The following is a 72,089-nucleotide window of genomic DNA, read 5'->3' on the forward strand; positions in this document are numbered from 1 at the left end:
AGATAACTGTAGATAGAGAAGAATTGGATGCTAAAGAAGCAAGGGAGTTCTTTCTTAAGATGGGCATCAAACTAGCTGTCACAAGGCATGACCCCTAGGGAGTTAGGGCACTTTGAGAACCCAACAATGGACAGACCGGCCGAGGACTAAAAAACCCTAAAAGAAAACTCATGACATGCAATCTTTTACGGACCAGCCCGTGTCTTATGGAAGTTGCTAACGTGGCGTTGTACGGACATCCGCAAATTGCACACGCTGATCTTGGCGCTTGTTTTTGGGCTTGGAAGCTTTTTGGATTACAACTTTTCATAGCAAGTTGCTTTTGGGCCAAGGCCCTTTAATTAAGAGCCTTTGGGGCTCACTCTGGCATGCCCACGTATGAGGAAGTAGAGGCAAAGCTCCCCCGCAGTTGTACCTTTGTGAAGCAATATAAAAGAAATACCGAAAGGGGAGCCAAGGTTTTTGGGGCCAGTGCTCTGGGAGTGGAACACCTCTCTCTCTCTCTCTCTCTCTCTCTCTCTCTCTCTCTCTCTCTTCCTGCTCTCCGGTGGTATCCCTCTGAATCTGCCCGTCTCAATCTCCAAATGGTGCGAGGATGTGTAAATTATGTGGTACAGAGCCAGAGACCGAATTACATTACATATGCCACTGCACTGTGTATTATGAGATACGAGGGCGCTTCCATTGCTTATTCAGGGAGGGCTTTGGACCCCTAGATAGAGTCATGAAGTATGAGGATCAGAGATGCCTTGGCTTATATCTACTTGAGCTACAGCGGCATAGGGATAGTCTGTTGAGGAAACATGGGACACGACAGTCACAGAGACCGATCACAGATTTCTTTGGATCGGGAAAGCCAGGAGAGCAGCCACCAGCGCAGAGTTGTGCCCGCGTGCATACCAGAGGCACCCTCATTGACAGGGCGATAGAGCTTGGGAGATCGAGGCGACCACGACCGAGACACAGGAGCACACTCCATCGACGGAGACTTCAGCAGAGGATCAGGGACATCCTAGCACGACATCCGGAGTGTCATTGAGAACTTACTCTACACTTCATTTTCACTGTCACTACACACTTTTCATTTTTATTTTATTTTGCATTCAGTACCTTTGTACTTTTGTATTCACACATTGTACTAGTTTCACCACTTTGTATCAGCTGGTCTCATAGGTCATTTTGGCCTTTTGAAGACGTTAATATATCATCTCTCTCTCTCTCTCTCTCTCTCTCTCTCTCTCTCTCTCTCTCTCTCTCTCTGGGAGAGTCTGGGAGTCACCTGGCTTGGGGACGAGGATGTCAGATTACAGAGACCAGTTTCTCACCATATTGCCTAGGGGGTTCATACAGAGACCACGCTACATGGACACATATATGCCACATAGCTCACGGGTGGCGATTGGTCAGCTGAGAGTGGCTTCACACAGGTTAGAGATTGAGATCGGGAGACATACTGGTGTTCCCAGGGAGGAGCGCGTCTGCAGAGCCTGCACAGAGGAGGTGGAGAGTGAGGAGCACTTTGTATGTAGATGCAGAGCATACACTGAGATCAAAGGCAGGTATGAGGCCATATTCAGAGGACAGCCCACTCTCCGAGAGATCATGGACTCTCGGGATCAGAGACAGCTCGGACGGTTCTTACTAGAGATACAGAGCCATCGGGACACACTACTACAGCCACACACAGCTACACAGACAGAGGGGAGACAGTCGCAGCTCACAGACTTCTTTCAGAGGATTACCGCCCCTCCCCCACTAGACACTCAGAGGGGAGTGACACTCCCACAGGCGGAGGTGAGCCGAGCTAGACGACGACCACGAGTCACAGGCTACAGGGGCGCGAGCTCCCACCACCGACAGATCGAGGAGATCCGAGCCCGGGAGCGCCGTGCCACTGAGGAGCGAGTGGCCCAGATGAGGGCCGACCCGACAGCTTTCATCCGGGCAGCCTTGGCACCAGACCCGCCCATGTACCACATCTTACATCCCCCCATTAGTACAGGATGGAGCTAGATAGCTTGATGCATTCTCATGATTGTACTACCTTGAGCATATAGACATGCATATACCCCTATAGATAGAGCTCCATCCCTCCTCAGATACCCCACTACCTACATTCAGTTCAGTTTTGTATCAGTTTTGTTTCATTTGTCTTTCCGATAGACGGATGACATACACACCATGTACATTTGATTTGTCTCATAGGCCGATTTCGGCCTGACATAGACGTTAAAAATCTTTCTTTCTTTCTTTCTTTCTCTCTCTCTCTCTCTCTCTCTCTCTCTCTCTCTCTCTCTCTCTCTCTCTCTCTCTCTCTCTCTCTCTCTCTCTCTTGCCATTGCTCAGCTCGTGCCACAGCTCAATCCAGCTCGCACGCGCTGCTACCCCGTGTGTCGCCTGGTTGCCTACCTGCCACGCGCTATTGCCTACATTGCCCGCCACCTGCATGCCTCGGCTTGACAGCCTGTGACCGCCTGCAACTGCATACACCCACACGCAAACACACCACATACATACACATCTCCCGACACGCATACACATTCACACACAAACACATACACACCCACAGCCATGGCTCTATTGCTTTCTTGAAACACACCCCTTGACCTACAATCTCTGAATCACGAATTGACACCCCCGGCCCGGCGAAGGGCGTAAACCAAGGAAGAGGTGTCCAAGATGGACGACAAGATACATGCCACGATCAAGGAGAACAAGAAGATGATGGACTCCGCAATCAGCACCATTATCAACCGCCTTTCCAAGCTCAAGAAGGAAGTGGAAGCGTTGAATAAGGAAAAAGAGGAATGGGCCAAGGAAAAGGGAGGCTAGGGAAGAAGAGAAAAAGGAGGAGCTTAAGAAGTGGGAGGCGGCCCAAGAAGAATGGCACAAGGAGAAGGCGGAGATGCAAGAACAAATGGGCATTCTCAAAGCCTTCCTAGCATCTCTCACCCCCGAGGAGGGTGAAATCAATAACGAAACCAAAGAGGCCATCAAAGAAGAGCTTACCAAAGCCCTCACCGGAAGCTTGGAAGGCAAACTCAAGGCCACAAAAGAAGGATGGGTAGAGGTGGTCAAGAAAAACCTCAAAAAGGAAGCAAAAGAGGACGCTCACAAGGAAGAAGCTCTCCTTGCACACACCACACTTGAAGAGGAAAAGATGCAACATGCCCGTCGCCTAAATGTACGAGTCACCGGTATGGAGGAAGGGAAAGACTCCACCCCGAGAAAGACGGCAAAGTCCTATGTACCAAACTCGGGTACAAGATAGAAGACCCAACCAACCCCCTTCACCATAGCTTGGAGAGCCGGCAAAGACCCAACCAAGAAGAGGCCTTATCCTTCAATTTCCATCGGAAGAAGCACGCACCCTCTTCATCTGCAAGAGGGTCATTCTACGAGGTCTCACGGGGCCACCCATCTACCTTGATGATGACCTCACAAAGATGCAAGTGGACCATAGAAGAGCATGCATGCCTCGAGTACAACAAGCACGCAAAGAGGGAAAACGGGCTTCCTACTGAGACAACCAAGTCATCATCGATGGCAAGGCCGTCGCATAGGGACTCACTGCCTATGGGACACTATACGAGGAGATACATATGGCAGTTTGGAACTGCAATGGCTCTTTGTGGACACACCCAAGGAGACTAGAGGGGTGATGCATGACCGAGACCTCATTCTACTCACAGAGACACATGAGAGTCCCGAGAGAGGCCTCCCTCGAGTACAAGACTACCAATGGGAGTCTACACACAGGAAGTGCACACGACACAACACCTCTAGAGGATTCGGTGGAGTTGCAGTCCTCTATTGCCGATCACTCCATAGCAGGATACAGATAGTAGCCCGCGATCCAGAGCCATGCTACATGTGGATACGGATTGAGCTATCCGAGGAGCACATTCTCTACATTGCTATCTGCTACTTTGCACCCAACGACTCTCCCCCTCACGCGCCACGGTTCGTGAGTGGCTTCAGTTTGTACTTGGCAATTATGAGGGCAGCATTTTGGAGCTCATCTGCTACTTTGCACCCAACGGCTCTAGGTTTTGAACCAAGAAGGTACTAGATGAGCGTGTCGAAATTGTGGACTGGAATGAGCTTCGGAGAAGTAGGAGAAGTCTCAAACTCTCATGGAAACATGTTCCGTAGCAAGCTCTCAATACCACGCGACATTATTCAAATAGAGTTAGCTACTCCACCCGTGCTAGTTGAGGCTATAACAGCTTGCCTCATTCAGAGGATGAGAGAGATGCCATCAGATAGACTCACAAGCAGAGCCTTCAAAACCTCTAGACAGATTTCAGAGTCAAGTGGGTAGGATTCTTCGTACTCGCACGTAAGAGAGTGGTTTGGAGCACATGGACTAGAAATGGATAGATTATCACCCTTTCAATACAACCCGGACTCACCCTTCATCGAGCTCTCACACAGTGAGAGGAACACAATACTCAAACACGATCTATGGCAGCTCTACATCAGAGAGACATGGATCACACCTAGATAGCCTCTTCCCCCGAAGCTGTATTACAGTGAGCACTTCTTGACCATGCTAGACGAGGGGGGGTTCATTCAGAGACCATGCTACATGGACACATGTATGCCACATAGCTCACGAGTGGTGATTGGTCAACTCTGAGTATCAACACACCTGCTAGAGGTAGAGACAAGAAGAGCTTCTCATACCCCCGAGCTTAGAGGTTCTACCAGCTTTGCACGGAGAGGGTGAGGACAAGGACACTTTGTCTACAGATGTAGAGCATATAAGAGTATTAGAGACATATATGAGGCTCTTTCCATAGGACAGCCCACCCTACGACGGATCATGGAGTCTAGAGATCAGTGCCAGTTTGACGGTTTTCTAGTAGAGATACATAGACATAGAGAGAAACTGTTGGCACCTGCAGCAGCACCAGACGGTGACAGACAGTCACAACTTACAGACTTCCTAGAGAACCACAACCCTACTGCCACACGTCACATTGACGCAGAGGGGTCACCCCACAACAGGCTGAGACGGTCAGCGCTAGGAGATGCCCCCAAGCTCCAAGATACAAAGCTTCTAGACTTCACCACGTACAAATCCGGGAGATCCAGGCTCGCCACCAGCAGGCAGCCCAGAAGAGATTTTCTACGATGCTTGCAGACCCCGTTTCGATCATACGTGCAGCCCTCACACCACACCCACCCATGTACCAGTTCTTACACCCCAAGTTTGACATAGGATGGAGCTAGCTTGCTGCAATTCATGACTGTACTTCCCTGAGCATATAGATGTGCACCCATACCCCCTAGAAAGAGCTCCCCCCCCCCCCCCCCCCCCCCCCAAACCCCATATACCATGTATCTTGTATCCTACTAGCCTCCCAAGGATCACCCCCTCCCCCCTTACCACATGACCACATTTTGTTACTTTGTACTTTCATCCTTTCTTGATAGATGGAGGACACATGCACGTATATTTGATTTGTCTCATAGGCCGACTTTCGGCTCTAATAGACATAAAACGATCTCTCTCTCCTGCCTTTTCACGATTGGTAAACAAAACACAAAAGAAAGAGAGAATTTCTTGTGAGAACCACTTACAATAAGTGGAAAACCAGCAAGAGAAAGACAATAAATGTACCAAGAGAAAGAAATAGACAAGGCAAAGCTCGGATAGCTGCCGACTTTGACCAAACTCACATGGTGCGCAGGGACTTTGAGGTATGATTTATGAAAAGAATAATCGGCTGGACCTTCATGGTGTTGCCTAGACCTTCATTTGTATTCTGATTATTTCCGTCACTGTTCTTCATGTGCCACTTTGGCTTTCCATGGTTAGGCAGGAAGGGAAGTAGCGCTTGCAGACGATGGATCGTTAAGGGACATGCATGAAATTGCCCCATGTGCAATTAGGCATGAATGCGGGCGGCTGGAGTGCATTGCTGTCGAAAAGAGATGCCTCTACTGCATGAAATGAGATAACTCTACCGCACTGTATACTTGAAAAAATATGGCAGTTTGGACCATGGAACACCAGACCACTAACCTTGGTCCCAAGACAACCGCAGAATGGCTGTCCCTCCCAAATCCATACCCTGCAAAGGGTGTATCGTGTATTGCATGTGGATAATTGATTGCACATACTAACTTCCATTTGGCACTCGGGCTATCATCTACATATCATCTATGAGAGTTGGTCATGATCCTACTTGTTAGTGGTGTCATCCATTGTTCCTAGAATGTCCCAAGTGAAACTTGCACTACGGAAATTGAGAGAGACATGGAGAAATAGAAATAGAATACTGTATTAATGTCTGTGAAAGGCCATGTTGGCCTATGAGACAAACAGTTTACAATAATGCCCACTCAATGTCCATGTCCCTGTAGTATCATACAAGAACTAAAAAGAAAAACTGGTAGATGACAGCACCGAAGGAGGAGAGAAGATGGAGCCTCGATAGAATATACAAATCGTCTCTCAGCCTGCTGTGGAAGGACTAGCTCTCTTTCTACCAAGCCCTGGCATAGAGCAAGCCAAAGTCGTAAAATCAAGCACATGAAAGCAGAAGAAGGGAGCACCAACAGAGCACGAAGGGCCTCCATCTATAAGAGGATGGCCAATCGCCTCCACAACAAGGCACATGGCCCAAAAGAGCATAGCACAGAAGTAAAAATCAGGATTCGTGGAAGTTCCTGGGCAATCACCAAAACTAAGACAGAACTTTTGAGTGCAACATCCAACTGGAGGTAATGAACAATGCTGTTGCCAGCAAAACTCTGGTTATACACCATGCTATGGCTACAGTTGTTTGACATTCTGGTTGGCAAGCCACTCGAACGGAGATTAATCATTTATGCATAGAGAGAGTAGTTATCACAGTGGGGGCGTGTATAGATGCATAAGCTGAAAAAGTGCGCATACAAACCAATTGAAGCACAAGGTACTCACGTCAAAAACTGGGAGAAAAAAACCAATGTCTGAAAGCGCTCCCATTTGATAATTACACTATTTCTTAGATATCTTGCCTTATGGACTGGAACTGCTCTTGAAAGCCTTCACTCTCTTTAAGTCGCTTTACCCTTTGTTCTTGCAATTGCTTTTCATTTTCTTGAAGCTGCTCTCTGCACCTTTTTGACGAGGTTGCTACATAAATCTCGACCTCATTCCAAGAAGGTGCCTCCAACCTCTGCATCTGCATGAATATTCCAGAAAAGAGAATAAGCTTGACTTCAACATTTCTTGCACTTTTGCAGTTTCAAAGATGGCTTCCTCTATTATCATGATGCACTTCTTCTTTTTTATCACCTCTTTCTTCTGATTTTCTATCTGGTTTTCTTTGAACTCAAGAAGCCGCTCAAACTGCTCTCTACTCTCCTTGAACTTGAGTTGATACTCTGTCTGGCTAATTCTAACAAACTGTATTTTTTCAATGAAATTTAACAAACAAAACTTGGGAGGTATAGAAGCACGAGTTACATATGTAGTGGAGATGGACAAGGGAGGCTTTTGCCTTTAGAATTTTGACTCCTGAGGCTATTTGAGAGAGAGAAAGAAATAGTATATCAAAGTCTCTAAAAGGCTAATATAGCCTGTAAGACTATATAGTACCTGCAATGAGGGGTAAGACTAATTTGGGAAAAAATAAAACAAGCCCAAGGCTACAGATATTAGCTATCACTCTACAAGTACATCTGCAGTCCGAAATACACAAGGTTTCACTAGAAATCTATCTCTCTCTCTCTCTCTCTCTCTCTCTCTCTCTCTCTCTCTCTCTCTCTCTCTCTCAGAGATGACATCATGGTTTCAGGCGCATGGGTTCAGCATAGACACACTGCCCCCCTTCCAGTACTCACTGGATGCACCCTCTCTGACTCTCACACAGTCCGAGATCACCAGGCTCATCCACCGGGACCTGACTCAGCTAGACATTAGGAGGACATGGATACAGCCAGCACAGGAGCTGGGCACGAAGATGGCTTTCTACAGAGAGCATCTTCTCCAGCTTACGGAGGACGGTTTTGTGACGAGACCTAGATACATGGACACCCACTTGTCTCATGGGATACGGTGTGCTATTGGCCAGATACGCACATCTTCACATCAGCTGCGGATCGAGACTGGGAGATACAGCAGAGTACGAGCAGAGGCCAGGACATGCCTCCTATGCGACCTAGAGCCTGAGACAGAGTTGCACTACACATGCCACTGCCCCGTCTACTACGAGATACACAGCCGCTTCCACTGCTTGTTCAGAGAGGGCTTCGGACCACTCTCAAGAGTCATGCGGTACGAGGATCAGAGATGCTTGGGTTTGTTTTTGCTCGAGCTGCGCAGACACAGAGAGAGCCTGATGAGAGGAGAGGCCAGCCAGTCTCAGAGACGGATCACAGACTTCTTTAGAGCAGACACTGGACACCCAGAGGAGCTACTACCACAGCAGAGCTCGCCGCCTCATACCGGAGGCACACTGATCGACCGAGGGACCGAGCTAGGGAGATCCAGACGCCCATGACTGCGGAGGACTACACAGCATCGACGGAGGTTGCATTAGAGGATTCGGATCACTTTGGCCCAACATGCACGACGCCCGGTCAGGCTATTGACCATGGAGGAGATTGATGAGATCCGCCAGCGACCGATGCTGGATCTTTTGTGATCTGTGATTTAGCTATCCCACCTAGCTGGATCTTTTGTGATCTATGATTTAGCTATCCCACCTATCTGCTTAGATCACACCTAGCTGTTTCAGATTCCATAGCATTTTATTCCGTCATTTTATTTTGTCATTGTCATTTTTGTTACTCTGACTTTGTATCAGATCCACCACATTATAACTTTCTGGTCTCATAGGTCATTCTGGCCTTCTGAAGGCATTAATATAACATTTCATTTCATCTCTCTCTCTCTCTCTCTCTCTCTCTCTCTCTCTCTCTCTCTCTCTCTCTTCGACCGAGCACTTGAGCTACGGAAATCTAGACGGCCACGATTGAGGAGAGGGGCTATACAGCATCGACGGAGACTACAGCAGAGGATTCGAGCCATACTCTCTCAACATCCAGAGTGCAGATGAGGATGGATTCTAGTAGTAGTAGTATTTGTTCTAGTCTTTTTGTACCGAGACATGGTATCAGATTCACAATTTTGTAACAGTTTGGCCTTTTGAAGACGTAATATAACATTTCATTTCATTTATTTCTCTCTCTTAATGAAAAAGCGACTTGACCCTTTGCATTACATAGAATCGACCATCGGTCCATATGCAAAAAATATGGGAAAAACCCTAATGGATGTACAAAGAGATCATAAGGAAAAATCCCATAACAAACCATAGGAAACATCTGAAGATAAGGATACTTTAACCAGGAGGTAAAGCTTGAGGAGGCTCTCAGGGCACTCCCCCATGGTAACTGCCAAGGGGAGGATGGTTTGACTCCCAGCTTCTTCTTGGAGTACTGGGAGATGCTTGGTCAAGACTTATATAGTGAATACCAGTACACTCTGCACATTGGAGAGAAGCCAGATAGCATAAGTGAGGGCGTGATTTATCTTATCCCCAAGGAGGGGGGCTCTTTGGACGAAATTCGGTAGTGGCGACCCACTACCATTCTCAACTCAACCTACAAAATTCTAGCGAAGGTTCTGAGTTTGAGAATTCAATCGCTACTTGAGAGCATCATACATGAGACATAGACGAGTTTTGTCAAGGAGCATAGTATCCTTGACAACACTTTTTCCTTTTGGAAGGTGACTGCTCTTGCTCGTCTTTCGAGGAGAGGATCTTGTGGGTGCTCCTTCTCGACTTTGAGAAGGCTTATGAAAAAGTTGACTAGGGCTTTCTTGAGGATACCATGCGCCGGATGGGCTTTTCAGATGCATGGATTAGAGGGGTGTCAGCTCTTTATAGGCGTGCACATAGTCAAGTGTTGCTGGCAGGGGGACAAGGGGAACGGTTCCTGCTCACAGAGTCAGTACGACAAGGTCGCCCTCTTGCCCCCTTATTCCTATTCGATGCCGAGGCGATGAGTAGATTTTTGACTTCATAGGAGGTTGGTTTCCGTGGATTAAAGCTACCTATTCGGGGAGATGAGCTTGTGGATGTTGAGTTTGCTGATGACTTGAGCGTGTTTTTGGAGAGCCGAGAGGCTAGTTTACACAGGCGTGAGCAGTCTCTTGAGGTGTTCTGTTGCCTATCGGGAGCATTGATCAAGTGATGGAAGAAAATGGTTGATAGTGCTCCCACGCCCAATTGATCGCCTAGAGAGGGCTTCAGGTGGATCCCCCCCAGGGACACCAGTTCGATACTTGCGCTGCCAGGTTGGCCTAGACCTGTCACGAGTGCAGTACATTGCTCCTCTCCTCCTTTCCATCACGAGGAAATTGTTGCATTGGAGCATGGCACGGCTTTCGCTTGCTGGTAGGGTTGTAGTGGCCAACCAAGTGCTTTTGGCTACTATGTGGTGCATCATGTCTTGCTGGATTTTCTTGAGTTCTTGCATCAGCCAATAGGAGAGGTTGATCAGGGACTTTTTTGTGGTTGGGGTGAGAGACAGTCTGCTCGGGCCAAAGTTTCTTGGCAGGTGAGTACTTTACCTTGCTCTTAAGGAGGGTTGGGGATCATCGACCCGGCGCCGCAGAGTAGTGTTAGAGTTTTGGCATCTCAAGTGAACTGCCCAATGTGAACCCATTATTTATTTTAGCTTTTAGGTATTTCTTTTACTTGTTTGTCAAAGTCTCGGTAGGGCAATTTACTGAAGTGGGTATATATGTGACCCCTTGCCCCCATCATTGTATCAGTTAATCAACGCCAAGGTTGATTGGCTCAAGAGACTCTCTCTCTCTCTCTCTCTCTCTCTCTCTCTCTCTCTCTCTCTCTCTCTCTCTCTGCCCCCCTTCCGACTCCCAAACTGGCACGTGTGCACCTTCTTTGTGGTGCGACCCTCTATACCTCCTCCCCCACCATCCACTGCGCATTCTCCGACCCCTAGGCACGTCCTCTCTCTCTCTCTCTCTCTCTCTCTCTCTCTCTCTCTCTCTCTCTTTGCCCCCCTTCCGACTCCCAAACTGGCACGTGTGCACCTTCTTTGTGGTGCGACCCTCTATACCTCCTCCCCCACCATCCACTGCGCATTCTCCGACCCCTAGGCAGGTCCTCTCTCTCTCTCTCTCTCTCTCTCTCTCTCTCTCTCTCTCTCTCTCTCTCTCTCTTTGCCCCCCTTCCGACTCCCAAACTAGCACGTGTGCACCTTCTTTGTGGTGCGACCCTCTATACCTCCTCCCCCACCATCCACTGCGCATTCTCCGACCCCTAGGCAGGTCCTCTCTCTCTCTCTCTCTCTCTCTCTCTCTCTCTCTCTCTCTCTCTCTCTCTCTCTCTCTCTCTCTCTCTCCACACCATGGGTTTGGACCTCTCTCTCACTATTTTTAAGGTTTCGCCACCACTTTTTTACTGTTTTTTAAGGTTTCAAAACTGTTCGTTGCTGTTTTTAGGGTTTCGTCACTGTTTTATACTGTTTTTTTAGGCTTCATCGCTGATTTTCTCTGTTTCTTAGGGTTTCACAAGCGTTTCCTGCTGGTTTTTAAGGTTTTCTCTTGTGTTTTATTGTTGTTTTAGAGTCTCTCTCTCATTTCATTTCATCTCTCTCTCTCTCTCTCTCTCTCTCTCTCTCTCAGGCCGGTTGGGATAGCAGTCGATCATGCTACCTTGTCTTTCACTTTATCGTTCCAGTTCAGCACAGCTCCATTGGGAGAGGCCTCCACACATACTCAATATACCTTCACGAGGGAGACAAATCATGCGTACACTGATGAGATATACAGGCAGCTATGCACTCAGGTGCCATGACGACCACTAGATGAGCTCACCCAGATTCTGACAGAGACGCTACATGATGCAGCCTCAAAGGCATATCCCCACAGCCAGCCTACACGCAGACGATCTGGGAGCATGCCTCAGAACAGTTGGTATGATGAGGAGTGTAAAGAGATGAGGATCAGAAAGGTGCTCATGGGTACTACTACACATAGACAATCACGGATTACCTTCCACCGCCTAGTACGACGAAAGAAGAGGGCTTACCTATCTCAATTAGAGCGTGATCTGTATCAGCTGTTTATGAGTCAGGACTCTAGTGAAGCATGGAGGCTTTTCAATGAGCACTCTCCACCACCAGCCATCACTTCCACAGAGACATGGGGAGAATATGCTACATTAGTTACCGGGGAACGCCCCCTAGCCCCCGTTCCGGCGTTCCGGGGGGCAGTTCCCTTCCCGAACGTTCCGGAATGTCCCGGAATGTCTGACGTTCGGGGTGGCCAATGCAAACCGGAACGGCCGTTCCGGAACGTTCCGAAACGCCCTCGGACCGTTCCGGAATGCCCCTGGAACGGCCAACGGCTACAAACAAATTTGGCAAAAATTGAAAAAATTGAAGTAAATGTTTGGGCTTCTTTTGAAAGTGTGCAAGGAGGACTCATAAAATGCACCCCCCTCCCCCTTTCTCTTCACAAGCTAATCCTCAAGGCTCAATCTCTCTCCCTCTCACTCTCAAGATCTCTCCCTCTCAAGACTCACTCTCTCAAGGCTCAAGGCTTCAAGCCTTCAAGCTCTCTTCCTCTCCCTCCCACTCTCTCAAATCTCTCCCTCTCCATCTCACTCTCTCTCTCTCTCTCTCTCTCTCTCTCTCTCTCTCTCTCATCATCTAGTCATAGCAAGGTTGAATGGTCTTCAAAACGAGTTTTTTGTGAGTATTAGAGTCAAAGCACTCTAATACTCCTTGTATTTAAACACAAGGAGCTAAAAATTGCACTATTTGGGTGTTTTTTATACCTCCCGTTCCGCGACGTTCCCGTTCCGGACCCCTAGCCGTTCCCCCGTTCCGCGGGGATCCCGTTGCCGTTCTCGCTCCGCGTTCCGGGTAACTATGCTCTCTACACATCATCAAGGCGGCTCTGATCCTCCAGAGGCATGCCCAGAAACATGTACTTTCTTTACTAGTGAGAGGGTAAGGAAAGCCATTGACAAGATGAAGACAGGAAGAGCACAGGATCATGATAGTCTGGTAGCAGAGCACTTTATACATGCCAGAGATATGCTTGCAGAGCCTCTTGCTATGATGTTTAATAGAGCCATGTATGAGGGTTTCCCTAAGACCTGGAGTATGTCCACTATCGTGCCTATCTTCAAGTCGGGAGATCATATGCTTCCTGGGAATTACCCGAACCATCATGGTTGGTCACACTCTGGCTAGGCTATATGCATCAATTCTTGAGCATGAGCTGAGTGGATGGGCAGAGAGGGAGGGCATACGGGCAGCAGCACAGGCAAGGTTCAGGAGAGGTTTCTCCACTCTTGACCAGATTTTGACACTCAGAGCCATTATTGAGGCGGGTAGACACCTTCGCAGGAGGATATATTGTAGCTTTGTGGATTTCCGCAAAGCCTTTGATACAGTGCCCCGAGCCAGACTCATACACAGATTGCAGGACATGGGGGTGCCCATAGAGCTGATCTAGGGGATCTTAGCTTTATACAGGACAGTGGTAGGATAGGTACGCACTACTCAAGGCATGTCCGACATGGTTCACTCCACCATTGGGGTGAAACAGGGTTGTCCCCTATCTCCAACTCTCTTTGGGATATATGTAGATGAGTTTTTCAATTATGTACATACAGAGGGTGATAGAGGTGCTCAGTTTGCAGGGACATGGATTCCGTTGCTATTATATGCTGATGATATTGTGTTGATCTCCGATTCTCCAGAGGGGATGCAACGTCATTTGGATGCATTGCATGGATTTGCACGGGACAGTGGATTGTCTGTGAACTTGGTAAGACCAAGGTAATGGTGTTTAACACCATGGCACAGTGGGTAAGGAGGCCTGCCCCCACTTTTACATATGGTCAAGAGATTGTGCAATATGCAAATACATACACTTATCTTGGGCGGTTTTTAGTGGTCCAGTATTTTCCCTGAGGCGTGCAGCAAATACCCGATTGACCAGAGCCTATGCAGCATTAGGGAGACTTGAGAGGATATGTTCGTAGGTTCAGTTCCACGAACCTCGGACAAAGCTTTGGCTCTTTGACACTTTGGTCGCTTCGGCCATGCTGTACGGAATGGAGATATGGGGCCCCTCAGTTGATCACCATAGCAGAGCTGGCAGTACTGATGGATGGAGATGTATGGAGAAACCCTTGGTGTCTATGATTTCTCGGATGATTAGGGCCAAGGCCTCAATACCACATGGCAGTGTTAGGGCGGAGCTCGCTGCTCCTCCATTGGTAGTGGAGGCACTCACTCGATCAGTTTCATTTATGCATAGCACTTGGGCTCTCCCTAGAGACAGATATGCTCGATTAGCACTAGAATCTTCGCGACAGCTGGCATTGCAAGGAGATAGATCATGTTGGTATGCAAAGATGGCATCTTGGTTTTAGTTACATGGTTTTAGTATGGATCGGCCACCCCCATTTCAGTACTCTCTGGATGCACCCTCCATCTCCCTCACTAGGGCAGAGATTACTAGGCTCATCAGCTAGGACTTGATTCAGCTAGATACGAAGAGGACATGGATACAACCTACACATGAGCTAGGTACGAAGATGACTTTCTATAGAGAGCATCTTCTCCAACTCACGGAGGATGGATTTGTGATCAGACCAGGATACATGGACACTCATCTATCCCACAGGATCCAATGTGCTATTGGTCAGATACGCACATCCTCACATCAGCTAGAGATCGAGATAGGCAGATTTAGAGGAGTACCCGCTGAGTCCAGGATTTGTCAGGTGTGCATGATAGAGCCAGAGACAGAGCTACATTACATATGTCACTGCCCAGTATACTATGAGATACGAGGCCGCTTTCACTGTCTATTCAGAGAGGGTTTTGGGCCACTTTCTAGAGTCATGAGATACGAGGACCAGAGATGCCTCGGATTATACTTACTGGAGATTCACAAACACAAAGAGGACCTCTTGAAGAGGGGCACAATGAGAGATCCAGCAACAGCGGAAGATTACAGATTTCTTTCAGTCATAGACAGAGGAGTCCGAGCAGCCCCAACAACATAACAACACCAGAGGCACCAGAGGCATACTGCTTGATCGTGCGATAGAGTTGGGGCGGTCCCGTCGCCCACGGACGATAGAGGATCCATACCATACTGGCGCGACATAGGAGCCGTCTCAACAGATTGCCTACCTTGGAGGACATTGAATCTCTATAGCCTTTTGGATACTGATGTATATGTATGTGATGCCTCGACTGTCAGAGAGCTCCATTGTATAAGCTCACCCCTTTGTATTCCCCTTGTATCAGCAGAGATTTTCAGCATGCTCATACGCTCCCGACAGGGTCCAGAGCGGTGCAGGGGGTTTGGAGAGGGTGGGGAATCAATGTTACAGCCCCAAGTGGGCTAAAAACAGAGAAAACAGCAGTGTATATGGCTGAAATCTGTAGCAAATGAAGAGGATTCTCGCCGGCAATGCACCGGATGCAAAACCGGGAAGAAAGGCAAGATCCAAATGGGTATGGCTAGCGCTCCCCCTCTGTTGCAAAAGCGCTGCTCTGCTGTCCTGAAAACGCAGATCTAGCTGAAAATGCAGGTGAACAGAGTGTTTTCCGGCGACGAAAATGTCCCAGAAAGGTAGCGCTGGCAGCCAGAAAGTGATCGCCAAGTGTAGGAGCAAAAAATGCAGGTGGAGAAGGTCCTCCGCGATGAAAACTCTCCAAGTTCCATCGCTTGCCTGGCTTTTGCAAAACACTGGCAGATCTGTGGAAAATGCTCGTTGATTTGATCCCTTGGGAGGAGAACCTCATGCGGATGATGCGCCTTGGACTCAACTAGCGACTGATACCATGTGAGAGTGCACGTGTGCGGAAGCATGAGAGAGGAGAGAGAAAGAGACAGTAGACCATAAACGCAGGATATGGTGAAGAGGGGGCTGATCGCCACAAACGCAAGATATGGTGATTGCCCCCCATGACTACCATGAGCAGAAGACGCAATACACAATGATCAAATGATGTGGAAGTGGGTACCCCCTGGCCCCATAAATAGGTGCCCAAGGGGAGGTAGGACAATGCCTCGAAAAATCCCCCATGACTCAACAAGAAAACAAATATATATGAGGGCGCCCGGACAAGGTGGGTGGCCGGCCCCAAACTCAGGCGGCCAGACTAGGTACAACCTAGACTATGGGTGGCCAGCCCGGAGACATACTAGCCATACAAGTATGCCCTAGACCTATGTGAAGCAGCAGAGTGGTGTAAGTCTAACAACATTGTAGAGTCTTTGCCGCATGCAAAGCAATGGTGCATTGGGGGTTACTTCAACATGTTGGAGGATCCCTCTGACAGAATTGGAGGTAGCCATGCTACTGTGCACCGTGCTGAGTTGGCAGTTTGGGAGAGGCTATGTATGACCTTGAGGGTTTCATATGTTTGGCAGCACTCTGGCTTTGTGAGGCCCCCAGACAGCTTAGCCTTCTCTCGCTCAAACCGCAGAGTGGGAGGAGTGAATTTATCTCGGATAGATCACTTCTACACCAGTGACCACATCTATGACATGGGTGGGTCTGTTTGCATTTTGGCTTGGACACCTTTTTCGGACCATGCACCAGTGATCCTCACTGTGACAGACAGAGGAGGGGGAGCACGATGCTACGCATCCCTGAGAGGATCTTGTTGGACTATGAGCTCAGAGAGCAAGTGGTGGCTCTTTGGACAGAGGGCTTGGACACGCAGAACTCCCCTGCTGACAGAGTGGCCTTTGGACTTGCTCAGCTTAGTTGCTTCTTCCTCCAGGAGTCTACGGCTCCTGCCTGGCTACAACGAGGAGGGAGGAGAAGCGTCTCCGACGTGGTGTTGCTTCCTTGCAGAGGATGCAGGAGCAGCACCCAGACAATCCTTAGTTGGACGAGCAGTTGCAACAGGCTCGTCAGGAGCTAGCCAGCATAGAGGAGAGGCGCCATGAGTTTGCTTTCCATCAACAGGCATCTTAATGGACCCAGGTGGGTGACAGAGTGATTGAGGCGTTCTTTGAGACAGTGGGACCCTGTCATGTGCACACCAGTGTCAGCCAGTTGAGGAGACCCGACGGGTCAGTTGCTTTACAGCCAGAGGATATGCGTGCAATTACTATTGACTTTTATCGTGACCTGCTGTCAACAGAGCCTCAATCAGAGAGTCACGATGCATGCAGAGAGCAGGTTTGGGCACAGATGTCGTGTCTTGTGACTGAGGAGATGCGCCAGAGGCTTGAGCTGCCTCTTCAGCTAGAGGAGCTCCATGAGGCCCTGAAAAGCACTTCCCCGAGGTAGTTTCCCTGGTGAGGATGGTTAGACTCCCAGTTTTTTCTTGGAGTACTGGGACTTGCTTGGCTCAGACCTTTGCAGCGCTTTTCAATACATCTTGCACACAGGAGAGATGCCTGATAGCATGAGTGAGGGCTTGATCTACCTCATTCCCAAGGAGGGTGGCTCCTTGGATGAGATTCGGCAACGGCGGCCCATCACCATCCTCAACTCAGCCTACAAAATTCTAGCCAAGGCTCTAAGTTTGAGGATTCAACCACTTCTAGAGAGCATTATATATGGGACCCAGACAGGTTTTGTCAAGGAGCGCAGTATCCTTGACAACATCTTCACTTTTTGGGAAGCGTCTGCCCTCGCACGCCTCCGAGGATCAGGTGATACTTCTTCTTGATTTTGAGAAGGCTTACGAGAGAGTTGACGGGGACTTCTTGGAGGGCACTCTACGTAGGATGGGTTTCTTAGATGCTTGGATCAAAGGTGTGTCAGCTCTCTACAAACGTGCTCGGTCAGACATGGTTGCCCTCTAGCCCCCTTCCTCTTTCTGTTCTATGTTGAGGCGAGCAGATTCTTGATTTCACAGCACGTTGGTCTGTGTGGCTTAGCGCTCCCTGTTTGGGGCGATGACTCAGCTTTTTACTTGGAGGGCTTGGAGGCCAACCTGCACAGGTGTAAGCGGCTCTAGAGACGTTTTGCTAGCATCAGGCGCACTGATCAACTGGAGGAAGACAATGGCTTTCTGGGTTGGCAGTGCTCCTACGCCTGATTGGTTGCCAGGTGAGGGTTTTAGATGGATTCCCCCAGGGACTGCAGTTCGCTACTTGGACTGTCAGGTTGGCCTTGACTTGTCTCCTGAGCAACAGATTGCTCCCCTCCTCCTGTCCATCAGGAGGAAGTTGCTACATTGGAGTTTGGCACGACTCTCTTTCGCAAGAAGAGTTGTAGTGGCCAGCCAAGTGTTGTTGGCTACTAAGTGGTACATTATGTCCTGTTGGATCTTTTCGAGCTCCTGCATCAGCCAGTTAGAGAGGCTGATCAGGAACTTTCTTTGATCAGGGTGCACCACCCAGGTAGCCCGGGCCAAAGTAGCCTGGCAAGTCATCACTCTACCATGTTCTCAGGGGGGGTTGGGGATCATAGACCCAGCACAGCAGAGCAAAGCCCTTCTTGGGAATTTTGTTGTTAGAGGACTACTTCCAGGAGAGGAGCCCTGGAAGGAGTTTTTGCTTCAGCAGCTTAGAGCTTGAGTACCTCAGGCAGGAGGCCCTTGGAGACCTTCCATCAGATGGATCTTTACAGAGATGCGCAAAGTTGGTATAAGCAAGAGACTGGAGGATTGTTTTGCTGCGAACTTACTTCGCTCTTGGGAGTAGCTGCGGAGTGGCCTGGAGCAGCACCAGCCCACTTGCACGGAGGAGCTCTTGAGACAACCCCTTGTTTGGAACCCCATGGTTAGCACTCAGAGAGGCCACTTGGTTGGTAATAGGCCTCATGTTTCTTGGGGTCCCATGGCAGAGGGTCCAGCACGCACTCTAGGCGATTGACTTCAGTTCTCAAGTTTGCCAGAGGAGAACCAGAGCATCCAGCTGCAAGGCTTGAGAGGGGTGCAGAGCATGTGTCAGGACATCACAGAGGCTTTACCAGTTGAGTGGCTCACTCCTCTAGAGACAGCAGCTCCCAAATGGATGGGGGCCTTCACGCAAATGGAGGTCCTCATTGCAGTTCAAGCTTGCTCAGAGACTGTACCCTTCATGTTCTTCGAGATGCACGGCGAGGGTCAACTACATAGAGTCTCAGTAGAGGCTCCACAGGTTGCAGAGTGTTGTTTTCAGAGGATACGAGTAGTGAGCATCTTTGGGAGGACTTGTGTCATAGATCCTGACCCAACACCTCTTGAGACAGGCCATTGGAGGCTTTGGTCTTAAGAGAGCTGCCCTCTGGCACGAGTGCAATGGGATCCTAGAGAGTGATTTTGGAGGGACCCTTTCTCTTCGGCCGACCACCCAGGGGTCCCTTTCTTTCAGTACATTGTTTAATTGGGTTGCCACATACTGGTAGCACGAAAAGAGGCTCGTCTTGCTACAGCACTTCATTGGTAGGAGGGTCTCACAGATGAGTTCTTGTCACCCTTTTGGGCAAGGTTGTGGGACTCCAGACAGTTGCGGCGAGTCACTTTGTTCCAATGGCTAGTTGCACACAGAGCTATAACAAAGGGGAGCTAGATAGTATATAGTGGCCTTTCGACAACATGTGCAGCTTGTGACCTTCCTTTGGAGAGTCTGCGTCACTGTCTTTGGGACTGCCCTATGGGCACAGCAGGTTTGGCTTCGAGTCCTTCGGCTGATGCCAGCTCTTTCCACAGCGCGACAGTACACTTGAAGGGCAACTGCTTGGTCCACCCTCACGGGCCCTGCACTACAGTTTGAGCTATCTTTGGGGGGTCGACCTACACACCAGCTTGCTACAGAGCTTACCCCACACGAGTGGTGCAGAGTGAGAGAGGTGTTGATCCACACTCTCATGGCACAGTCCGAGAGACTTCAGGGCAGCTCTAACCGCATGCGGGAGCGCACAAAGGTGTTCCTACAACTCTGGCGCCCTGGGCCTTTCTTCACCATGGTCTGGGGTGAGCCCAGATGGCACTACCGTCCACCTGTGTGGCTTTTTCCTCCTCCCATCTCTTGATTGTCACGTGACACATCCAACCCTATGTGTCCGTGGACAAGCTACGGCATGATCAGGGTTTAGGGTTTAGGGTTGGTGCATCAGTTTCCATGCATCATCATTGTACCACTTTGTGCAAACAATAGTAGACCACTCTCGCCGACGAGAGTGGGGCCTTCGGAGGAGGGTTTTACGTCTCTGGTGTCGTATCTCTCTTCTCTATCTCTCAGTCTCATACACTTGCACGCACAGTGTCCATTCACTTTGTTTGTGATCATAGCATTCTCTCATTAAGAACGGAAGGCTCTCCCTTCCATAAGAACAAAAGGAACCTTGAGCACAGTTCGGAGTACTCATCTTGAGCAAAGCGCAAACATTCATTCCGCTGCACCTAACATTGGTATCAGAGCTTTGGCAATGTTCTGTATCGCTCAAGGAAAGAACCACATAATTTTTTTTGCTTGTTGCGGTCGCACGAACCCAAGTTCGCTTGGGCGTGTCGATTCCTAATCGTGTTTTTGAAGAGTGACAGGAATCCCAAGAAAGAAGGGCTTGTCCAGCCTCCCCTTGTGTCTCTTTTCACTCATTGAGAGCGGACTGTGCACTTAGCAGCCGGCCAATTGACGTGAGGTGGAAAAAAGCAACCTTGGTGTGAGCGCAAGGCCGCCAAGGGGTGCGCCCGCAGAAAAGAGTAGAACTCGGATGAAGAGAAGATCCTTCTCAAACACAAATTGCAAGCGAAAGAAAACCTCAAGAACCTCAAGATCCTCAAGAACCCAAGAACCCAAGACCCTTAAGAACCCAAGTTCCTAGTGGAGTTAAGAACCAAAGATCATAGTGCATAGTCGTCACCCGAAGCGTAATGGATACTTCGCATATAGGTGATGAGCATGAGAGAGGCGATGAAGAATTTTCCCCACCAAGAGATTTTTTCGACCCTCCCCCTTCGCCATCTACGCCACCAAGTGTACCCAACCCTCTGGAGACAATGGTCAACCAGATGATGGATATGATGGACAAACAAGAAGCAAATCGCCTTGCTTTAGAGCGCGAGCGCGACGAACGCAAAGAAAGAAAACAACAAAGAAAGGCGGAAGCGGCATCACGAAGCGCAGCCTTGGAGGCCGAGCGTGCCGATCAAAGCGCGGCCTTGGAGATCGAGCATGAGGCTCAACGAGAACTACGCACTCAAGAATTGATTCGACAAGTACTAGCCTCGAAGTCTGACCCACCCAAAGATCGTGGGAGTTCCTCAAGTGGTGGAAGCCACGATGCGGATTCCAACCATCCAATCACAGAGCGACAACTAAGAAGACAGGAAATAGCAAGGTTTTGACGACAACTATGTACCTTGCCGGAGATGCCATCAATTGGTACCACGCATGGCAAGAGGCACAGCTAGCCGCGCACCTAGAGGAAGCCGACGAACTCACGCCCCTTTCCTTCAATTGGGCTGATTTCCAAGACAAGCTCAAGGCGCGGTTTATGCCACCTCAGTACCTTGCACGATTGAAGGACGATTGGCGCGCTCTTAAGCAAAATGGTATGCCGGTTGTCTTTTCTAATCATGTTTTGCAGCTAGGTATCCAATTACGCAAGTCGGATGATGAACGCAAAGAGGCATTCCTTTATGATTGGACGAGTATATCAAGTACAATGTAGAGGTGCTCGATCCAATCGATCTCAACAAGGCGGTAGCGATTGCTCTCGCACAGGAGATGAAACACAATAAGGGAAAGCCTAAGGAGAACAAGACTTCCACAAGTACCTCGCAGACTTCTCAGAACCCTCAAAACGGTAAGAATGGTAAGAACGGTAACTCTTCTAACCAATCTTCCAACAGTCTCTCAGAAAAGAATTCTTCCAATGAATCTAAGGGTAAGGCTAACACAATTGTTAAACCTAAGCTTACTCCATATGAAAAAGGTAGCACAAGGAATTGTAGGAGGATACATCACGTCAGAAGAGCAAAGCACTTATTCTAAGGAAGGTCGTTGTTTTCATTGTCACATTAAGGGTCACATAAAAAGAACATGTCCTAAGCTTGAATCGAATGAATCTAAAAAATCCACAGAACCCACTTCCTCTGTCCATGCAATTAATGATAACACAAGTGTGCCCCAAGTTTCTCATGACCCTCCCATTGATGATTCTCTCATTAAATGTTATGGTCATATGACAGGGCAGCGTTTTGTCATATTGTTTGACCCAGGTAGTATACATGATGTGATCAATCCCTCTCTTGTTGAGAGAGCCCGCCTAGAAGTTAGTCAGAGATCTCCTATCGAGGTCTCTGGCTTTGTTCCCGGTATGGACGCTCTCATCACAGAGGAGTGCCTTGATGTGTTGTTTGCAATTCAACAAGCTGCCTTCACTGGAAGATTTGTTGTCTCTCCTCTCTCAAGATGTGATATGATTTTGGGCATTCGATGGTTTCGTGATGCTAACCCTCTCATTGATTGGGAGGCTAACACTTTCACTCTAATGCCAAAAGTGATTCTCCCATTGTCATTCATGGAGAGGACATTGTTCATTCTCCATCTCTCATTGCTAATAAGCAGGACAAGATTGAACGGATTCATGCAAAGGAGACTCTCTCAGTCTCTTTTTCTCCAAAGCATGCCACACAGGATTTGCATGATTGTGAGCAGCATGATGATTTGATTGACAATGATCAGCATGATGATTTGGATGATTAAGACAAGCATGATGATTTGCATGATCAAGACGTGATTTCTCACAAGCATGATGAGTTGCATGAAGACGATGTGATTGTTCACAAGAAGGATGATGTGTTAGTTGATACTTTCGCTAGTGAAGCTAACCTCATTGCAAATTCGATCAATTACGAAGAATCAATCTTGGCTTTCGAGTCGAGGTCCAAAGAACCCCCTCAAGAAGAACCGATCTTGGCTCTCGAGCCTAGGTCCAAAGAACCCTCACAAGAAGTATTATGTGTTCGCATGATTGATACACACGCATTGTTCGAGTATTTCATTCGTGATCGTTTCCTGTATTTTAGTCAGCGTCTTTATGTGATCCCTTTTCCTAGGCATGACATTGTATGTTGAGCACGTTTCTCTCATGGATGAGCACGAATGTATGCGGATTTCTCATGAAAAGCTGAAAAGTATGCATTCAAGGAAGTCACATTCCATGTCTCTTCCTTGGCACGACACAGTTTCCGAACGAGCACATGAAAGTATGAGCACCAAGCGTGGGCATTTCCATTGTGTTTTGCCACAGTTGATTGCTCTAGATCATAAGAGAAAGATTCGATCTCATTGTTTGCGTGTATGTGGTGAACGGTTTGGCATTCCGTCTATGGGTTCATTTACATTGCATGCACAATCTCTAGAGAGGACAATATTTTTTCCATTCACTTTACATGGAATGGGTATGTTCATGGTTTTGTGCTGGAAATGGTTTCAGAAATTTTCAGCCATGGAGATTCTTGAAGAAGAAAGAAGCATGACTCTAGAGGAAGTTGAAGCATGGAAGGAGCCACAGAAGACTTGGTGTCGCTTTCGGCAAGGCCCAAAGAAGCAAGCATTGCAGACCTTTATGAAGTTTAAGTACCGCACAACCCACACATCAGAGTGGGCCGGCGAAGAGTCCCTTCCAAGATTCCGGATGCTATTGGCGATCTCCCTCGACGCCATAGAGTTCGGTACCAGTACCTCACTTTGAAAAGGAGGGGATGTCACGTGACACATCCAACCCTATGTGTCCGTGGACAAGCTACAGCATGATCAGGGTAGGTTGCATCAGTCCATTGCATCGTCATTGTACCACTTTGTGAAATCATAAGTAGACCACTCTCGCCGACGAGAGTGGGGCCTTCGGAGGAGGGTTTTACAACGTCTCTGGTGTCGTATCTCTCTTCTCTCTCTATCTCTCAGTCTCATACACTTGCACGCACAGTGTCCATTCGCTTTGTTTGTGATCATAGCACTCTCTCATTAAGAACGGAAGGCTCTACCTTCCATAAGAACAAAAGGAACCTTGAGCACAGTTCGGAGCACTCATCTTGAGCAAAGCGCAAACATTCATTCCGCTGCACCTAACATTGGTATCAAAGCTTTGGCAGTGTTTTGCATCACTTTGGTATCAAAGCTTTGGCAGTGTTTTGCATCACTCAAGGAAAAAACCACAAGAACCACAAAAAAAAAAATGCTTATTGAGGTCACACGAACCCAAGTTCGCTTGGGCGTGTCGATTCCTAATCGTGTTTTTTGAAGAGTGACAGGAATCCCAAGAAAGAAGGGCTTGTCCAGCCTCCCCTTGTGTCTCTTTTCACTCATTGAGAGCGGACCGTGCATTTCGCGGCCGGCCAATCGATGTGAGGTGGGAAAAAGCAACCTTGGTGTGAGCGCCAGGCCGCCAAGGGGTGCGCCCACGGAAAAGAGTAGAACTCGGGTGAAGAGAAGATCCTTCTCAAACACGGTTTGCAAGCGAAAGAAAACCTCAAGAACCTCAAGATCCTCAAGAACCCAAGAACCTCAAGAACCTCAAGACCCTCAAGAACCCAAGTTCCTCGTGAACTTAAGAACCCAAGACCACAAGAACCCACGACTTCAGAATGGTCATCACTCGAAGCGGACTGGATACGTCTCTTTGAGGTGATGAGTATGCGAGAGGCGAAGAAGAATTTTCCCCACCAGGAGGTTTTTCTGACCCTTTCCCATCTACGACAAGGATTGCACTAACTCCTATGGAGGCTTTCAACAAGAGGATGATGGACAGGAAGTTAGAAAGCGAAGAAAGAATCGCAGCCATCGAGCAGTACCAAGAAAGAATGGCAGCCATAGCGCGTGAGAGCGAGCAAGCACGCTTGGAAGCCAAAGCAAGAGAAGCAAAATTTGATCGCGAGAACAAAGCAAGACTACAAGAGTTCTTGCGACTCTTTTCTCAAGTTCATGCACATATGCAAGAGAATCGGGAAAAGGAGACTCTCTCAGTCTCTTCTTCTCCAAAGCATGATACACAGGATTTGCATGATTGTGTGAAGCATGATGATGATTTGAATGACAATGATCTGCATGATGATTTGGATGATAATGACAAGCATGATGATTTGCATGATCAAGATGTGATTTCTCATAAGCATGATGAGTTGCATGAAGAAGATGTGATTGTTCACAAAAAAGATGATGTGTTAGTGGATACTTTTTCTAGCGAAGCTAACCTCGTTGTAGATTCAATCACTCACGAAGAACCGATCTTGGCTTTCGAGTCGAGGTCCAAAGAACCCCCACAGGACAATTCAATCATTCACGAAGAACCGATCTTGGCTCTCGAGCCTAGGTCCAAAGAACCCTCACAGGAAGTATTATGTGTTCGCATGATTGATACGCACGCATTGTTCGAATGTTTCATTCGTGATCGTTTCCTGTATTTTAGTCAGCATCGTTATGTGATCCCTTTTCCTAGGCATGACATATTGTATGTTGAGCACGTTTCTCTCATGGATGAGCACGAATGTATGCGGATTTTTCATAAAAAGCTGAAAAGTATGTATGTCAGGAAGTCACATTCCATGTCTCTTCCTTGGCATGACACAGTTTCCGAACGAGCACATGAACGTATGAGCACCAAGCGTGGGCATTTCCATTGTGTTTTGCCACAATTGATTGCTCTAGATCATAAGAGAAAGATTCGATCTCATAGTTTGCATGTGTTTGATGAACGGGTTGTCACTCCGTCTCTATATTCATCTACATTGCATACACAGTCTTTAGAGAAGACAAGATTTTTTCCATTCACTTTACATGGAATAGGTATGTTCATGGTTTTGTGTTGGAAGTGGTTTCAGGAATTTTCAGCCATGGAGATTCTTGAAGAAGAAGGAAGCATGACTCTCGACAAAGTTGAAGCATTGAAGGAGCCAGAGAAGACTTTGTGTCGCTTTCGGCGCGGCCCAAAGAAGCAAGCGTTGCAAACCTTTATGAAGTTCAAGTACCGCACAACCCACACAACAGAGTAGGCCGGCGAAGAGTCCCTTCCAGGATTCCGGATGCTCTTGGCGATCTCCCTCGACGCCATACAGTTCGGTATCAGTACCTCACTTTGAAAAGGAGGGGATGTCACGTGACACATCCAACCCTATGTGTCCGTGGACAAGCTACAGCATGATCAAGCTTCAGTCAGTCCAATTAGTCTAGATTAGAAGTGATCTGGCACTTTTGTGAGCCTATTCGTAGACCGTGCATGCCTAGTCACTTAAAATAGATGCATATCCTCTGGTTGCACACAGCATGATCATCAGTATTCCCATCAGAATCCATTAGAATCAGTTAGGGGATTTTTTCAGTACATTTAGCCTATTTTCCCTATTTTTGACATTTCACTTATTATTTTTAAGTGACTTTCCAACAAAAGTAGGTAGGGCAATTTTGCTAAGAAAATATATAAGCAAACCAAAGTTAGCACAAAATGGCAAAAGAGGCAGTAGGAGTACCACTCAACAGGCACCTTCTCAGCAAGACCCCAAAGGCTTCTAGCATTTTTGCTCCACAGTAGCTTGGCTAGCGTTTTTGGACAAGACACAGCACATCAGCCAACGTTTTGCTCCACAACAGCTTGGCTAGCGTTTTTGGACAAGACCACAGCAGATCAGCCTAGAGTTTTTGCATTTGCAGAACCTCGGCAACAGAAACACGATTTTCAACCCTAGCGTTTTTGCATCTGCCAACAACCTCAGCGTTTTGCAGATCTATCACGATAGAATCAGCCCTAGGACCAGCGTTTTCAGTTTTCAGCAGTTAGACATCGCAAATCAAGTCCCGAACCTCGCAGATCTCACCTTCCCGCAGCAGTTCCTCGCCGCACGGTCAGTTTCCGCAAGGTTTGCAGTTTCAGCCCGGAAAACGCAGATTTTAGCATCTGCATTTTCAGCACGTCGTCGTCGCATCGTCGTCATCGACATCGTCACCGACATAGAGTCAAAATTCAGCAGATAGAAGATTAGCAAGATTTCAGCCCATAGCGTTTTTGGACAACAGTAGAAAGATTGCAGATTTCAGCCTTTAAGTCATCTCGTCGTCACCGACATAGTCCCAGGTTGCATCAATCCATTGCATCGTCATTGTACCACTTTGTGCAATCATAAGTAGACCACTCTCGCCGATGAGAGTGGGGCCTTCGGAGGAGGGTTTTACAACGTCTCTCGTGTCGTATCTCTCCTCTCTCCATCTCTCAGTCTCATACACTTCCACGCACAGTGTCCATTCACTTTGTTTGTGATCATAGCACTCTCTCGTTAAGAACGGAAGGCTCTACCTTCCATAAGAACAAAAGGAACCTTGAGCACAGTTCGGTGCACTCATCTTGAGCAAAGCGCAAACATTCATTCCGCTGCACCTAACAAGTGACTTCCCAACAAAAGTAGGTAGGGCAATTTGGGTAAGAAAATATATAAGCAAACCCAAGTTAGCACTCAATGGCAGAAGAGACAACAGGAGCCAAGCTCAGCAGGCGAATTCTCACAAGAACCTTGGTGGACTTGGTTCTTGGTGGACTTTCCCCTCCAAGCAGCAGATTCCCTCACCTAGCGTTTTTGCACAGCATCCCCAGCCTGGCGTTTTTGCATCACCAACAGTACCCAGCACCTAGCGTTTTTGCAAGGACCACAACTGCTAGCGTTTTTTATCATCAGATCCCCTGGCATTTTTGGTTTTCAGCAGCAGATAAAGACCGGCAATCTTCACCTAAAGTGTGGCAGATTCAGCCCGGTAAAGACCCCAAATTTTCAGCCATAGCGTTTTTATGGACAGCAGTTAGAAGGTTGCAGATTTCAGCCCTTAGGTCATTGTCGCCATCCCCGTCGTCGTCACCGACATAGTCCCAAGTTGCATCAGTTTCCATGCATCATCATTGTACCACTTTGTGCAAACAAAAGTAGACCACTCTCGCCAACGAGAGTGGGGCCTTCGGAGGAGGGTTTTACAACGTCTCTGGTGTCGTATCTCTCTTCTCTCTCTATCTCTCAGTCTCATACACTTGCACGCACAATGTCCATTCACTTTGTTTGTGATCATAGCATTCTCTCATTAAGAACGGAAGGCTCTCCCTTCCATAAGAACAAAAGGAACCTTGAGCACAATTCGGAGCACTCATCTTGAGCAAAGCGCAAACATTCATTCCGTTGCACCTAACATTGATTTAGACCTCATTGTACATATGTTGTTCTCGTTGGGAGAGTCCCCTCTTATGGTTGATGTAGCCCTCTCTAGCAAAGGTGGTTGTAGCCCTATGGGCAGTTTTATTAACTAATGGAATGATCTTTTTCTCGGGAAAAAAGAAAGAAGGGGATATCAACACTGTATATTATGAGGATGTATCATAATGGGTTTTAGACATTGCCCCAAACCCAAAGTTTGGAGGTCAAACCTTCCCTCTCTTGCATCAGATTCCATCTTTATGAGCCCCATGTAGTTACTTGAATGTAACCCATGTTAGACTCCCTGATCATAAACCATGCTCCTTCGTGTAAGCTTCAGCTTATGGGGGCGTGTGTTGGGGTAAGCTGTTTAGCTTACACTCGATACGTGACCAGCCCCTAAAGCCAGGCATACCAACCATGCACCCTTATTTGCATATATGCATCCCACTACATAGATTCCCCTAAAGACATGTTTCTTTATAGTCACATGCTATTCGGTATAGCCACATGTTCCTTGACCTTTCTCCCACATGTGATGAGAATCACTTTCAAGCATTAAATGCCACCTTCCACTTTGAGCCTATATAAGGCCACAATGCTTAGCTTGTAATTTTCTCTTATCATCATAATCAATCAAGAATTTCTATTTTCATTGAGTATCCTCTCTCAAGTCTAGTGAAATCATTATGTTCATTTCAATATGAATGCTTCGCTTGTCTATCCACCATAGCCTTTCACTGAACAGGTACTGGATTCGCTAATTGCTAATCCCCACAAATACGCACAGTCCCATCACGAAGGATTGTGAAAACGGAGAATTTTCTTGCGTGGAAACTCATCCGATTCAAAGGAAAATTGTCCCCTTGCGTGCGGGAGCTCTTTGGGACACATGTAGACATGTTCGCTCCAATCAAAACGATCCAAAACAGAGAATTACAGCCTGCTGTGTTTTTCTTCAGGTTTAGGTTTTCGCACCTAAACTTCTAGAAATCACCAAGGGAGCATCAGGAAGGCCTTGGGATGCTTAGACAGGGCTTTGGGCATCTCGTAGTGACAGAACAGGGAATTACAGCACGCTGAAATTTAGTTACAACTCACCGAAAAGCTTCTAAAATGCGAGGGAATCCATCCTAGAGGTGCACTTTTGACCTATAGGGGTTTTGGCGCCGTTATGCTAAATCAAGTCGGAAACCTGCTATTTCAGCCCATGACAGGTTTGGACAGCTTGGTGAGAGTTTCATAAAAGTGATCGGATTGTCTATTTTCAATTGAATAAAGAAATACCGAAAGGGGTGCCAGTCTTTGGGGCCTACAGGGTGTCGGTCTCCGTGTACGCAGTGACATCTAGTCATTGGACGCATCCGTGTTCTCTTTCCTTCTTAGTGCTCTATGTAAAGCTAACAAATAATTGAATTAGTACCGCCCTCTACTGTGTACTGGCCGGTTGTATGGTTCCATCGACGGGATAGTCAATTTTTCTTCAAAAAGTGTAGCGTGGATTGTTCTGGGTGAAAGCAACACAAAGCTTGTCGATATGGCAAAGAAGAGAGACCAAGTACCTGAAGAGGGATCTTCCTCACATGGCACAGAGAAAGTTCCTTCAACTCTTCAAGAAGAGGACAGGTTGTTCAGAGCTCAACTGCGTAGCTGCATGGAAATGTAGGATGCACGAGTTCTTACAAGCTCTTATACAGGAATTTCACGCTCCAACACAGGGCATGACCCAACCACTACAGGAAAAGGAGGTCTCCAGTGCACAAAGGTCTCGTGATGCTCGAGGGAAAGCCCATGTGATTGAGCAACCAGCGGTGTCCATTGATTCCAAGCAATTTTCTTCACTTGGACAGGAACCGTTTGTGAATGGTCAAGGGAGTAATGAACAGGCTATGCATCAGACCCTTCCGTTACCTACTTCATATCCTAGTTATTTTGGAGGTGCTTTAATGTTTCAAGCTATGGATGGACCTTCCACAGGTTATATGCCACGGAATGTGTTTGCGACAATGCAATCACGCATGGTTAACCCTATGTACAGGAACATGGATGTCCAATCAAGTTTTCAGGGTACCTATGGTCAATTTCAAATACCTAGAACACAATTTGGTATGGCTGGTTTTTCACAGCCATATGCCCAAAATGTAGATATGACAGGTAAAACACATGATGCGAGTACCCGAATGGTCAATTCGGGAGCACCGCTTTTACAAGCACCTGTCTATGACAATTTCACTCCTTTGAGTCAGCCTAAGGATTACAAGGAAGGTAGGCAGGGAGTGAAGTTTGAAACTTTCAGGAGAACTGAGCATCAACTGAAGGCTTTGACCTTCATACAACACTTTGATGCAGCTTATGTTGGAGGAAACTTCACAGTCTTCGAAGATACGCAAGGCTGCACTTTCTTGAAAGGGAATGCGCTTCAATGGTGGACCGCATTGTTGAATCAGGGTCAAGCCCTTACAACATGGGTCGACTTCAAACAACTTTTTCCACCCTCGGTGCAAGGCTACCATGTCCTTCAATGGATCTTGCAACTCTATGTCATCTTTGCATACATCACCACGCCAACTCTCGTCAGCATCAGATGTGTCACCATCATAGACCGCCTCATCCTCCTCAATCCACTCTCATCATCTTCACTTTCTATGCTAGTGCTCGTACTTTCACATTTATCTACTATGTCCTTGCTATTTTGCACCATAGGCATGTCTATGGTTTCCACAATTGTTGTACATACTTCATTCACACTTGCTTGGAGCATATGGTCATTTACACAAGTCTCCCAACTATTATCCTTGCTAACATGAGCCTTTACAATAGTGACTTTATGCACATAAAGGTCATCCACACTATCGATAGACGAAGGGTGCTTCACGTCTATAGCAATACATTGCTCTCTCTCTTTCCGTAGCGCTATCTTCAATGCTTCACACATGGATTTGGACTCTTTCTCCTACACTTTCACTTTAAGGATCGGCTGTAACAAACTTGTGAATACCTCTATCCTTTGGCTATTTGTAAAAGAAAGAATAGAATTCCTCTTTAGATTCTACATGCAATAGAGCATCTTTCCAAACTCTCCAAGCATCATCAATCTTGACCAAAGCTCTACAACAGACTCGTGCTCTTGCATAAACATACCGGTGACCTACTTCCATGCATCTTGGTGAGGAATCACCTTCTTGAACCGTTTCAAAAAGCATCTCTTAAACCTGACTCAACTGCCTTTCTCATCCTGTGACAATCCCTCAAACCAATCTCTTGTATTCCCTCTGACCACCAAATTGATACCTGCAAGTTTCTGAGCCTCACTTGGAACCGCACGGCATAAACATGTCAAGTCAAACTCATAAGATGCAATCCAATCCTCTGCATCCTTGCAACCTGTGAAAATAGATGGTTCGAATGGCACCACCATCATGGCATTCCCTTCAACACCCAAAATGTGAGAGCATCACTGCTTGAATTTCAACTTCTGAGTACACAACCAGTAATTTTCACTCCCCAGCAGGATCCCCAAAGGATAATGGAGCAAAAGACACCGTGCGCACACTCACACACCCTAACACCTTAACACAACACAAGGAATTCACTTAATTTCCTCACCTCACACACCACCACTTAAGAGCTCAATGAAAATCTTCCCCACAAACCCAATTCAAGCTCCAAATGTCTCGACCTACAAGACCTTGCCTGTCCGCAGACACTGCAAAATGAGTCGAGTTGATCAAGGCTTGAAATCCCACTTGATGGCGACCAAAAGACACGAGAAAAACCATCAAAAACTCTAGCCACAAAAGGTCTCTATCAAACCATTGCAAAAGCTTCACCAAACTCCACTCTGTTGGACTCTTTGGTGTAGCCTCAACCCTATTTACACCTATACAGGGTCACATAGTCTTGCACAAAGCCGCACCTTCTTCCATCAATTCCTCGCACACACACATCCATGGAAACCTCAGAATTTCCATAAACTCTCCCAAGTGCAAAATTGAAGAGAAGAAACTCTCGTTCACTCCTCCACACACTCGAAAACAGGACGCGAACAAAACGAGACTGCATAGGACCACCTGTAGTAACCCTGCTTCCTCCCACACACAGAGAGGTGAAAGTGTTGATATCCCACTTGACACACTTCTATGGCCTGGATACTCACTGCATCGTGAGTGATGTGGCAAAAATTACCCATTTCACACCTTTTTTTACTTTTTAGGGCCGCATCTGGCTAGTTTTGACCCTGGATGAGCATTTTTCGCGGAAAAGTACCAAACAGACTTCAAAATCCACCAAATTTTGTAAGCTTGATCCTTGATACCCAAAATTCATTGCCACATATCAAAATTCTATTTTGACCACTTCCAAGGTGGTTCGCGCGTTGCTGCATATCGGGTGCATTTTTTACAATTACCACATGTGTCAAACTTCCAGGGCGGGATGGGAGTACCCACACTTCCCACTTGCATTATTTACATTCTAGAAAGCTCAAACATATTCCCTAGAGCCAAAAGAAGCCACTTGGAACCACCTAAGGCTTCGACACCCTGTCACATATCATGTGCTCGACTGTCTACATGTAACATAACTATTTGCCATATATAGATTGTCCACCATATTTGAAACCTAGCATCACATTGTAAAAGCTTTCAAATGCATGTGTTCACATATGTACACACATCCATGCATAAACACACTACTATGCACATGCCAAAAGAGGTTTATCACCGTGTCTCTCGAATACATAGCTGCCAAAGGTCTTGTCTCAAAACTCTATTCCTCTCGTCATGTGAGAGGTGGATGTGTGGTGCATCTCCATCATACTAGATTGGTGGGAGGTGGTCCATCTCTAGTCCCTCCTATGAGAACCATTGTGTGACCTAGGCATACCAAGATCCTGAATCCTCTGCCTCAGCCAACTGTCTAGAAGCCTCTAAAGCTCTATATGATAAGCAGTCATGTGACAAGCGGTCGTGTGACATCTCCTTGAATCTGTTTAGAAGGCATATGGTATGAGATAGAGCCACCACCATCATGGATGCTGCAGCAAACTCAGATCGAACAATATGGAGGGTGGGTTTGCTGTGTGTCATATGTGCCATCACGAGTACCTATGGCCGCTCTATCTGTTTCCACCAGTTAAGACACAGCAGGCAAGACATGCACATGCTCGCACACATCAAGCTCAGCGACTCAGGTCGTAACGTGACCATGAGCACATGCACTACTAGTCTGGACTACTAACCACCCTTGTCGATCACCCGGCTGTGCCTTGTAAAATCATTTATGCAGAGAAAGTTATACAAGGGTTTTGACTCATCTAATGTGTATGTTCGGACATGCACGCCCTACATATAGGCTTACAATAGTGCCCATATATAATCCCCTATGCTTACCTTGTCTACTGATTGGCTATGGGTCATAGTAACAATGACATGTCCACGCGGGACATTGTGCCGGTGTGTAGAGGCGCCGCAATGAGAGTGAGCCAAGAGATAACACATTAGGAGATGGTGGAGGGGAAATGGAACTGGGCATGAGGTGCAACAAAGACATGAGGGAAAAAAGTTGCAGGCAACCTAAGAAAGCAAGGGTGAAGGGCTGCTAGCAGTGTAAGGAAGCTTCTCCAAATCCCCATTTTTGTAGCCGCAATACCCAGCTGCATTTCACTAACCTATCATCAGTAACCACAAACAGATACACCTGGCTGCGATTTCCAACCCCTGTCGAGTACATATTCTTGCTAGATCTCTCCCTTTACCTCTGTTTTTTTTCGCAAGCCAGCAATAACCATATGCATTTTTGGTGAATTTCTTTCCGTTAGCCTCCTCAAGGTCCAAGCAACCACTTTTGCTTTTGTTGTTCCATCAAGCTCTTCTACGCTAGTTTTATCTGTTTTTTTCTTGTGCACTGCTTGGATCTATATCTTCAGCGCCGACTCCTACATATTGGTGTCTTTACAGAAATCTTGCAGACCTAACCTCTACAGTGCAGGTATTGCTCTCTCTATTGGTTCATGGTAATATTTCTTAGGTCATACACATGTGCCATTCATCAATTCTCCCTTCTCTGCACTCAATTGTGCTTGAATTGCCTTTGTCCTTGCTTGTGCTTGTCACGACCACCGGAAGTGATCACAATCAAAGGGAAAGACGTTTCGTCTCTAACCTCCTCTCCACGGGAGCCACTCCATCACTTGGTCGATTTAGCACTACTTCCTCTCTTGATTTTGACAAAGGCAATTAACCAATTCCTTCAATCAATTTCCCTTAAATTGCCTCTATGTCAATTTCTACCTCAATGTCTACTACTATGGCATTATCTACCATGACTACTTCTCCTCCACTCTCTACACAAGCTATTCATCAAATTTACATCTTCCTACCTCTATGTCAATCCAACCTCTCAATCCTTAAACCTCCCCGCTTTATTCCAAAACCATAAGCTTACAATTGCTGCAGCAGATGTGTCCGTAGTGGTTTCTGGAAAATCAGTTTCCTCATGCTCAAACAGAGGGAGCTCTGATTGTTGAGGAGCTGCAGTCCTCATCTGCATTTCTTTTGCCGCTAATTCTTCGTAAAGCTTTACTATCTCCTCTTTGAACTCTTTAAGTTGTTTCTCTTCTTTGGCTTTAGACTGCATGATATATAATGTGAGAGCCGTCCTCTGCACTCTTTCTATCTCTAATTCTCTTTTCAATTCTTCAATCTGTTTAGTTGCTGCATCATCTGCCCCAAATGCTGTAGATGGACCAGCACAAAGAGGACTATCAAGATAGCTTTTCAGAGCTGCATCTGAACGTTCCATGTTCTCTCTATACAAAGTGTTAACAAGCTGTAGTCTCTGAATCAGTATATTTTTGTTGTGAAGTTTAGCCTCTTGCGAATGTATAGGCTGAGTGAGTTTTGTTAGCTGCCCTTGAGTACTTTTAACCTCCTTGTCTAACTTTTCCAGACCATCTTTGGCTTCCATGAGCTCCTGCTGCTGACTCTCTCGTACACGCCTTTCTTCTTCTAGTTCATGTGCTTTGATTCTTAATTCCTCAGTCAATCCTGCATTGGAATCTCTTAAAACAAGAATCTGTGTATCTTTATCGTGAAGTTCAGCCTCTTGTGAGTGTACGAGCTCAGTAAGTTTTGTTAGCTGCTCTTGAGCACTTTTAACTGCTATTCTTGACGCTTGCATGCAGGTCTGCTCAATGTCAAATAGCCTCTTGGCAGCTTCATTGAAGTCGGTGTTACTTTTGTCTGATAACCCGCCATAATAAGGTTCCTCTGCACCTTTCCCAGAGTTAGCCGCTCTTGATCTGGGTGTGTAAGTCCTGAGGGGTTTGGGCTGCGGTGCCCATGTCTCGCCCGGAGCAGCCTCTGTCTGCTCTCCCTGCTCAATTGGTTTTGTTGGTTCGGAGGTGGCGGTAGCAACTGAAGCACTCTCCATGGTTCAACAGCCTCTTGTTCAATACAAAATATAAAGCCTCTGTGTGTGGTAAAATTTTAGAGGTGAATCCACTCTATATCAGAACACTAAATTTCGCCTATCCTTTAAGTTGCCCATGCAGAAGCTTGTTGCACCAAATTTGTGGTTTCCTTGGCTAAACAGGATCAAGTTTGGGCTGTCATGATCAAAGATATGATAGAAACTTGGCTCGAAGAGTAGAAAGTGGAGAGGGGTGGAGGTTCATGACAAACTGTTAGCCCCGGTGTGGTCTACTTTAAGACTAGCAGTCTCTCGTGGAAACCCCATACTAAAAGCATCTATCAGACAATGATGCAAAGAAGAATTGGTCTAGCCCCCTTAACAAGATATGGAAAAAGCAATGGCCGGAGGAAAGGTGGGAGCATGTAATGGAGAACATATGGAAGCCAAAGGTTCCTCAGTACATGAAGGTTTTCTTATGGAAGGTTATTTGGGGTGCTCTACCGACGGGGGTGAAGATTCAAGAGAGAGGGATTGGGTCATATCGATGCTTGGGGTACAGGGTAGCTAGTGAAGATCTGGCCCACCTATTCATGAACTGCCCAGCTATCAAAGGCCTCACAGGGAAAGTATGCAAGTGGGTCCAGAGAACATGGAAAATTAGTTTTTTCAAGATTGACCTATTTCTTGGAGGTAAAAATTCAGGTAGTCCTGCACTCCTCGTTCGGTACTTAGATCGTTAGATACTTCTTCTTTCATAATGTATGGCAGACAAGGAACCGTCGTGTTTTTGAAGGAGGTTTTGAGGTGGCAAGCTTCGCAAAAACTATACAAGAAAGCAAAGTGCTAATATGGGCACTCGGGCGCAAGCATCACTCGGAGGATTGGTCTAGGACTACTTGTGCCTTGTTGTCAGCAGATGGAATGCCTAGGATGGGGGCAAATCTTGACCATTGGTAAATAAAATATCTCAGAATGACAAGAGTATGGACCTTGTGTATCAAGGTTGTGGAGGCGGGTTCGTAGGGGTGGCTGCCCTGATAGCCGATGTAATTATGATCCCTGGATGTTATCATGGCTTAACATGAGCATGACAAAACCTTGTAATTTTTTGGGCTACTCAATATACTCCACTCACAATTGTGAGTTTTGCTATTAAAAAAAAAAAAGTTGGCACTGCCTTACAAAAAAAGGCAATGTAAATTGTAATATTGATAGGTTCACTGAGTTGAAGAAGCCAGGAATACATGTTCCAAAAGGTCGAGAAGGCCAACTCTCAGCATTAAGGCCTTCCTATGGGATGTGTTCACATGGGTCACATTCTTTATAATGAGATTGTGAAGTACAATCACAAGAGTCCCTTTTGGTTTAACCACGATAGTTTCGTTCTTTCTATTGGTCATGGTTGCATGTTGCAGTACACATGGTTCCTGATAGCGAATAGGTTGAAATCTTACCTATTGATCAATAAGAATGCAGTTGTAGCCCCTATTGCTAGCTCACATGTCTAATGAACATTGTGTGTGGGGCACTTGTGACATTATCAGTATGTTGCTTCTTATGTATTATATGGGGCATTACAAGATAGATTCTTGTCGTGTATCGCAAGTATGTTGTTATTGATCTTATAATGTCCACAATCCTATATTGTAATGTATAGTTTTTGTGATTGCAAATTGTTGTGTTACAAGCTGCTTTTACAAACCACATTAGGACAATTGAAGTGGTGGCCTACTCTTGCTTTAACCTTGAGCTATATACAAAAACAACTATGTTTTGCGAACCTAGTGTTGTTAGATTGGATGTGACCCTACAAAATGGTCTTTGCTTTATTCACATGTTCCTTTGGCCCACAACTATTTTTGTGTAGCATCTTCATGCACTTCACAATGTGTAAATCCTTCATATAAACGTGCGTTGAAGGCCTAATTCAAAAATTGCATATCTATAGATTTTTTATGAACTTAACACGCCTATTCCTAGTGAAGTCGCGGAGCGGAGCGTGGGTCGACTCTCTCTCTCACACACACACACACACAGTGAGCTTACACAGTACAGTACGCAGAGAACTATTAGAAGGGTTATCTCCCAATACCTTAGTATTCACAAAGAATAAGTTAGTATATACAAAGAGTTAGAGGGAAGTGAGTTAGGCGGGCGGCCGGCCATATCCGCATAAGAGGCCACTTGGGCTTTAATCCCAACACCTAGTTCAATTTGTGTATGTCCCCTTTGATTGGTACCCTTCTGTATGTTTAAAAAAATTAAAAACATGGGGCTAACCATCCCCTTCTATTGAACTAACGTACTATGTTCGCATGCTTGTGTGAGTGACCCCTCTAGAAATGCATGCAAGTAGAAAAAGATTCTACTATGCACTAACTTTGTTGGGGACATATGGGGGAATGCTAGAAAAAACTCCCACATATGCATGGATTGCCTTGAAAGTTCCTTAGACGCTATGAAGTTTCTTCCGCTCATTGCGCCTCCATTTGGCCTATCACAAACCTCCATTATAGCCACTTAATGGAGAGAGAGAAATTTTCACACATGAGAGATTATAGAGTAGAGAGAGTGTAACTTTTAATGGCCTAGTAACTTGTGTATAGAGGAAAATAGCATGAACATAGTGAGCATTTCATTAGAATAGATTCCTAATGAGATTAACAATAGTGCTTGGGTGGAGAAAGCAACAAAAAGCATAACACCTAGTTAGATAGCATGAAAAATACTTCAAAAGAGAGAGAAATTAAGCAATTGACAACAGTTGAGGACCGGATTTTCATGGAGCCGGTCCCCCCTCCAAAAGGCTTTGTATTATGGTTTCTCCCCATCAAGAGAGACATTTTACAATATAATTTCTTGTGTTCCTTTAATACTAGCTAGTGCAATGAAGATGGAAACTTCATGCACTACGCAAAACAGTTATCAAACACAACATGATCAATTCCCTCACGGTCTCAGACCCAAGACCTCACACACCTTCAAAGATGCTGAGAGCTAGCGGGGTATGAGAGTAGATTGAGAGGAAGAAGGAGTATTCTTACGAGAAAGATGTACATCTCTTCACATAATCACTCATATTAGCATAGCTTAGCTTAGTAATTAGCATGGTAGAGGAGATGAGCATGCATTGAAGCTTGGCTTTTGGTTGGATTTGCATCACAAAGCCAAGAGTTGTTGGTGTAGGCCTCCCTTCTCACAAGCTTGGAGTAGGTGATAAGCTTTCCATTAAAGCTTGAGAGAGAGAGAGTCTTTTTTACTTCACACACGAGCTAGTGTGAGTATGTAGGTGATAATGCCTTTGAAAAATCAGCCCCCTCTCTCTCTTGGTCAACCCCTCTTGCTATTTGCTCATGCTAGCATCCTATTGGACCTCCCCATGCTTAGCCAATGGTAATTAAGTAGCATAAGTGATAGCCTTCTGACATGTGTCCCCCTTTCCCCTTTTGTGAGAGCTTTAGGTAATTATGAGTCTTACCAAGCACCGAGCAAACTTTACCGAGCGAAAACTAAAACCGAGCAAAATCTAGGCAGAGAGAGAGAGAGAGAGAGAGAGAGAGAGAGAGAGAGAGGAGAAGAAATTATTTGTTGCCATATCCAAGTCAAGAGAAACACTTTAGTGAACACTAAATATCATGATTTCTTAACAAAAAAGTAATTCTCACATTTGGTTTTATCAAGTACAAAACACGATACTTTAGCATGAATCACACTCGTTGTTGATGAATGCATGACGTGGTTTGTTGTTTCTCTAAACATTGTACCATGGATTGTGCACCATGATTTTTTCCTCCACCCCAATGTACATTGGCACTTCAATAAAGAAAAAATAAACACATCAAATTAAATCAATAGACCTTAAAAATGCAAACAAAGTTTTTCCAAAATCAATGAAAATTGCATGAGTTTTCGACTTACAATTTTTAATACTGCAATTAACATACATATCTTGAAAAAGAAAAATCTAAGCAGGGGAAGATACTTAAAAAGTAACATGTCCATGACCAAAACAAATGGAATGCTCAAGTGATCGAATAGTTCCCAACGAGAGATCTATTCTCTGCATCCACCACATCTGCAGAAGTCGAGGCCTCCTACCTATCTTGCCCTCTAGACTAGGAATGAAGAAGAGGCACCTCCAGAAGGAAAATCCACAAAAAGCAAATTGACAACCTACAAAATGAACCTACCATCCCTTCTATATCTACCACTGTCCAAACTATGACCATATGTTCGTGTAGAGGCATCTATATTGGTGATTGCACAATCGATCAAAGCTCACGTGTAATGGGGATGTAGTCCAAACTCTGACCATATGCTCGTGTAGAGGCATCCATATAATTGATTGCATACTCGATCGAAACTGACATGCAATTGGCAATGTAATCCCTTGAGATAGCTAAGCATTTATGATCTCTTGGTGCCTACAAAACACATTTCTCTCCAGGGAAAACAAATCGTATTGAACGAAGTAAGCTCCGTGTGCCAATAGCGTATATCCGTTAGAAACAACAAGGAAATTAGTGAATCATAGATTCATAACATAGTCTATATAAAAAGAACAGTGAGGTTAGTAAACCATATTTTTTATGGACACACCTATCATGCCAGGCTCCGTGTGCCAATAGTGTATATCCATTAGAAACAACAAGCTCCGTGTGCCAATAGCGTATATCCGTTAGAAACAACAAGGAAATTAGTGAATCATAGATGCATAACATAGTCTATATAAAAAGCACAGTGAGGTTAGTAAATCTATTTGAGTTTAGTAAACCATATTTTTTATGGACACACCTATCATGCCAGGCTCCTCGTCTATCTCGTGTTGCTTCCCTTAATCTTTAAACAGTGAAGCTATCATGACACTTTGTCATGTCGTGGCATGTACATAATGTGAAATAAAAACATTTACCTCAATTTTGACACTTCTCAATGGATGGGAATAAAAACAATAATGTACATATTGTGATATATGTTGAAGCGTCTACTACAGTATATGTCATGTACATACCTATTGGAGGAGTCGTGACCCTACATGTGGCACAATTGTGTGTTTTAACACTTGATAAGATGCCTATTTTGGTTTTATGATGTCCATATTCCAAGTGTTTCATGGTGGCACATTCATCTCACCTACAAAGATCAATGCAGACAAAAATTGCTAAACATTGTTGCAGAATTGCATGAAAAGTGACCCAAAATGGGGAGCGAAAATGTTTAAAAATTACAATTGAATGTTCATTAGCAATGTACAAAATTCCAAAAAGTTTGTGTTGTATCTATATTTATAAGAAAAATCACTGAAGTGACACTCGCACGTATGATCGGATCTTCTATCACATCAATTTCACTTTATATGTCCCCACCCGAGGTGGAAAGAGCAATGGAGGGATCTTATGTCCTCTTTGCACTGTCAATCTCTCTCTCACAAACAAGCATATAGTTATGATACATGTCCATCCACCAAGGACAATGATCTAGCTCCCATTGTAATCAATGATGATTAGTGGATGGATATATGCTATTCCTTTTGATATATAGAGTAAAATGACACTATAAATACACCTTTCTCTTTGATATATCCTTCTCTAGAAAATGCAAGCTTCAAGCCACTGACATCTGACCTCAAACCATGTTCTTTATCACGTGGTATAAGCCTTCAAAGTGGTACATCATGTCTCATTCTAAATGGTATTGTCTGCATAACAGCTTCAATTGTAGCTATCTCTTGATCTACATCATGCAAAGAGCCTAAAGCAATGTCATGACTATCGCTATAGTTTGACGACTCTGTTTCGACAATTGAGCTTACTTGATCACTACAAATAGGTTTTGGAGTGGATCCACTCATGGCGCATCTTCTAGGATTTTCACTAGAAGAAGATGGACTACATTCAAACATCAAGAAAAATGAATCAATATACAACATCAAATCAAAAATTAAAAAGCAATACTCAACAAACTTTCAATTAAATATATACAATTCACCCAATAATGTTCTCTACTTTTATTTATTGGAATAAAACATTGATGCATGAACACCAAAATTTATTCAACTTTAAACATGGCAATGTCAATCTCTCCTTTACGTCCAATCATGCCAACATTGTGGTTCAATCTTGCTACCCACTTGGACATTTTCCTAAACAATTCCACGCCGACGCGGGATAGTTTAGGGTAGTGTCCCAGAAAGCCTTGCAATAGGATGATGATAGGAAGGATAGGCATATGATGGTGATATAATTAATTAATGCATAGCAATCCGATGATCGAAAGGATAGGCCTATTATGGGGATATAATCAATTAATGCATAGCCATAACATGATTTGTATATCTTAAGCTAAGACACAAGCTCCTCATTTTCACAGGTTTGCCTAGTAACCTTTCTTATGCCTCTTCCTTATCGAATTATTCTCCCATTTTCATGTCCACATAATTATGAGGAGTGGCACATTTTGATAAGCAGTTGAGGATGGCCATTGAGAATAACTCTTAAGCATGCGATGTACATTACATCTCTGAACCAAGACATCCCCTTTAACCATACTGTGTCCCACGTGATGTTGATTGAGGCATGTCCCACATGATGCTAAGTTTGATTTGCAAGCTCAATAGATTGCATGTTTTCCACCCTTACCCCTCTCATGTCGACACGGTACTGAGTAGAGCCAAGTCACATTTGATGCTTAGTTTTCTTCTCTACTCTGAATACACTACTAATTTTATTTCAGTGTACTTGATGACTTCATGAGTGAACTTCACTTTCATTAAACCATACACTTCTCTTTTAAATGTGAACGTTGGGTCAGTGTTGTATGCATGTTTACTCCTACAGATCTAGGAGTGGCATGAAGGTTACATTTTCCCAGGCCTTTAGGGCTTTAAGTAAACTATTTATTACACACTGTTAATTGGATAAAAATAAGAAAGTTAGTTTTCTGCCTTAAACCCTTCCGCGTCGACGCGGTACTGGTTAGGGGCATGTCCCAACATTATAGCTAGGGGCAACCACACTGCACTTAGACTTCACAGTCACATTGTATCGTTGCCTAAATGTCCCGCGTCAATGTCGTATGGACTTACTTCTGTGCTTTAAGTAATTTTTTTATAACACACTGTTTATTTCGATAAACATAAGCGAGTTAGTTTTCTGCCCTAAACCATCCCGCGCCGACGCGGTACTGGTTAGGGGTATGTCCGGACGCTATAGCTAGGGGCAACCACACTGCACTTAGGCTTCGTAGTCGCACTATATCTCGCCGACGTCGATGTCTTATGGGGTTTGGTTATATATCGGTTATCTTACCGGCGTGGCATGGCAAGCCGAGCCGATTGACGGTGATTGAAACCGGTTGAGAGTAGTTGACCAAAAGGTCAACACATTTGCAGTGTATGCATCTCAAACTCAGCTCGTCTCCGCCACGGGTCATTTCCATACCTCTACACTGTGCACGTATGGTTGAATGGGAGGTGCAACATGCCTCTGATAACTCGAAAAAAAAAATCCCCCCCTAAACAACGCTGTGAGTGGCTCTACTTGCCTTCCGTGCTTTAAGTATTTTGTTTATAACACACTATTTTTCGATAAAGAAAAGAGAGTTAGTTTCCTTCCCTAAACCATCCCGCGCCGACGCGGTACTGGTTAGGGGCAGGTCCCGGCACTATAGCTAGCGACAATCACACCGCACTTCAGCTTTGCAAGCACACTGTATCGCGCCATAAATGTCTCGCACCGATGCAATATGGACTAGCACCGTTGTTGTCGGCAGGTTATACAGGCAGCAGCTGCTTCAGCTCCCCTAAAACTCGTCCTTCACCCTGTCCCCATTTGTTGCTTCAATAGCTTGAGGCCCAAATATAAATATAACAGAGGGAATAAGAGATACTCAAAAAGACGAAGAGGGCAGTAGCCACTGCTGTGCCCAGCTCTGTATCTTGCTTTTTGTAGCTTTTCCTGCAAGCAAAGCAACCCTCAACCCAAGTTTTTTCTTGCTTTTCTTAGTTCCGATGTTCCCTTCTCTCTCTCTCTCTCTCTCTCTCTCTCTCTCTCTCTCTCTCTCTCTCTCTCTCTCGCTGTCGCTGCTGAAGCGCAATCAAGAGAGAGAGAGAGAGAGAGAGAGAGAGAGAGAGAGAGAGAGAGAGAGAGAGAGAGAGAGAGAGAGAGAGATGAAATGAAATGTTATATTAAAAGTCTTCAAAAGGTCGTATGAGTTCAAACCGTTGCAATCTTAGTGGCTCTAATACAATGTCAAGGTACAAAATAAAAATGAAGTAAAGCGAAAAACTAAAATCATCATTATCATCAATGCCCAAGGATGCCCCACATCGACCTTGTCCGAGAAAGTATTGCATCAATTGTCGAAGAGCATCATCAATGTCCGCCTCTGTAAATAGCCATGCAAGATGTCTCCAATGTCATGCTAGGGTAATCACGATCCTCTGACGGAGCCTCCATCGGCGTCGTGGTCGCCCTCGTAGACGTGGGCGTCTAGCTCTTTTGAGCTCATTGACTCTATCAACACCTATACCTTTGGTATAGGTGGGCTCTGAAATTTGTTGCGAAGCTTTCTCATTAGACTGCCAAGTGCCTGCTCTAAAGAAGTCAGTGATCTTCTTCTGTGAATGTCTCCCTCTGCATGAACTCCTTAAGAGACTCTCCCTGTGTTTGTGCAGCTATAATAAAAACAACCCATGGCATCTTGATCCTAATATCTCATGACTCTAGGCAACGGTTCAATGCCCTCTCTGAATAAACAATGAAAGAGGGCCCCTTCTATCTTATAGTATACTGGACAATGACAAACGTGATGTAATTCTATCTCTGGCTCTATACGACACAACTCACAAATCCTGGCCTCGTGGTACTCTCCTAAATCTACCAGTGTCAATCTCTAAGTGATGCAATGATGTGCACGATTGACCAATAGCATATGACCAATTGCACACCATATCCCATGGGATAAATGAGTGTCCATATAGGCCGATTTGATCACAAATCCATCCTCTATTAGTTGGAGAATATGTTCTCTATAACAAGCCATCTTCGTGCCCAACTCTTGTGTCGGCTATATCCAAGTGCTCCTAGTATCTAGATGGATTGGATCCTAATGTATAGTGATCTCTGTGTGAAAGATAGGAAGGGTACATCCGTGGAGAGAGAGAGAGAGAGAGAGAGAGAGAGAGAGAGAGAGAGAGAGAGAGAGAGAGAGAGAGAGAGAGAGAGAGAGAGAGAGAGAGAGAGAGAGAGAGCAAGAGAGAGAGAGTTTAAACGGCGTATTTAATTTATTTTATTACCATGCATGTTTAAGATAAAACATGGTTTTCTCATACATGTCTTCTCAGTGCACCCCCAACAACACTTCTCAATGCCTATGGAGAGATGGAGCGAGGATGCGAGGCGGCAATCTTGTAGCAACAATAACAATAGTCCATGGTCATGTTCACACCTAGACAACTCCAAGAGTTGCAGCTCCACACGCTGATCTTCAAGCACATGGTTTGCGGTGTGAATGTGCCCCGTGGAGCTCAACAAGAATGGCCTCTGTAGCTGGCATGATGATAGGAGTTGATCATCTTGGAAGTTGTAAGCCATAAATTCAACTCTCCAGTAGTGACAAGAAATGTGGGTCCATTAAATAAAAGTGTCGATTGTCAAAGGTTTTTTGTCATTATTCTTGTACGTACAAGCATTGCCTCTCTAGCTGGCATGCCGACACGAGCCGCTTATCTTGGAAGTTGTAAGCCACAAATTCAATTCTCTAATAGTGACAAGAAATATGGGCCCATTGAAAAAAGTGCCAATTGCCAAAGGTTAGACCAGAGTTCGTTATTGTCACTACACTTGTTTACAATGTACCACATAACGAGCACAAAGCTTGAGGAAGGAGGAGGGAGACAAAGTTTAGAGAGAGAGTGGGAGCTTAAAGTTGCAATGGAGAGCTTGAAGAAGGAGGAAGGTGTAAGAGTTTAGAGAGAGAGTGGGAGCTTTGTGTTATGGAAAGGGGCTATGGAGGAAGGGAGTCTTGGGAAAAAGGTTCTAGAGTGAGAAAATGACTTTTTGAGTGGACAAACCTATTATTCTCTCTACTTTCTTATGTTGGGATCGGAGAGCACACACACAGAGAGCCAGCACGAAGAAGGAGATAGACGCAGTGTGTGGCGGGGCGGTACTCACACTACAATGTGTAGTTATGAGTATAGTTATTATGAATGAGTAAATGAATGGCTGTACATGGGCGGCTGAACAACGGGCAGCCGGGCACATGGGCCTTTAACCCAACAATCTCCCACTTAAAGGCAGTGTGCCTTTAAAGTGGCCAAAGTACAGCAAAAGAAGTCAAGCCATACCCATCAGCGATCTACAGTGTGCAAACCGCTGTGAGGCTAACGACTTCGTGAGTAGATCAGCAGGGTTATCGTCAGTGTGTACCTTGACAAGCTCTATGCGCTTGTCCTCTAGCACCTCTCGTATGAAGTGATACCTCACCTCAATGTGCTTTGTCTTCGCATGGAAGACAGGATTCCGTGCCAACGCTATGGCACTCTGGCTATCACAATGTAGAATCGGAGCATCACAAGCCATACCAAGATCTCCCACTAGTCGTGAGAGCCATACGGCCTCCTTGGCAACCTCAGTGGCAGCCATATATTCAGCCTCTGTAGTGCTCAAAGCAACGCATGGCTGTAAACGTGATGCCCACGAAACCGGTCCACCTGCAACTGTGAACACATAGCCGCTAGTAGACTTCCTCGAGTCCACTGACCCTGCATAGTCTGAATCTGTATATCCGCAAACAGACATATCCTTCTCACCATAACATAGAGACAACTCTGAAGTCCCTCTCAAGTATCTGAGAATACCTCTCACTGCATCCCAATGACGCTTGCCCGGGTTAGACATGTACCTGCTAACCACACCAACTGCATGAGCAAGATCTGGACGCGTAGCCACCATGGCATACATCAAGGAACCAACAGCTGACGCATAGGGAATCTGAGACATCTCTGTAGTCTCCAAATCTTTCTGAGGGCAGTCATCATGGTTGAGTTTTACATATGGAGGCAACGGGGTACTAATGGCCTTCCCCCCTTCCATATGAAAACGCTCAAGCACCCTGTCAATGTACTCTTTCTGACTAAGAAAGAGCATCTTGCGAGAACGATCACGAGTGATCCGCATACCCAAAATATGACTGGCATCCCCAAGATCCTTCATGGAAAAGGTCTCATGTAGCCTATGTTTCAAGGCATCCACATCAAAAATACACTTCCATGCGATTAGCATGTCATCCACATACAAAAGCAAAACAATAAGACTACCATCTGCAGCCTTGCGAGTATAGAGGCATGGGTCCTCATAACTGCGTACATAGCCCAATGAACTCATGAATGCATCAAACTTATGATACCATTCATGAGATGATTGCTTCAGCCCATACAAGGTCTTAAGAAGCCGGCATACCATCTTCTTTGAACCATGAATAACAAACCCATTTGGTTGCTCCATGTACAAATCCTCGTGCAAGTCCGGATGTAAGAAAGCTGTCTTTACATCCATTTGCTTCAATTCCATGTCTTCTGTAGCTACCAAAGCAAACAACATACACAAAGTAGACATCTTCACCACTGGGGAGAAGATCTCGTCAAAATCAATGCCCTTCTGTTGCTTGAATCCTTTAGCCACAAGCCTTGCTTTGTACCTAGGCTTTGCATCCATTGAACACAGTTTTATCTTGTAAACCCACTTGCATGGTAGTGCCTTCTTACCCTTTGGCAAAGGAGTAAGCTCCCACGTTTCATTTTGGATCAACGAATCCATCTCTGACTGCATAGCCTGCTCCCACTTGAGCTTGTCAACACTAGACATGGCCTCATCATAACATGATGGCTCCCCCGCAATCAGTCAACAATACATAATCCATAGAAGGCACAAAACGCTGAGGCTGTCTTGCACGCCGCTCTGAACGCCTCAAAGACTGTGCAGGAGGTGCATCTGGCTGTCCCACATCTACATGATCTCCCAACAAGGGCTGATCTGGCTGTCCCACATCTACATGATCTGCCAACAAGGGCTGATCTGGCTGTCCCACATCTACATGATCTCCCAACAAGGGCTGATCTCCCACTTGAGGGTCAATGGGCTGCCCACGAGCAGCCATGGGACCATCATACCGATGTCCATCCTCCTCAAATATCACACGCCGAACCTCAACCGTTCGCAGTGATGCTCTATACATAGAGTCCTCATGAAAAACAACATCATGGCTGCGCACAATCTTCCTGTCAATAGGATCCCACAATCGATAACCCATCTCACCAGAGCTACCATAACCCAAGAAGATACATCTCTTGCTCTTTGGATCCAATTTGCTGCGTTTTGCCTTAGGTACATGTACATAAGCTTCACAGCCAAAAACACGAAGGTGACCATACGAAGGTGGCAAACCTGTCCATACCTCTTCAGGCACTTTGAAGCCCAAAGGAACACTAGGTGAACGATTTATCAAATGCATAGAAGTGGCAACAGCTTCAGCCCAAAATCCATTTGACAAACCAGCCATAGAAAGCATACTACGGACTTTTTCTTGTATAGTCCTGTTCATGCGCTCTGCCACACCATTTTGAGGAGGTGTATAGGGAGCACTAAGCTCGCGCCGTATGCCCTTCTCAACACATAATGTTGTGAAAGCATGAGACATAAATTCACCCCCATTGTCCGTACGTAAGCACTTCAACTTACAACCTGATTGGTTCTCAACAAGAACCAACCATTGCTTAAATATATCAAACACCATATCCTTCTTACGAATGGGGTATGCCCATACCTTCCTGCTAGCATCATCAATGAACGTAACAAAGTACATAGCACCTCCAAGAGAAGCATTGGGCATCGGCCCACATACATCACTATGCACCAAAGCTAGCTTTTCCAAAGATCTGTGTGGAACACTTTTCTTATGAGAAGACCGAGCATGTCGACCATAAAGGCAATGCTCACAAAACTCAAAACCACCAAAATCTGAAACGGGAATGTAATCCGCACGTGCCAACAACTTCATACCTTTTAGTGACATATGCCCCAAACGCTGATGCCATAAAGAAGCAGGAGGTTGCTCAGTGATCCCCACAATGTGATCAGCCACACTAGCTACACAAAGGGAATACAACGTATTCCTCTTAGCACCTTTAACCAAAACAAGGCTGCCCTTAGTGATCTTCTAACCTCCATCACCAAAAGATACATTGAAACCAAGTGAATCCAACTGACCCACACTAATCAAGCTTTTTGCAAGAGCCGGCACATGACGCACACGCTGCAAGACAAACGTAGTAGAGTTTGGCATAGCCAAATGAATATCCCCAATGCCATGAATCTACATAGAACGCCCATCGGCAATCCTGACAGTACCTGTGCTCGAAGCATCATAGTCATGAAACCACGACCTATGAGGCGTAACGTGAAAAGAAGCACCACTGTCAATGACCCAATCCATAGGCATACTACGCTCATGAGTGAGACGAAAAGCGTCATCAAAATAGGATGCAAGCAACAAATCACCAAGCTCTTCACTAGTAGCACTAGTCGGAGCACATACATGGTCATCTTGAGAGCTACACTCTCCCTGTGTTGCATTTAACTCCTCAATCTTGACATTGGATTTAGGCTTGTCCTTAGCATCATGGTCTTTCTTCTTACCATCTCCATTTTCCCTTTTCCACTTGTAGCAATCCTTTTTGAAATGGCCTTTTCTACCACAATGGAAACATTCCACATCCTTTTTACTTGTGCCTGCACGGGACCTGCTTCTAGATTTACCCCTGTTGGACTTATACTTGTCCATAGTCCTGCCTCTGACAACCATTGCACTAGAAGACTTATTACCTGCATTATTCTTTCGATTAATCTCTTCCGTGAGAAGACTAGACTCCACATTAGTACTTGTCAACTCATTCGCAGGAACCGAGTTACTTATGGCTGTCCTAAATGTGTCCCATGACTCAGGCAACGTGACAAGTAAAAACATAGCTTTTACATTTTCCTCAAACGTAATTTCCTGCGTAGCAAGTTGGCTGAAAATTGTATTGAACTCATTCAAATGCGCATTCATGGAAGCACCTTCCTCCATTCGCAAATCAATAAGCTTTTTAATCCAATACACAATAGAAGCAGCCGAATGCTTATCATACATATCGCAAATCCGCTGCCATAGCTCATAAGCTCCACCCTGTGCATCTTTCACATTGTAATAAACAGACTTTGAAAGGGAAAGCCTAATGGTAGACCTGCACATCTCATCCAACTCCTCCCAATCATCCCTCTCCATGTTCTCTGGCTTAACTCCCTGCAACTTTAGAGGTCGAATCTGTTTCTTCTGCACCAAGACATCCCAAATCTGATCTTTCCAATATGAGAAGTTAGCACCATCCAACTTCTCAATATTGAAAACTGTGTCCTCTTTAGTGCCCATTACAACAAGAATGCAACAATGAGAAACCTGTAACCAACCAACAAACTTCCACAACAAAGTAGTGTTGCAAATTTGACAACACCTGCTGCTCAATCAAAGAGCAAACGCATAGAGTATAAATCAGCCCATAATATGGTCAAAAAACGTACGTAGAAATCCACAAACAAATGCATAAACCTGTGACACCTGTAACTCAACCGGCCTAGGCAAACTGTGCCACAAAATGCATCAACAATGAGCTGTCATAGAGGCATAAACATACTCCATGTCTGAATAACCACAATAGAGACATAAGCTGACCAAGCTTACACAAATCCGTGAGCATAAATGGATCCAAGTGAGCATATAACCAATGCACAAGCTCAGCGAAGTCCAATCTCTACTGTCAACCAAGTACCTGTCCGTACTCAAACCGCAACACTGCAAGCAAGAGCAAACCCGCTCTATGTATAAGTGAACCAAATCTCCACAATATCATGCATAAAGAGTGTCTGTCAAACTGCCATATCCACATCCATCAACATACATAGATGATGTAAACCTGTAGCTCAAGAACACGCATAAACAGACTGCCCAGAAGAGTAGAAGCTCCCACTCAAACCACAACCATATGCATGGCTGTCCCACAGTCAAAATACATGTTTTGTAACCACAGAAGAAACCTGTATCCAAAGCTCCCTGTAACCTGTAACCTGTACCCGTACTTGTACCTGTACCTGTACCTGTAGTCGAAGAAGACAATGTCGCCAAACTCCCACTCTATCTGTGTGTATGAGGCCACTCCAAGAAGAGGCTACACACTCTCAAATGAGCTGTGGGCTCACGTAAGTGGAAGACACTACAACAATGGCACCTGTAATGGCTATGGAAGCTCTGGCAGCAGAAAACTACCAAAGAGAGATGAAAAACGTAGCTCCTAGTCTGTAGCTCGGATGGGATTTCTAATGGCACGAATGGCTCCGAAAGGGGGGTAAAACCTTAGGACACCTGCTGAAAATACTCGCAGAGTGCTGAACCTTCCAATGCCAAGCTCAGAAAAAACCTTCTGCTCTTTGGAAATGCGCGCGTGCGCGAAACCGAAAAATGGCAATGAAACAGCAGCAAGTTTCAACACACTCAACAATGATGATGAAGCTCTCAATGCTCTCACTACCAAGCTTTGATACCACTTGTTGGGATCGGAGAGCACACACACAGAGAGCCAGCACGAAGAAGGAGATAGACGCAGTGTGTGGCGGGGCGGTACTCACACTACAATGTGTAGTTATGAGTATAGTTATTATGAATGAGTAAATGAATGGCTGTACATGGGCGGCTGAACAACGGGCAGCCGGGCACACGGGCCTTTAACCCAACATCTTAGGTTCTAGACTTATATACATTCTAAACTAATATCGGATATACACACAGACACTCTGATTTTTGACATCAACAATGTGTTTTTCTTCTACCTACTCTCTATGAATGTGCAACAGTGGCTTGGCTTGAGCTTGCCTTGGGGGTAGGCCATGCTTTCGCCTCTCTGAGTCTCTGGACGGAGAAGAGGTGCCTTAAATAGTTTGGGCAACTAGACGCACAAAACTTGGTAGAAAAATGACGCGTTTTGTTGTTCTTCCTAGAGAGAAAGTACATTGTGGTAGGTTCATAAACAACAATTGAGATAATGTGCAAAATGTGTTCTTGCACCATGCTTTTGGGAAAGGAGAAAAAATCCAATTGTGGTTGCCAAACCAGGAGGAATTGTGGAGGTTTTGCAATGATAGTAACACTCATGCTTCAAATATTGATGATATGATTATTGGATCCCTTAGCTAGCCCCGAGGATGTGGGTTGTGGAAGAGGGAAGCTAGTTGACTACCTGCTCTCATGGGAGGTTGAGATGCTACAGAAAAAATGGATTTGTGCTACAAGAAGACGATAAATCAACAACATAGCTCAACAACGACTGGGCAATGTGGAGCACAACCTAGTTCTTTTTGTGCTAAATTCCAAAAATGAAATCATGTTAGATGGAGTTCAAAATTAACCAAAGACTTGAATGGGAGGATAGCACTGGGATGAAGCATGCAAGCACAGCTAATGAGAGAGGTTATATATTGGGTGCCTAATGTGTTGCATGTTTTACATGTAAGGACTCCAAAAGGGATGGCATATGTTGTGAACATTGCAAAATTCCCTCGATGTACTTGTAAGGATTTACAAAAAAGAGACAACTAGCACCTCATGAGTGTGCCTTGCAAATGTATGATCTTGTGTGTTTTTGTGTCCTTGGGTTGGACTTTATAGCTCATGAGTGTGTGCATTTGGCTATATTAACAAAAGTGGAGTTGTTCCAGGGACTGGGTGAGGCCAGTGTTTCAACATAGCATTGGCTTTATGAGCTAAGGTTTACATTCCTCTTTGGATTGGCCATCTTTCTTGGATTCCCTGCAATTGCCATTGCAAGAGAGGTGCCTAGAATTTTGATAGATTATGTTACTTAATCAAGCATGACTTTATATTGTAGCAGTAATCACCTTCATGCGTTGGAGTTTTCACTCCTCTATGGATTGACCATTTTGTTGGACTGCCCGTGCGTCACATTATAGCGAGGCTTCATTAAAAAATCAATTTGTGCTACAATTTTCTCTACTTTCGCTCGAAAAAATGATAGGCTCGGTTTTTTTTTGCTCGGTGTATGGATTTCCTCGGTAATTATTTAATTCAACTAAACTCTTATTGGACCCCTTTGCCTCCTGGCCAATAGGAATCAGGCAAGCCATTGGGCTGCTGAATGCTCATTGGTCCCCTTGGGAGACTGTCGAATAGTCTTCTAGAGAGCTTAATTCTTATTGTTTCTTTTATTAAGTGTTTTTAAATTAATTAAACTAGATTTACTCTAGCCTAATTCTCATTGGTCCACCTCCAAGGCCATCCAATAGGAATTGGGTACACCTTGTGGGCATCTGGGCTAGGGAGCTGACATGTGTCCCTCATTCCCTTTGTGTAAAGGGAGCTTGTGTGTGTGTGTGTGAGTTTCTCTCTCATCCCCTACTTGCAAGGCTTGCCCCCTCCTATGTAGGGATTGCCAGAGACTTTTGGGACACACACAAAGCATCCAATTCCCCCAATGTTTGACCTTTGGACACAACCTTTGAATTTTGGAACCTTAGCATTTTGGAGTCTTAATGGGCTGAACCTTAGGGTCTTTTAAGCCCATTGTTGCACATGGCTCTTTTACAAATGGCCCCCCCTTTGGATCCCTATTTTCCCTCCTTTGGATCCCTACTGTGGCCTACTGTGGCCGGTCTGCTAGCTTTACCAATATTCTAGCTTTTTCTCCCCTGGCACTTCCCCATATTAAATGACCAGTTTAACATGAGAAAATCATTTAGGAGAATTAGATATTGATTATTACGACATTACCTCTCTCTTGAAATCATAGTCGTCCTTGACTATGGGGTAGAGAAGATAAAGCATATTCCTTAGTCCTTTTCTTAGTGGGTAGAGGATCCCTATGTTACCCTACGACATCATTCCACAATGGATGACTAGTCCATTTGGCATTTGAGAGCCTGAGGCTGCCGCAAGCATGTCTGCACATTAGTCCTATCATCTTCCATAGTAGAGTGACAAGCTCTACTTGGTCTTCGGTAGACGTCGTCTCCACAAACTTGATCTAAGCATGCATACTACTTCATTTTTGTGCACAATAAAGAAAAAGAGAGTCTTATAAGAAAAAAAAAATGTTCATTTTTAACATTTGTACATTTGCTTACTCTTGGGAAGCATTGTAAGCATTGACAAGGTTTAGGTTATCCTTTAATTGTATGCCTTGCATCCATCTAGCATCTTCAAAAGGATAATTCTTAAACTTAATAAGATATCGTCGGATAGTCTTACCGCCTCTTAGTACCTTGTCTTCATGTCAGAGAATGGACTCGGGCGCACCTCTTCTTGGTCCTCAATCTCCGGTGGGTCTTCAATAGTTGGTTCTTGAGGTGGCTCTCCTTTGTAAGGCTTTAGTAGGCTCACATGGAAAGCATTGTGTATGAGCCAATGGTTGGGCAACTTGAGTTGATAGGCCATCTCATTGATTGGCCTAAGAATCTGGAAGGGACCATAGTACCTTTTTGCTAACTTAGCATAGTACTTTTGGTGTCCTGTAGGAATCTTGCCCGTCGTGTGCCTTAACCGAGCCTTGGGAAATTTGAGTAAGACCTAATCATTTTCTTTAAAGGCTTGGGCTCTTCTGTGCTTGTCAGCAACATCCTTTTGCCTTTGCTGTGAGATAGAGATAGCATTCTTAATCTTTTGGAAAGATTCTTGTAGGTCTCGGCTATGCTCATCTGCAGCGCAAAGATCTTCCCATGTACCTTAAGTAGCAAGGGACTTTTTGATCTTCCCTCAATTACCTCAAAAGGTGCTTTTCTTGTGGAAGTATGTACAATGTTATTGTAGGCATACTCTACTAAGGGTAAGTACTTCTCCCATTGGGATCTTTGATCTACTTCCGTTACATAGGAATTGTTAGGTTAGCTATTTCACTTTGGCCATCCGTTTGCGGGTGATAGGCCGAAGAGAAGTTTAGCCTTGTTCCTAAATTCTCAAAGAGACCCTTCCAAAAATTACTGGTCATTCTAGGATCTCTATCCGACACTATGGACATTGGCAAGCCATGGTACTTGAAGATTTGTGATATGAAGAGGGTTGCCATTTGATGGGCTTTGATAGTCTTTTTGACAGGTATAAAATGAGCTTGTTTACTGAACCTGTCTACTATCGTCCATATTCCCGTATTCCCATGGATAGACTTAGGCAATCCAAAGATAAAATCCATGGATATGTTCTCCCATGGTGAATTAGGGATTGGCAAAGGTTGAAGCAATCCAAGTTGCTTCCCTCTATCAAACTTCGTCTTTTGGCATACCACACATTTAGAAACATACTCTTGTATGTTTGCTTTCATGGTAGGCCAATAGAAATATGTTTCAATCCCCTTAGGGTAGACTGAATCCCTCTATGCCTTGCATAAGGAGGAGCATGAGATTCATACATTACTTTCTCACGTAGTGAGTTAGTAACGCATAGTCTATTGCCATAGAGAAGATAACCATCTTGTAAAGTAAATGGTTCCTCTTTCTTCCCTAGTGCAAGGACTGAAATCACATCTCTAAAATCGGGATCAATAGCATACTCATCTATCATAGAAGATAGATCATTGTGAGTTGCTATGGAAATCGCATTCACTCTCGACCGTCTTGAGAGTGCATCAGCTACTTGATTATGCTTGCCAGCAATGTGAGCAATATGAAAATGAAATTGCGAAAGGAAATTTGCCCACCTCATTTGTTTGTCGGAGAGCTTGGTCTGCGTCATGAAGTACTTGAGACTTTGGTGATCCGTTCGCAGAATGAAAGGAATCCCCAATAAATAGTGCTTCCATGAGTCTTAGGCATGCAGAACTGCAAGGAGTCCTTTTCATATATGCCTAGAGCTTGCTCAACAGGGTCGAGCCTTCGACTTTCATAGCCTATGGCGTGCCCTTCTTGAAGCAAAACACCTCCAAGGCGATCACCACAAGCATCACATTGGACCTCAAATGGCTTTGAGAGATCCGATAGTGTAAGCACAGGTTGAGAGATAAGCTTTTCGAAAGCATTGTTCTCTTTGGCAGACCATGTGTACCTAACGTTTTTCGTCATGTAATGGTCCTGCTATTAGTGAGAACTTTTCTATGAAGCGTCTATGGTATGCGCACATACCTATAAAGCTTCTTAACTCATGAAGATTCTTTGGTTTAGGCCATCCTTTTATTACCTCTAACTATGATGGATCCATTTGGATGCCATCTTGAGAGATAATGTGACCTAAATACTGAATTTCTTGTAAGAAAAATTCACTTTTCTTTCAATTAACATAAAGTTCATTCTCTCTTAGAACTTGAAATATTACCTAGAGGTGTCACTTGTGTTCGTCTAATGAATTAGAGTACATGATGATATCATCAAAGAACACTCCAGTAAACGTTCGGTGAGGCCTGAATAGCTTCTCCATCAAGCGGTTGAATGTGGCTGGTGCATTGGTCAAGCCAAAAGGCATGACAATGTATTCATAAAGACTAAATGTAGTGCGAAATGTGGTCTTTACAATGTCTTGATCAACTATCCTTATTTGATGATAGCCACTTTTTAGGTCAATCCTACTGAAGTAGGTGGACCCTTGTAGCTTATCAAATAGGTCTTCTAGCCGTGGAATGGGAACCTATTCTTGATAGTGATCCTATTTAGGGCTCTGTAGTCGACACACATATGATATGTGCCGTCTTTATTTTGCACTAGTAGCACAGGAGAACAAAATGGAGATGTGAGCTAGCCCTAACCATGCCCTTCTCAACTAATTCATGCACTTGCCGTATAATCTCCTCTCGTTGAGCTTGAGAAACTCTATAAGGAGGTTTGTTAGGCGGTGAACTTCTTGGAAGAAGCTCAATTGCATGGTCATCATTGCCTCGTTTAGGAGGTAGCTCACAAGGGATATCGTCAATAAAGACATCTTGAAAACCCTTGAGAAAATTGGATAACTCTAATTCCTTTTGGTTGTGTATATTTTCTTTTGCTAAAACATTAGGTTCATTTTGAGAATCTTTAACAAAAATCATGTACACGGAAATAGAGCTCTTTATTGACTTGTTGAAAGCTTGAGTATGTACAATGGGTATATTGTTACCCATTTCCTTAGCATCTATATACATATCTTTTTCCCTGAACTTAAAGGAGATTCTCCTTTCAGGGAATTTAACATTGGCAGCCATGCGATCAAACCATGGTGCCCCTAGGATTGCATCCTCATGCTTGAGAGGAGAGATAAAGAAGTCCTCTTTGTCCACATAGCTTTGGACATGGAGCCTCACTTTCCCGATTAGGGGAGTGACTGAAGCTTCTTGCCCCTTGAAAGCACCATCTGTGGGTAGGACATCTCCCATCTCATAGGCTTGTATGCCTAGCTTGGTGGCCAACTCTATAGATATAAAATTGTGAGTAGAACCGGGGTCAAAGAGAATAAAAGCATCATGTCTCTTACCTTTTCCCAAGCATGGCATAGAGGAGATCCTTTGTGGTGAGTTTCCTCCTCTTGGATTTCGACCAAGGTAGCTCTAGGAGGATCATGGCGGTTGTTCTTTTGGGGACAAGCGCGGCACGCATGCCCTTGTTCTTCGCACTTGAAACACCGGTTATCCTTGCAATAACGCTCAAGCTCTTCAGGAGAGAGTTTATTTTTGCCTTTATAAACTCCCTTCTCTTTAGCTTTGTTGGAGTTGCCCTTAGGAGACTTTTGGACATTGTCCTTCCCCTTAGGCTCATTGGAATCCTTGTTTTCAAGGGGCTTATAATTCCTCTTAGCCCCTGTTTGGAAATTGGTTCGAGAGGCCACCATAGTATGATGTATTACCGCCGATATGGTGTGTGGCCTTTGGGAGTTGACACACTCCACCATTTCTTCAGTTAAGCCCGCACAAAATTGCTGCTTTTGCTCTCCAAAATCCAACTTTTTGAAGACAGTGGCTTTGAGTTGTAGGTCCCAAAACTTGTCTACATATTTTTGTGGATGGATTCATAGGGAGAGAGCTTTAAGCTTCGCCATTCGGTGAGTACTTTGTCTTTGGCATCGGTGGCCAAAAACTGCTTCATAATGGAAGCTCTTAAAGCTTTCCATGTTTTTGGAGCTTCACCGTTGGATCGCAGGCTAGACCACCATTGTCTGGTGGACTATTGAAAGTGTATAGCTACATGGCGTAGCTTAGAGGACTCCGTGAAGCCCTCATCTCCGAACGCCGCATCAAATTGTTGGATAAAGGCCAAGACTTTGTCCGTAGCACCAAAAGTGCCATCATAAGTAAGGAAAGAGATGCTCTTCCCTCCCTCTTTGAACTTCTTGAGCTTGAATGACCTCTTCCACGCGGCATATGATTTCCTATGGCCTCTTCTTTTTGATGGTTCAAAGGTTGCACCATCACTTTCTTCAGAAGATGAAGAATTTGAGGAAGATGGAGAAGAGGGTGACCTCTTTCTCGCCTTTTTCTTTCCTTGATCTTCTTTGTCTTCACCATCACTTTCATAAGAGGAAGAGGATGAAGAAGATGGAGAAGAGGGTGTCCTCTTTCTCGCCTTTTTCTTCTCTTGCCTTTTGTCATCCCTCTTGGAAGTATGGTGTGGAGAAGTATGCGATGGTCTTCTCCATTTTGGAGGTGATGGAGAGCGTTTAGCCCGCCGTCTTCATGGAGCCATCTCCGCCAAGGTGGCGGGAGACTCACTTCTTTCTCGTTCCTTCGATGGAGGCTCTTGAATTCTCCTTTGAGAAGGAGATGCGTCATCAAGGAGAAAATTTATGAGCCCTTCAGAGGGATCCCTTCTACTTCCCGAATCGGAGAGAGATCTCTTTTGGAAGTCTCGCAAGCAGGCTTCCTAGGTGTTCTCTCGTCATGGTGGGGAGCTTGGAGAATCCCATGAGCACGAAGCTACCGTTGCAATTCACTTTGTAGGGATGGATTGCCCATGGCTTGTTGAAGCCTAGAAACAAGATAGTCAACAAGCATCGGGGCATCATTAGTAGCTTGCTCATTAGCAAAATCAAAGTTATCAACATTAATTTCAGTCTCTTTACTATTGTCAGCCATTCTAACAACTTTTAGGTGTAAACTTTTTAGGTGTACTTTGGCACTTCAAGCCCTAGTTGCTACTCCTCTTTACCCCTTTAGAAAAAGCACTCAAGCTACTGTACTCGTGGCTCGAGTACCATTAATTGCAAGCAATAGAAGAGAGGGTCGTTCAACACCAAAACAACACCAGCTCCTATCAAGCTTCTAATAGCTCAATAATGGTTAAGCTGTAGGCAAGCCCCATAGAACTCCACTATTAAGACCATAGCTCTCGACGATGATGCCCCGTTAACTGGACAAAGGCAGGCGCACTGCAAAGCTGAAAAATTCCTATTCTACTTACTCACATGCAATTAATAGTGCCAACCATTTATAGCTAGCTTGAGGACCTCCCTTCTTGAGCAAGAAAAGAGAAACCTTTTGCTCTGATACCAACGTAACTTTTAATGGCCTAGTAACTTGTGTATAGCGGAAAATAGCATGAACATAGTGAGCATTTCATTAGAATAGATTCCTAATGAGATTAACAAGAGTGCTTGGGTGGAGAAAGAACCAAAAAGCATAACACCTTGTTAGATAGCATGAACAATACTTCAAAAGAGAGAGAAATTAAGCAATTGACAACAATTGAGGACCCGATTTGCATGGAGCCGGTCCCCCCTCCAAAAGGCTTTGTATTATGGTTTCTCCCATCAAGAAAGACATTTTACAATACAATTTCTTGTGTTCCTTCAATGCTAGCTAGTGCAATGAAGATGGAAACTTCATGCACTACGCAAAACAATTATCAAACACAACATCAATTCCCTCATGGTCTCAGACCCAAGACCTCACACACCTTCGAAGATGGTGAGAGCTAGCGGGGTATGAGAGTAGATTGAGAGGAAGAAGGAGTATTCTTACGAGAAAGATGTACATCTCCTCACATAATCACTCATATTAGCATAGCTTAGCTTAGTAATTAGCATGGTAGAGGAGATGAGCATGCATTGAAGCTTGGCTCTTGGTTGGATTTTCATCACAAAGCCAAGAGTTGTTTGTGTAGGCCTCCCTTCTCACATGCTTGGAGTAGGTGATAAGCTTTCCATTAAAGCTTGAGAAAGAGAGAGAGTCTTCTTTACTTCACACATGAGCTAGTGTGAGTGTGTAGGTGATAATGCCTTTGAAAAATCAGCCCCCTCTCTCTCTTGGTCGACCCCTCTTGCTATTTGCTCATGCTAGCATCCTATTGGACCTCCCCAGGCTTAGCCAATGGTAATTAAGCAGCATAAGTAATAGCCTTCTAACACGTGTCCCCCTTTCCCCTTTTGTGAGAGCTTTAGGTACAACTAAACTCTCATTGGAACCCTTTGCCTCCTGGCCAATAGGAATCAGGCAAGCCATTGGGCTGCTGCTCATTGGTCCCCTTGGGAGACTGTCCACAATAGTCTTCTAGAGAGCTTAATTCTTATTGGTTCTTTTATTAAGTGTTTTTAAATTGATTAAACTAGATTTACTCTAGCCTAATTCTCATTGGTCCACCTCCAAGGCCATCCAATAGGAATTGGGTACACCTTGTGGGCATCTGGGCTAGGGGGCTGACATGTGTCCCTCATTCCCTTCGTGTAAAGGGAGCTTGTGTGTGTGTGTGTGTGTGTGTGTGTGTGTGTGTGTGTGTGTGTGTGAGTTTCTCTCTCATCCCCTACTTGCAAGGCTCGCCCCCTCCTATGTAGGGATTGCCAAAGACTTTTGGGACACACACAAAGCATCCAATTCCCCCAATGTTTGGGCCTTTGGACACAACCTTTGAATTTTGGAACCTTAGCATTTTGGAAGTCTTAATGGGCTGAACCTTAGGGTCTTTTAAGCCCATTGTTGCACATGAATCTTTTACAGATGGCCCCCCCTTTGGATCCCTATTTTCCTCCCTTTAGATCCCTACTACATGGCCGGTCTGCTAGCTTAACCAATATTCTAGCTTTTTCTCCCCTGGCACTTCTCCATATTAAATGATCAGTTTAACATGAGAAAATCATTTAAGAGAATTAGATATTGATTATTATCTCACACACACACACACACACACACACACACACACACACACACACACACACACACACACACACACACACACACACAGAGAGAGAGAGAGAGAGAGAGAGAGAGAGAGAGAGAGAGAGAACACACGAAATAAGTGGTTCACCCAATGTGGGATACACCCACGGGAAAGAAGCCACTCAATGGCTTTAGTACTTCAAACAATAAGTAGGTTACAAAGGGATTATACCCTTAATAGAGCTCCCACCTTGCTTCGCTCTCACCACCTCACACCCACGTTGTTGCATTAACTTCACACTCCAAAATGTGTGTAGAAAAGGCGTCCTTTTATAGGCCAAAAGGGTTTTCCTCTCTCATGAGAGGAAGTCGTGTGTAGCCACCCTTGTGCAAACAAGTCCGAGTTGAATTCTCCCATGCGCCCATGTGTTGCCGCCCTTGAGAAGACAAGTCTGGGTTTGAATTCGGTCACCGGCCATTGAGTACCAGCCACCACAAGCCAACCGATCGATCGATTCCGACCAATTTTCGGTAGCCATCTGACCATAATATTTTGGTGAAAACTTTGGTTTCTGGAGAGTGATTTTTCTTTGCGCAGGATGGCTTCTCCTCATAAGGGGGCCTTACAAATGTGCAATTTAACACAAAACATTACATGGGGTAAATCAGACTCCATACTTAACAATCTCCCACTTGGAGACTGATCTCCAAACCAAACCTGTGACTGCTTTCTATCCTGGCTTCTTATCCTTGAATGCCGATTGAAGATGAGAAAAACCTCAACTTCTACTTGTTGACCACCTTTGTAAACATGTCTGCAGAATTTTCACTTGTATGCACATTTCCTAGCTTTAGTTGTCCCTCTTCCAAAAGAGTGTGTATGAAGTGATATCTCACCTCAATGTGCTTTGTCCTTGAATGAAAGGCTGAATTCTTTGCAAGATGAATGGTGCTTTGAATGTCACTGTACAAGACACAATTGTCTTGCTTGTATCCAAGCTCCTCCAAGAATTTGTGAAGCCACAGAATATCTTTGCTTGCCTCCGTCATTGCTACATATTCTGCTTTCGTGGTAGAAAGTGAGGCCACTTTTTGCAACTTTGAATCCCAACTTACTGTTGTGCTTCCAACTGTGAAGACATAGCCAATAGTGCTTCTTCAAGTATCTTTGTCACCTGCCATATCTGCATCAGCATATGCTTGCAAGAAAATATCGGTGCCTCCAAAATACAAAGCATTTGTTGTTGTCTCTTTTAGATACCTAAGGATTCACTTCACAGCTTGTCAATGCTCTTTACCTGGGTTGTCCATGAACCTACTCACAACTCCCACTACATGTGAAATATCTGGCCTTGTCCAGACTATAGCATACATTAGAGAACCTACCGTTGCAGCATATGGAACTTTAGACATATAGGCTATCTCCTCTTGTGTCTTTGGACACATATCCTTGGTTAGTTTAAAGTGACGATCCAAAGGTGTAGAAACCGTTTTTGCATTTTGCATTGAAAACCTTTCTAGTACCTTCTTGATGTAATCCTCTTGAGATAGCTTTATTTTCTTCTTCATCCTATTCCTTGATACCTTTATACCAAGGATCCTCTTTGTAGCACCTTAATCTTTCATCGAAAAAGATTTAGAGAGCTCCTCTTTTACGTCTTTGATGTCTTGCATGTTAGCACTTGCAATTAGCATGTCATCAACATACAACGTTAGGATGATGAACTTCCCATCTCCCAAATTCTTTGTGTAAATGCAGTGATCTGAGTTGCATCTTTTCTGAATCCGTGATCCAACATCCATTGATCGAACTTCAAGTACCACTGTCTTTATGCTTGCTTTAAACCATACAAGCTCTTCTTTAGTCTGCAAATAATTTTCTCCTTACCTTTTACTTCATACCCCTTTGGTTGAAGCATGTAAATTTACTCCTCTAATTCATCGCAAGGGAATGCCGTATTTACACAAGATTTAAATCATGAGCAGCCACAAGGCTTAAGACAAGCTTAATTGAGTTAATTTTTACAACAGGAGAAAATATTTCATTGAAGTCAATTCCTTTATTTTGAGAAAACTCTTTTACCACAAGCCTGGACTTGTGTCTTTTCTTCCCACCTTCTTCTTCCTTCAACTTATACACCCATTTTTTCTGCAATGCCCACTTCCCTTTAGGAAACTCAACCAACTCCCATGTTTGGTTGTGATGCAATGAGTCCATCTCCACTTGCATACTCTTCATCCATACTTCTTTGGACTCGTGATGCATAACTTCTTCGTATGATTCTGGCTCTCTAGAATCGGAGATCAAGAGATGGTAGATGGAAGGAATGAACCTTTCTGGAGGTCTACTTGCTCTCGTGGATCTTCGGGGAATAGGTTGAGGCTCCTCATTTGGTTCACGTTGCTGCATGTTGTCACTGTTTGCACTCCTTTAGTCTTCACCGTCCTCAAGCTCCATGTACTCATCAACTGTTTCTTTTGTTTGTTTTCTTTCCAAGTAGTCTTTGTACATATTTTGTTCATTGAAAATTACATCCCTACTTCTAAATATTTGACCATCTTCAGGATTCCATAGGCAATACCCAAAGTCACCTTCTCCATAGCCAATGAAGAAACACTTTTTGGACTTTGCATCTAGCTTTGACCTTAGGCTAGAAATCTATGTGCGTGAAAGCCTCACACCCAAACACTTTGAGAAATGCATAATTCAACGGTTTACCTGTCCATGCCTCTTCTAGAACTCCCCCATCCAATGCCATTGAGGGTGACTGGTTGTTTAAGTACACAGACGTACTTACTGCTTCCGCCCAAAGCTCAAGAGGTAGGATTGCATGTAGCCGCTTGCTTCGTGCTTGCTCCATGATTGTTTTGGTCATCCTTTTCAAAATCCCATTTTGATGAGGTATCCTTGGGGTTGTCTTTTGCCTCCAAATTCCATTGCTAGCACAAAATCTTTCAAAAGCTTGGCTGCAATATTCACCTCCATTGTCGGATCTGAGGCATTTAACCTTGGTACCTGTTTCATTCTCCACAAAGGCTTTCCACCTTTGAAATATGAAAAACACATCGGATTTATTCTTCATTACATAAACCCATGTTTTCCTAGTCGCATCATCTATAAATGTTACATAGTACAATGATCCACCATTGATGGTGTACTTGTAGGACCCCAAACATCAGAATGAACCAACTCAAGTTTTCTATTTTTTCTTTCATTTCCTGATTTTAAAATTTTACCCTCTTTTGTTTTCCATAAACACAATCTTCACAGAACTCTAAGTCCACTTCTTTTAAACCTGGTAGAAGTTTCTTCGATTGAAGGATTTGCATTCCTTTGGCACTCATATGCCCAAGTTGGTAGTGCCACATTGCACTGTCAACTTTTGTAGTTGTTGCACAAGCTGAAGGTTTTGTGCTGACAGGTCACAAGTAAAGTGTACCAACCTTTTCTCCTTTGGCAACCACCAAAGATCCCTTTGAGATCTTCCATCGTTTGTTTTTTAATACAATGTTTTGACCTTCATCGTCCAATTGTCCTATAGAGATCAAATTTTTGCGAAGAGAAGGAACATGCCAAATATTTTTAAGCTTCCATTCATTTCCATAGCAGTTTTGACACAAACTATACCTTTGCCGACAATTTCACAAGCTTCATCATCTCCCAAGTATACATACCCAAAATTACCTTTGGTGTAATCTTGGAAATGTTGCTTGTGCGGTGTCGCATAGAATGAAGCCCCAGAATCTACTATCCAAGAATTAGACACATTGTTTAATGAGAGAATCTAGAGCATCTTGCTCTACTTTACCTAAACATTGGCCTCCGATGTTGGCTTGTTGTCTTGAGACTCCGACTCCTTCTTCTTCTTAGACCATCAATCCTTCTTGGCCTTCTTTCCGCAGTTCCAACATTCAAGAACTGACTTTGTGCGTGACTTGCTCCGCCTTGAGCGATCACGAACCTTTTGATTTTTGAACCTCTCCTTACCTCTTGTTTCCACTGACAGTGCAACACTTGATGATTCACATGTGCTTCTCCTTTGCATTTCCTCGCTTAGGAGAACACCCACAACATCAACCAGAGATAGAGTTACTTACAACCATCACAAGGCTATCCCAACTATCCAATAGAGATGATAGTATAAGGAGAGCTCGCACTTCGTCACATCAAAATTGATTTTCACCGATTGAAGTTGACTTATGTTGGTGTTAAAGTCATTTTGATGACCATCAAATTGAGCTCCTACCAGGAACCTCACCACCTAACAAGCCTCCTTATTGAGTTTCCCAAGCTCAACAAGAGGAGATCATGAGGCAAGTACAAGAATTGGTAGACAAAGGGATGGTGAGGGCTACTCCTCTCCCTTTTGTTCTCCAGTCCTTTAGTGCAAAAGAAAGATGGTACATGCCACATGTGTGTGGACTGTCGAGCGCTAAACCATATCACTATCAAAAAGAGATTTCTCGTACCACGGGTCAAAGATCTGTTTGATAAGCTACAAGGCTCTACCTACTTGGGATTGACATTAAAAGTGGCTATCATCAAATAAGGATAGTGAATGAAGATATCGTAAAGACCGCGTTTTGTACAATGTTTGGTCTTTATGAATATCTAGTCATGCCTTTTGGCTTGACTAATGCACCAACCACATTTAATCGTTTAATGGAGAAAAATTTTAGACCCCACCACAAGTTTACTGGAGTGTTCTTTGATGATATTATAATTTACTCCAAGTCCTTGGAGGAGCACAAGTCATTTTTCAAGCTTTGAGGCAGAACAAGCTTTTTATCAATCAAAAGAAGAGAAAATTTTTCTTTCAAGAGATTCAATATTTAGGTCATATTATCTCTCAAGATGGTATCCACATGGATCCATCAAAGTTGGAGGTAATAAAATCATGGCGGAATCTACATGAGCTACAAAGCTTTATTGGTATGTGCGTATACTATAGACGCTTCATAGCAAAATTCTCTCAAATAGTAGGACCACTACATGACTTAACAAAGAAGAATGTTAAGTACTCATGGACTGCTAAAGAGCGAAATTCCTTTGACAAGCTCAAAGAGAAGCTTATCTCCCAACCAGTCCTTATGCTTCCGGATCTCTCAAAACCAATTGAGGTCCAATGTGATGCTTGTGGTGATTGCCTTGGAGCAGTATTGCGTCAAGAAGGGCATACCATAGCATATGAGAGCCGAAGGCTCAATGATGATGAATGGGTCTTGGGCAAATACAAAAAAGAGCTTTTAGTTGTTCTACATGTCCTAGACACTTGGAAGCACAATCTATTGGGGACTCCATTTATTTTGCGAATGGACCACCAAAGTCTCAAGTACTTCATCACGTAAACCAAGCTTTCCAACAAACAAATGAGGTGGGAAAAGTTTCTTTCGCAATTTTATTTTCATATTGCTCACATTGCTAGTAAGCATAATTAAGTGGCCGATGCACTTCACGATGACCAAGAGTCAATGCGGTGTCTATAGCAACTCACAATGATCTATCTTCTATGATAGATGAGTACGCTACTGACCCTAATTTTAAAGTCATAATGTCAGCCTTTGCCTTAGGGAAGAAAGAGGAACCGGTCACCTTGCAGGATGGTTATCTTCTCCATGGCAATAGGCTATGTGCTCGGGGGGTTACCCCCCTATATAACATGTGTTCGCGGGATATTAAAAAAACCCTTCTTTTAACATGTTTGAAAGAATAAAATGACCCCTTATTTTAAGAAACTTTTCAAAAATTAAATATAAAAACCCCTATTTTAATGTATCACTATTAAATTGCCTATTTTTTTTTCATTTTAAAACCCCTCCTATCGAACTCACATTATACATTAACATAATTACATAGTGCACCCCCCAAGGCTAAGTGTTACTCACTCCCTTCGTGAGAAAGTCATGTATGAATCCCATGCTCCTCCTTATGCGGGGCATAGAGGCATTCGACCTACTCTTCAAGGAATAGAGACATACTTCTATTGGCCTACCATGAAAGTAGACATACAAGAATATGTTTCAAAATGTGTGGTATGCCAAAAGACTAAGTATGATAGAGGGAAGCAACCTAGATTACTCCAGCCATTGCCAATCCCTAACTCACCATTGGAGAGTATATCCATGGATTTTAACTTTGGATTACCCAAATCTATCCATGGGAATACGGGAATATGGACAATAGTCGATAGGTTTAGCAAGCAAGTATACTTGATTTTTATAAAAAAGACTATTAAGACATACCAAATGGAAACCCTCTTTATATCTCAAATTTTCAAACACCATGGATTGCCAACATCCATCGTGGCAGATAGAGATCCTAGCATGACCAGTAAGTTTTGGAAAGGTGTCTTTGAAAATCTAGATACAAGATTGAATTTCCCTGCCTATCAGCCACAAATGGATGGCCAAAGTGAGATAGCCAATCTTACGATACTTAATCTACTAAAGACTTATGTTACAGAAGTAGATCAATGCTCACAATGGGAAAAGTACTTACCCCTTGTAAAGTATGCGTACAATAATACTGTCATACTACTATGGGAAAGGCACCTTTTGAGATCATAAAACGAAGACCTTAAAGTCCCTTTCTACTTAAAGTACATGGGAAGATCTTTGCTGTGCTATCGATGAGTATAATCGAGACCTACAAGAATCTTTCCTAAAGATTAAGGAGGCTATATCTATCTCTCAACAAGGGAAAAAGTTGTTGCTAATAAGCACAAAAGGGTCTTAACGCTTAAAGAAAATGATTGGGTCTTACTCAAGTTTCCCAAGGCTTGATTGAGGCAAACAACGGGCAAAAATCCTACTGGCCACCAAAAGTATTATGCTAAATCAGCAAAAAGATACTATGGTCCTTTTCAAATCTTGAAACCAATCAATGACATGGCTTACCAACTCAAGTTGCCCAACCATTGGCTCATACACAATGCTTTTCATGTGAGCCTACTCAAGCCTTACAAAGGAGAGCCACCAAAATACCCAATTATTGAAGGCCCCCCCAAAAATCAAAGACCAAGAGGAGGTGCTACAACCTGAAGCTATCCTTTGGCATGAGGACAATGTACTACAACATGGTAAGATTATCCAAAAAATATCATTTTGAAGATGCTAGATGGATGCAAGGAATACAACTTAAGGATAGTATGAACCTTGTCAATGCTTACAATGCTACATTAGAGCAAGCAAATGTAAATGTTTCCTTTAAATGATCAATGTTTTTGTCTTATAAAACTAATTTTCTTTTTATTGTGCACAAAGTTAAGTAGTATGTATGCTTAGAATCATGTTTGTGTTGACGACATCTCCCAAACACCAAGTAGAAATTGTCACTCTACTTTGGAACTATGATGTGGACTAAAGAGCAGACATGCTTGCGGTAGCTAAGCCTCCCAAGCCCCAAATGGATTAATCATCCATCTCGGAATGATGTCGTAGGGTAAAAAGGGATCCTCTACCCGCCAAGAAACATAGACCAATGACTAAGGCTTTATCTCCTCTACCTCATAGTCGAGGGAGACTATGATTTCAAGAGAGAGGTAATGTCATAAAATCTAATATCTAACTAACCCAAATGATTTTCTCATATTAAACTGATCATTTAATGTGGGAGAATAAACATGAACAAGAGTTAGAATATAGACATGTGCTTATGGATCTATCTTGACATGGGGACAAAGCCAATGGGTCAACTTGAGAGATGGTCTGTCAAAGAGCAATGCTAGCTAATGGAGCTTGAAAGACCTTACGGTCAGCTTCATTAAAGACCAAAGGTTAGTGTTAAAAGTCCTTAGACCTAGGACCTTAGGCAATCTAGGGCTGTGCTTGAGGTGGGAATCCGGCCCAAGCTTGAGGTGCTTGTCATGCTTGCTGACTAAGATTCTTAATGACTAAGGTGTTTAAGGTGCTTCATGACTAAGGTGCTAGAGGGGATTAAGGTGTTCCAAAAAGTCAAGCATATGCCTACAAAGGAGGGGGAAATCCCCAAGGGTAGGGGTGTGTGTTGAATGGCTCCTTCTTCACCCAAAGGACACCCCTTGCTCAAAAGAGGCAAATGGGACACATGTCAAGCCCCTAGCTAGGTTGCCCTCATAGTGTGCCTAAAGCCAATTGGTTGATCCCTAGATGGGCCCAATGATAATTTAGCTAATTAAATAAATTGTTTATGCATTGATCAAGTCCTCTCTCTCAAAGGGGAAAGGAAGGCACTTGTCCTAATGCTAGCATGGTTGCTTTATATGCAATATGCATGTGATTGGCTAGGCTTGTAGGGGTCCAATCAAATGCAAGAATGAGCTACAAGGAGGGGTTGACCAAAGAAAGTTGGGGGTGTGCTTGGGGGGTATTCTCTCTCTCTCACACACTCACATGCTCATTCTCCCTGGGTGAAAGTGCAAGAACTCCATCTCCTTCTCCAAGCTTGTTGAGAAGTTGAGAGCCTACACCAACACTCTTGGCTATGGAATGCAAATCCAACCAAGAGCCATGCTTCAATGCTTAAGATTTCCATCTTCTCCATCTTCATTATTATGCTATTATGCTATGCTAAGCAAGAAGAGTGATGATAAGTGAGGAACTATTTATTCAATTTCTTATATGAATGTTCCTTCTTCCTCTTGCCTACCCTCATTCCCTCCTAGCTCTCTCCACCTTTGTAGGTGTTTGAGGTCTTGGAACTGAGGCCGGGGATAAGTTAATGCTTTCATCTAGCTAAGTTACGTGCATAATTGTGGTGCATGAAACTCTCTATCTTTATTGCACCATCAAGGTCTTAAGGAACACATAGCTTGTATTGTATCAAGTCTCTCTTTATGGGAGAAATTATAATACAAAAGCCTTTTGGAGGGGGGACCGGCTCCACATAAATTCAATCCTCAACTGATGTCAAATTCTTTAATTCTCTCTCTTGCAAAAGTATTGTTATGCCAAGTTAATTAAGTATAATGGTTATGTTTCTATCACTAATTAAGTTCACCCTTTATGTTCTCAAAGTAGTCTGTTAACCCTCACGGCTCACGGACACCCTATCACCTACGAGACGGACGTTGTAACCTACCACGGACATTGTATTATTTATTTGGTAGAGTCAGGTACCGGGCTTTTTGGTCCAATAGGAAAAGGGTAAGAGTGATCGCCGATGAGAGGCGCACTCTAACTGGGACATTCAAGGGATTAGTTGGCTAAGCATGGGCCCCAAGTGTGAATGGGGTGAGCTCATATAAAAGCCAACTAAACCTAAAATTGACTCATTCTCTCATTTGTGCAATAGAAGAGTGCTCTTGCTCCATCTCCATCTTCTTCTTCTTCACCTCCTTGTGTGTGTGTGTGTGTGTGTGTGTGTGTGTATGAGAGAGAGAGAGAGAGAGAGAGAGAGAGAGAGAGAGAGAGTGCGATCAAGCATTGCGGCGGCACGACGGCGGTGAAGCGGTTGAGCGCGACGTAGTGGCATCTCCTTCTTCTTCGCGGCGAGGAATCGTCTACGGCAGGAGCATAGAGCGGTGAGTGACACACCATTGCCCTCTTTTGAGCTTACTAGTTAAGCTAGTTGTGTGCTTGGAGCCGTCTGTGGCTCGCACACAGTGTTAGGCAAGTCCCTTGCTTCGACAGTGTGGCAAGGAGCGCACATTTTTGGCGCCGCTGCCGGGGAATCGCCCTGCACTAAGCCCAAGAGGCACTTTGTGCTTCTTCTATGAATTGTTTGTAGTAGGAAAGAAGAGGAAGAGGCAGAGGAATGAGTTATTTTTCTGCAAGTTGTTAATTTCTGTATTGTCTGCAAGTTCTGTGATTTCTGCATAATCTTGTGTTTTCTGTTTGCACACAGTCTTTGCACAACTAGTAGTCGTTAGCTTGTTCGCAGTGAATGAATAAGAAGGTAGACAGTTAGCAATTTCTGTTTGCGCACAGTCTATACACAGTTTTCTGTTAAGGTTTGCCTGCACACAGTCTTTGCACAGTAAGGTAGTGAGAGAGAAAGTAGGTGGACAGTTAGCTCACTGTCAGTAAGCAGTTAGCAGAGTGGTTAACAAATTAGTTAGTGGTTAGCAGCACTGTTAGTAAGTAGATAAGGTAGTGACCTGTGAGCTGTTGACAGAGAGGTTAGGTAGGTGTTGACAGTGTGTGTGGCCAAGGAAGGGTCACCTAAACCGCGCGCGGTTGTCGCCTTTAAAAAAAAAAAAAAAAAAAAAAAAAAAAAACCGAAAATATTTAAGCGTGAGTGACTGGGGGGCTACACTAAAATTTTGATCGGGATCAGGATCATTTCCCCAAGCCCAAGCCCAAGCCCAAGCCCAAGCCCAGGCCTCAGGCCTCAGTCCTATGATATATACTAGACTCACTCTTATATATATACCCTACCCCTCAAGAGGGAATGAGAGCATGTGGGGCAAGTCCTCCACTCTCCTCCCTTGTCTTCCCACTTGCACCCTTAGACTCCCTAATTTGGGCCTAGTCCCCTACTAGAAATTGACGGTTTTAGGGATTCCGAGGACATAAAGTGACCAAATGGAGGGCTGTAAAGCACGGCACGTCCCTCTGACCAAGACGCTCGTTTTGAGCTATCATACATTCAATTCTATAGCTGGGTCAGAAAAAAGGACCAAAAAAAAAAAAAAAGACTTGGGTTGCAAAACACCCAAAAATACTAGGTGAGCAGCCTTCAAGGGCACTCACTGACACTTCTAGGGGATCCAAGTCATATGAACCTACGCTCTGGACGAGTGTTAGAGCAGGAGCATATTGGTAGTACCTCCATTTACGCGGGCACCCATTATTCCTCCACCCTAGGTTCTGGACCTTCGGCCGGGACTCAAGGTAGCGCGACCCAAGATCCTCATATCGCGTCTAGTGATTCTTCCTCTGACTACGAAGTCATGGAGGGGTATCCCACACCAAACCCTAATAGTTCAAGTCAAGACATGCATGCCATGGGCCCATGGCCCGGGTCCAGCGTGTTTAGCCGCTTAAAAGAGACTCTTAATAGAGTTACTCGCTCCGAACATGCGGTTAATAAAATAAATGAAGGGAGTGGGGAAGTAAATTCGTAATTCATGCCTAAAATAGACCCTATGCTTCTTGAGAGTGTGCATGTGAATGTTCCATCCACTGCACCTCCTGATCCTTTAGGACTATCTCCCTCTGAGGTTCCACTACCCGATGGTAGGAGTCTTGCCGAAGTACATGAGATCGAACGCTATATGCAAGCAACAAGGGAGAGGGAAATTGAGAACCTACGAAGGCTAGAACAAAGTCGAGCCCTGAAAGCAAAGGCTCCTATGACAACAATCATGCCAGCCGAGCAACCGAGTGCTCCCAAGGTAGCAGTCACGGAGGGGCAAGCGATGGGGAGCAATAATGCTTCCACTTAGAGGGAAACCTCCAGCACGCCAGGCCTAGATGGGATATT

At 44.6% G+C, this 72,089-nt stretch overlaps 1 protein-coding gene across 1 annotated transcript; it reads right to left on the reverse strand.

Moving 5' to 3' along the window:
- Nucleotides 1-6,878: 6,878 nt before the first annotated feature.
- Nucleotides 6,879-35,564, reverse strand: LOC147425633 (uncharacterized). The gene is made up of 2 exons (XM_086500286.1): nucleotides 34,576-35,564; nucleotides 6,879-7,181 (listed from the first exon to the last, which is right to left on the reverse strand). Exons 1-2 carry the CDS (start codon nucleotides 35,560-35,562, stop codon nucleotides 7,002-7,004), a joined length of 1,167 nt encoding a protein of 388 aa, XP_086356412.1. The 5' UTR covers nucleotides 35,563-35,564; the 3' UTR covers nucleotides 6,879-7,001.
- Between the last annotated feature and the right edge of the window lie 36,525 nt (nucleotides 35,565-72,089).

Source organism: Adiantum capillus-veneris, chromosome 25 (genome assembly GCF_014529385.1).
Source record: "Adiantum capillus-veneris isolate H3 chromosome 25, ASM1452938v2, whole genome shotgun sequence".
Classification (NCBI taxonomy): domain Eukaryota; kingdom Viridiplantae; phylum Streptophyta; class Polypodiopsida; order Polypodiales; family Pteridaceae; genus Adiantum; species Adiantum capillus-veneris.

Excerpts from the sequence above, each read along its gene's own strand:
- LOC147425633 (XM_086500286.1), bottom strand. The coding sequence starts at position 35,562 with ATGGAGAGTGCTTCAGTTGCTACCGCCACCTCCGAACCAACAAAACCA. Across the intron at positions 7,182-34,575 it reads ACACATCTGCTGCAGCAATT|ATGCAGAGGTTGGAGGCACC; the intron begins GTAAGCTTATGG and ends ATATTCATGCAG.